Below are 70,854 nucleotides of genomic sequence, written 5' to 3'. Positions count from 1 at the left end.
GATAGTGATTTTTATCCTGTTCTTTTTTCAGCCTCTGGGTCAATGATTACTTGTCCATCATTGCAATTGCAGTGTCAGGTTTCAACTGCAGTGCTAGGTTCCTTGTTGAAAGAGATTAATAGAAGGCTGTGATGTAACTCCCTTCAGTTTTGGCAGATACTGAACAGCTGACCCTTGCAGTCTCTTCCAACTTTATGATTGTATGATTCTATGATCTATGATTCTCTTCTTCATGATCTGCTAGTTTTTCTTTTTTTTTTTTAATGTACAAGGGGTTTTTGTTTTTTTGTGGAGAAGTCTGTACAGTGTAGCATGGCTTGAACGTAGAGCAAGGCCCTGGTCTCTCCCTAGTGCCACATAGAAATTCAGTATAGAAATATCCAGCTTTCTCCTAGCCTCTAAGGAACTGATTAGAAGAGACTTTTTTTCATACAAAAATTTACATTCCTGTAGCCAAAGCATGAATACAGGTACATTTTGAAATACATACTTTTCAAAATGTTCAACTCCTTCAATTGCAAATCACACACAAAGGCATATACTAGTAAAATACTAGTAAAAGGCTCTAGCAGATAGTGGTTTTGCTGTGTGTTGTCCCATCTCTTGACTGTTTCTCCTCCCTTCCACAGTTGAGTCTGACCTCCAGGAAATGAGGGAGAAGTCATGGAGCCTACAAGAAGCACTGGAGGCAAAGGCAGTGGTGGAGAAGGCCCTGCGGCAACAGCAGGAAGACACAGAGAGGCAGTTAGACAAGGTGTGCCAAGAGCTGCAGAAGAGTGAGGAAGCTGCAGAGAATTTGAAACATGAGCTAGGACAAATGAGAGAAGAATATGAAAGAGGTATGCTAGAACCTTCTCAGTTTTTCTGGGACAGGAGGAATTAAGCTCAGGATATGAGCAGGAAATGCTCTTAAATCAGGGGTAGGGAATCTTTGGTCGTCCCAATGTTTTATACTTCATTTTCCACATTCCCATATTATCAGCCACACTGACTAGAAGATGTATGTCAAAACACTTGAAGAGCTCAACATTTTTTGGTCCCTTTTTAAAACCTGATCCTGGTTTTTGTTTTTGTTTTTTGTTTTTTGCTATATGAAGTCCTCATGGCGGCGGCTGTGTGGAACGGCCACTGCCATTTTGTGTGTGCAGAGCGTGCACTAGGGTTAGGCGGGTGCGGAAGCACCACCCCTTTCTAACCCTAGTACGCGCTCCATGCGTACTTTCCTGCCCGTTTGTAATGGGCCATGTTTTTTGTTTGATTTGTTTTTATTGTTTTAAATGTTAAATTGCTTTATGCTGCTTACATTGACTTTATTTCTATGTTGGCCTGAGATCCTAGGAATTAGTGGGATTTAAATATATTAATAAAATAATGTAAGAAAAAGATCGGTCACACCAGCAAACTAAGTACATCAAAGTCACCATCTTGTTGAGTTATAAGGCTTCTGTTGTACTGTAGGAAAATATCAACTTACTACATGTAGATTGCTGCCATCTCTGCCAGTAGTGCCATATTGTTGTTATTGTTAAAGATTGTATATGACAGAAGGGCTGCATTTGGCTTGACCATTCACAGCTTGTGCAGGACTAACTGGCAGTGATTGGCTGAATGTGGACATGACATTTCCTTTAAGATCAGAAACCACTAGAACTTGACTTACTATCTAGAAAGAGAGAGTCAGAGCTGGCATGGGGTGTAAAAGAAGTCACAAACATCCGGATGTAGTGTGTGGATCACCTTTTTAGGGCTATAAAGAACTTGCCTACACTGGTGAGGAATACTTTTTCTTTACAGCGCTGCAGGAGAAGGTGACTGAAGTTGAAACGCAGCTGCGCAAAGATCTTTCAGAAATGGAAAAATGTCTCAATGAAGCACGGAGGGAGCATACCAAGGCAGGTGCGTGGCATAATATCTGTGAAATTTTGGCACTTATGGCAATAAAATCCAAAGGATCTCCCTAGAGCTTGACAAAAGTACCATTTTGCACTACAACTTCCAGAGGTTCCCCACTACCATAGTTAGTGCCTGTGCTGGCAGGATGAGCTTGGGAGTTGTAGTCCCCCCATTAACCTTTGCAAACTATACTTCTCCTTGGGTAAAAATATTATATAAGATAACTGAAAACAGATTGGCTCTTTGCTTCACTCCACTTATTATAAGGGTCAACACCAGAGATGTACGATTTCTGAAAATTTTGAAATCATTTGGGGGGGAGACCTGTCCATTCCCCTTTTTTTTCTTGAAAATAATTTTTGGGAAAAGTTGAAAAATACACAGTTAGTAGCCATTACAGATTAAAAGTAACTGTTACTTTTTGAAGATAAAATACATTAAATATAAACTGCTTTGGTATAAAATGTTCATGTTTGATCTGTTAAAAATACAGTTGTTTCAGAATCTAATTCCAGATTTAACTTACTTTATTGATTTATTTTTTGTTACAAATAGAGCTACAGGCTCCTGAATTGTAAGGAATTTCTCAACTAAAAGGAACATTATTGGCTTTGACAGTTAGAAGAACAGGCAATCTGCCCCCCCCCCAAAAAAAAAGATAAAACAAAAGAAATCCATCAGTATTAGTAAAACAGAGAAAATGCAGCCAGAGAGTAAATATCTTGTCTTAAACATTATATTCATCATTATAAAATAAAATATTTCATTCTCCATTTTTTCAGTTTTCTTCAGTAAATAACTTCCCCTCCAAATACTGTTTTTTTTTCCAGGCCTTCACATTTCTAGTCAGTGCCAAGGGCCACAGTTCAGTGGCAAAATAAATACTTTCAGACAGAAAACTTTGAGTTTGGTACCCTTGTTCTTTTCATTTGAAAAAGCAGCAGGGCTGGAAAAGATCACTTCATGGCCTGCCCACTGCAGCCGGAGTCTTGTGCTACTTGCTTTTAATTCAGGTTATCCATTTTGTTATAGTTCTTTCTCACTCCTCCTCAATTCTTTCTCACTTCTACAGTGGTTGCCTTACGCCAGGCTGAGCGACAGGCAGTGAGAGACAAGGCTCGCAGTGAGGAGCTGGCCAAGCTGCAGGAATCTGCTACACAGCAGGAAATAGCACGGCTTGAAAAGCGCATGCAGGAGCTTGAGAGGGATAAGAACCTGCTGATGGTATGTTCACAGAATAAAAGGTGTAGCTTCCCCAGTGAGGACTGCTGTATGCACCAAAGTCTGTCTCTCTCTCTCTTTTTTTGTCCAGGCCACCTTGAAACAGGAGGGGCTGTTGGCTCAGCACAGGCAAAATCGACGGTTAGCAATTCGGGGCCCAGAAGAATCAACTGGGAGGACAGGGCCTAAGCCTCCATCTAAAGGTAAATAAACCTTTTCCCACCAATTCCTTTGCTGCGGATGCTTCAAGAAACAAGTTTGGATTCTTTCCCTTTACTATCTACATGTGCACCATTTCTCTTCCTTTTCCATCATTCTTACTGCCTTCTACCTTGGATTGCTCTTTCCCTGATCCTTGGGTTGCTCTTCTCCCTGCCTCAACAGACTCTGGTCTGAAGGAGCCATTATTGGGATCTTCCTCTGCCATTGCTTGTTCCAAGTCTTCACAGGTTTCTCTCCCCATGTTTTTCACAGAGTCCCTGTTTGCTGTGCTGGATGATCTGCAGGTTCTGGGTGCTGCTATCTTAAGTGAAGAGGAGGTAGACAAAGAAGGAAGCACCAGTGCTGACACATAGGAGTGTTTTTGAAGAAAATAATGTACTTGCAGATTGCTTGAATGTGGGAATGAAAATGGTTAGATTGATATTTGTAAATAAAAATTATTTTAAGTAGTCACCCTGGGCATAAATTTGAAGTGTCCTGGTTTTTGAATACCTGAGTTTCCTTCTCTGGTCTGTCTTTTGTTTTCTTTTTAAAAAACCTTTAGTTGACAGTCCTCTGACATTCAAGTCAAATGATACTGTAGTATAGCCTGCCTATAACCCCAGACATGTTAACAATGCATCTAATGTACTGTCTTTATCACAGGATGACTGAAAGATTTGTGTCTGCAGAACTGATTTGGCAGAATCCATGGTATAGTGGTAAATGCTGAAGAGCCGTTGGTCACCATGACAGCCGCCATAGGCTATGTGACCAAGAAGAGTCTGAAAAAGCAAGTAGTTTGTTGATGCATATAAACAAACTAGTTCCAGCAAATGGGAAATTTCATCCATTCCCTCCACATAGGAAACAGGGATTTGTACCTAATTTTGGAGGGAATAAGAGGAGGAGGAGAGCTGGCAGCTGAGGTTATTGTCCCTCTCAGTCAAAAAGTGCTAGTGCTGATGAGCATGGCTCTGCTGCACATAATGCATATTTCATATGGTTTTGTACTAGGCAACATGTCAATAGAAACTGGAGAGGAGGAGGAGAAGGTGGAAGCTATTATTGGTACAAGACAACCGGTATTAGGTAATAGAGGCAGCATATAGTATATGTTTTGAAAGAGTTGTGCTTTGCTAGGCTCATAAGAGAGATCAGGGCATGAATCTACAAGACTTAAGTGGAGCCGTGGAGCATAGTGGGACTTGGGGATGTCTCACCCACAGGATCGCCATGAATTGGGGATGACTCAAGGGTAGTTAACAACAACAATGCTTTGACCTTAGATTTAAAATAGTTGGGATCACACAGTCCTCTAGGGTTTGGACTGCAACTCAGAATCCCTCCCCGCTGGCTGCGGCTGCTGAGAGTTGCAGTTCGACATCTGGAGGAGAAACAAGTGCCACTTCTGTGAAGTCAAAGGCTTTCATGGCCAGCATCCATAGTTTTTGTGGGTTTTTTGGGCTGTGTGGCCATGCTCTAGAAGAGTTTCTTTGTGATGTTTCACCAGGCCATAGATGCTGGTGAAACGTGGATGCCATCCAGAGATGCTGGCGAAACATCAGGAAAAACCTCTTCTAGAACATGGCCACATAGCCTGAAAAACCCACAAAAAAATACCAAGTGCCTCTTCTGCTCCTGGGAGCTTTCATTGCATTTTGGGCCCAGATGATGCCCAGTGATCCCAGGCATCCCTCCTATGCTGCAGAGAGAACAAAACTGAGCAAGCCCATCGTGATGTGATTTTAGGCTGCATCACTAGAAGTATAGTAGATCAAGGGAAGTAAAAGTGCCACTCTATTCTGCTCTGGTCAGGCCCCACCTGGAATACTGTGTCTAGTTCTGGGCACCACAATTCAAAAAGGACATTGAGAAACTGGAGCCATGTGTCCAAAGGAGGGTGACTAAAATGGTGAAGGGTCTGGAAACCAAGCCCTATGAGGAACGACTTAGGGAGCTGGGGATGCTTAGCCTGGAGAAAAGAAGGTTAAGAGGTGATATGATAATCCTGAAGGGATGTCATATTGATGAGGGAGCAAGCTTGTTTTCTGCTGCTCCAGAGACTAGGACCCAGAGCAATGGATGCAAGCTCCAGGAAAAGAGATTCCACCTCAACATTAGGAAGAACTTCCTGAGAGTAATGGCTGTTTGACAGTGGAACAGACTCCTTCCTCGGAGTGTAGTGGAGTCTTCTTCTTTGGAGGCCTTTAAGCAGAGGCTGGATGGCCATCTGTCAATGGGGATGCTTTGACTGAGAGTTCCTGCATGGCAGAATGGGGTGGGACTGGATCAGGGCCCTTGGGTCCCTTCCAATTCTAGGGTTCTATGATCCTATGATTTATTTATAGAGCACTGTAAATTTTGCACTGCGCTTTACATAGCAAGAGTGAAATGAAATCAGAAGAAGAATAAAGACCTGCCGAGTGGCGCACAATCTAAAATAACAACAGCATTACACGATTAAAATAAATCTGAAATTAAACTAATATACAACAAAAACAAAACTAAGCAGATTTGGAATGTAAGGAGCTGCCGACAGTACCAGGGAAAGCCGGCAGGGGGTGCTGCAACTGGGGAACCAACTGCGCATGCCTTCCTCTTTCTGTCTCCCTCCCCTGTTCTGAGCATGCGCGGCTGCTCTCCCCTCCCTATTTCCAATCTCCTTCCTCCGTCGGGACGCGCCACTCTCTCTCCTCGCGCGCTCCTCGCCCGCCGCCCGCCCCCTTTCCGAGTCCCAGCCAATGAGAGGTGAGGTTCTGTCTCCGAGAGGCCAATAAGAACCCGGAGCTCGGCCCCGCCCTTGTCTTCTCGTGCAGCGGCTGGGCCAATCGCGGGGCAGCGCGCGCCGCTCAGAGCCCGGGCAGCAGGGGCTGGCTGCTGCAGAACTAGAATACAGTCTCCAGCTGAAGAAGAAGAAGAGTAGGCTCCCTTTCTCATTCATCCTCCCTCTCGGCCTCCGTCCTCCAGCTGCTCTCCAGGCTGGATTTGCTGTTCCTCTGCCCAAAGGCTCTGCTGCTGCTGCTGCTGCTGCTGCAGCCCTGGGGTCGCGCTATTTCCCGGGCCTGGGCTGCCTTCCCTGTCTATGGCTGCAGGTGTGTATAATATTATATATATATTATATATATGACTGTGTGTATGATATACTGTATACCATATTTCTCTTTCTGTATAGTATATATTATATGTGTACGTTTACATATGTGTGTGTATAATATAAACTATTGTTCTTTCTGTATAATATATACTATATGTGTGTGTTTACACACACACACACATATATATATATATATGAATATGTGTATGTGTATATATATGTAGAAGAGTATATGCATGTATAATATACTGTGTGTGTATATATGTGTGTGTGTGTGTGTGTGTGTGTGTGTATATATATATATATATATGATATACTATATATGCATATATAATATACAGTCGCCCCTCCTAACTCACGGATCTCAGATCCGCAGCCCCAATTATGTGCAGACGGGTGACCTCCATTAATTCCAATGGTGTGCACACCCAGGGGCACGCCCTATTCAAGCCTATGAGGCTTGAACATGCGCAAGCCTCCATTTTTGCAGGGGGGTCCAGAACAGATCTTATGCACAAATGGAGGGCCTATATATATATATATACATACAGTGGTACCCCGGGATACGAATTGACCGCGTTACGAAATTTCTGGGTTACGAAAAAGTTAGATTGGAAAAAACTGTTCCGGGTTACGATGTTTTTTTCGGGTTACGATTTTTTTTTTCGGCGCGAAATTCAAACGCGCGGCTTTCCAGCGCTAACGGAAAGCCCTTTTCGGGTTGCGAAATTACTCGGGTTACGAACGGAGCGGCGGAACGAATTAAATTCGTAACCCGAGGAAGCACTGTACGTATATATATATTCACAAGTTTGATATATATACACACAATATATATTTGAGTGTGAGTGTATAATACACTCATTCCTCCATATTTGTGGCTTTGATATTTGTGGATTTGATTATTCACAGATTTGATTAATATGTTCTCTCTAGGAATATCTAGGTCCTCCAATACATCTTTATGGTCAACTTTAACTAAAAGTTGCGGTGAAAGGCCCAGAGATTCCTAGAGAGAATACTGTAATTGAGCTTATATGTAATATATACTATATCTCTCTGGGTATAATAAATAATGTGTGTGTGTGTAAAATCTGTGTATACATGCTGCATGGCTGTTGGTATGCAAGAACTGCAATGAGGGGACCAAGGTGACTCTTGCTCTTTTACTTAGCAGAGGCTCTCCAGAGTCGTCATCCATCTTTGCACGAAAGGAAGAGGCTTTGAGAGCCCCGGAGGGCACTGGCCAAGCTTGTGTCTCCAGGGAACTTGCAGAGGAACAGCTTGAAGGAGCTCCTGAGCGAATTGCACTTGAAGGACATCTGAAGCTGCAGTTGTGGTAGTCCAGGAGATTAAGGAAGGACATCCTAGATTTTCAGAGGAAGAAAGGGGTTGCAGGGGAGTGAGAAGGAGGGTTTGTTTCTTTGTGCAATAAGGCTAATCAGGATAGCAGTTAATTTACTGTGAATGGCTTGTGTTGATGAAAGGATCCCACCCCAATTTCTCACCCATTATCATACAGTGTGTGTTCTTGGACAACCGGTTAAGCAATCTTTTCTCGGAGCAGTTCCAGTTTGCACCCGATGCTGCTATATTTTCTATAAATGTTATGCCCCTTTAAAAAAAGTTCTGTCATCACAGCTGGATTAGGAGGCTTGCTGCACAGATAGTGAAACTTGCCTGTCCTCTGGTTATCTGAATATCCATCACTGCCATTGAAGTCTTGTTTCAGTCTGTTAAACCTGTATCCAGACGTTCCTCCTGAGTGAAGAAAGGAGCTCTGGCAGCTATTCCCCATTTGTTAACCAGAAGAGAGAGAAAGCCAGCCATGCTTTCAGAGGCACTACCTTGTTTCCAGTTACTCCGGATGGGCCCAGCTTCTCCAGGGGATGCGCCCAACCGGGATCTCTATACCTTCCGACCTTCCAGGCCCAGCTGCACCTATCGACTGGGTCGCCGAGCTGAAGTCTGCGACGTTGTTCTGGTGTCAGAGCAAAATCCAACCTTGATCTCACGGATCCATGCGGAGATCCATGCCGAGAGGGATGCTGATAGCACCGCTGGAGAGTGGCGGGTTAGCATGGTAGACTACAGCACTCATGGTGAGTCCTTGGAAATCTTCTGCCTTGAAAGGATGGGAGTGAATTCTTGTCCACCAATTTCAAAGGCAGTGAAGGCTCCTAGGCCTGTGGATGTTGAACGTTTGCAGGACTGGGGTTGCATGGTGTGTAGTGAAAGGGTGGGAAGGGCTTCACATCTGTTAGGAGAAATCAGTCAGAAATTAAAAGGTGAAAAGTTATTGCTAATGCTAGTATCGCTAATATTTGTGGAAGCAGTTCCAAGCATTTTGCAAAATGTGGAATTTTCAAATTTGCTTCTAAAATAGAAACTCGGTTTTCTGAAATACTTGGAGTTGTTATAAATTTTAGAGGAGAATTTAGAGATCTAGTTTCTCCCTTTTACATTCTTTCTGATTTCTCTGTCTCCTCCTTTCTCCCTGTCTTTTTTCTGAGATGTTTGATAGCCTGCCTTGATTCTGCACATTGCTCCATGGTGTGTCAACTAGTGCATAGATGAAGCCTCATGTTGTTTTCCCCAGTGCAGAGAGCTTTGCTTGAACTGCAGTATTCTCAGCACGATGGGACAGGAACAGTGCATATATAAATATTAGCAAACAGGAATGTTGACTTGCACCTCCTTCTCCTGTTATCCATTTCTGCTTTCAGAAAGGAAGAATCTGAACAAAGAGACTGCAGTTCCCAGGAGGAGTTGTATTAAAGCACCATATGAGCCTTTTAAGACAAAGTTCACTTTCAACTAATTTATGAAGTGTCATCTTCTGTTGACACAGAAAATTATATAGGAGGAAAAAGTGTTAAACAGTGGAGCCAGATGGCTATGAAATGCTAGAGATTTAGCCTGTGCAAAGCTTAGGTGAATTTTTGGCCTTGCTGTTCACATGTCTCATCACTTAACCCAAGTGTGTGTGTGTGTGTCTGTGTCTGTTTTCCAACAACTAAGGATAACACTCTTTTCACACAGATCTATTTTAATGAAGAGCATTTTGCTAAAGCAGAGGTAGACATCACTGGTTCTGCTGGCTGGGGCTGATGGAAATTCAAGTCCAACAACATCCTGGAAACCACAGTATCCATCCCAGTCTAAAGTGTGTTGTTTTCTTATTCAATTTTTTCCTTCAGGTACTTATGTCAATGCCATGCGAATACCCCACAGCCAGCGGGTGGACTTGAATGATGGGGATCTTCTGACCTTTGGCCATCCCAATCCAGTGCCTGAAGGCTGTGCCCTGCCACCCTCTCACAGCAACTCCGAGTTTTACTTCCTTTTCCAAAAGGTCCATGTCCGACCCCAAGACTTTGCTGCTATTACAGAGCCCAAAGCCCCCTGGGCTTCCTCCAGTGGCTTCCGGCCAGTGCTGCCCTCCGGCAACCACCGCATCCGTCCACTTTCCCGTCACTCACCTACCTCCCTTTCTTGCCGCTCCAAAGCCACCCTTATCCTCAGCTCCATCGGCAGTCTCAGTAAACTAAAGCCTCAGCCATTCACCTTCTCTGTGGACAAGGGGCGGCGCACAGAACCCCCTGCCCAGCCAAAACCATCTCGGAATCGCCGAAAGTCAGCTCACACGGTGCTACCTGAGTTGGAAGATGAAATCACACGGCTAGAAGAGGAACAGCCACTGTTAGATAAGGAGCAGCGATTGGGGAGAAGTTACACCCACTGCCACAACAGCCCCTTGCGGCTCCAGCCCAGAGGAGTGTCAGAGGGAAGCAAGAACCTGCAGGAGGATCTACGGTCAAAGCTACACATTGTACCCAATGTGTGAGTCCCATCTTTGTCTTCAGTATGTTTAACATAACCTTATATCAGAGAGTTATCATCACAGTGTTCAAGTTCTTGGAGTGTTTTAATTCCCCCACCCCCCAATTTAAAGTATAAGTCAGCTCAGGGATTGTCTTACACCTTTAAATTTTTTAAGTCTCCAGTTCTCATAAGGGTGAGGGGAATATATTCTGTGATCACTTTCTATGCTAAAGTAAATGGAGGGCTTAGCTCAGAGGTACAGTGTTTAATTCTCGTTGTCCCTGGTTAAAAGAAATAGCTAGGGATCTTCTGACCTAGGGATCTTCTGACCTTCATGAAGGGTGGTTGCTTCCAAGAGTACTTGGGTTAAATGGGCCCATGTTTTAACGTCATGAAACACAGGTTTTTACAGTCAAATCAAACTAGATATGGATGGAGCTTCTAGTAGTCAGAATCTTCTTTGTTCAACACAGCTAGTAAGCCTTCTTCCCCTGTTCTGGCACCATACATCATTTAAACAGCATACCTCCAAAGTGACCCGAAGCAGCTTTATTTTGGCCTTTCTGCTCAGGCCCTATACTTCCAAAAACACATTTTCTTGGAGGTGACATCTGCAAAATTCACATTATTCATTGCTAAAGTAATAAAGTCTTCTAAACATTGAATATTTGTCTTTCTAGCCTGAAATATAAATGCAACTTGAAGTAAATATAGCCACAGAAAGGGCATGCTAGGAAATACAAGTTAGTATGTACAGGTATACCTCAGTTAACAAAATTTGATAAAGAAGCTCTTTTCTTTTTGCACCCCAATCCTGCTATTGCTCCCCATCTTCTGTTTAACTGGAAACTTTATTGCAGTATCAAAATTGGGAGGATAGTGAAGCAGGGCTGGAGAGACAGACTTTTAGTGTGGGGTTGCAGCAGCCATTGTGTGGTAAACAGTACATTAAACAAATGTACTTAAGTTTGAGCTGGGAAAAAGCAGGATTCCATTCTAGCCGAGGTGTAGGTGTGTGTATCTGCCTACAACAGGCAAGATAAATATCAGCTACCTCCAGAATCCATTACTGAGCATGTGTGGACAGCAAAACAAAGAGAAAAGGAGGGAGCAAGCAAGGCTGCTTCACCAGCTACCACCAGTTTCTTTAAACAGCATAAATCTGTTGGTTTGGTTAGCAAAATGGGCATCTTAAGAAAGGTGGAGGCTGGACTCATTTTGGATGAAGCCTTTGAGTGAACTCCAGAAGGTTGAAAATGCTTACCTGAGCTAGTTGTTTCATTGAACTTGGGCATATTATTAGTTTTATACAATAGCTTGCTGGAACATGTTGAATTGCTCTTCTGTTTTGTGATGTAGGAGGCTAAGAAGTAATGTGCAGGAACAAATTGGCTTTATTAACCTGTATCCCTTTCTGTGTCCTTGCAGGAAACGGCGCGGTCGACCCCGGAAGAATCCTCTGGGAGGAACATGCCAAGTTTTCTCCCAGACTCTTTCTTCATCGGAGCCCTGTGCAGCACCCCAGTGCCACCTTCCCCAGGATGAGATGGTGGCCTGGGTCCAGTGTGATGGCTGTGATGCCTGGTTCCATGTCGCCTGTGTGGGCTGCAGCTATAATGCTGTCAAAGAGGAAGATTTTCGCTGCTCTACCTGCCGCTCATCATAGAAGCTGGCATGACAGAGTGGGCTCCCCTTAGATGAGGAGTAACATCCACAACCCAAATGGAAAGTGCACATGTGGAGGCGTGCAGGTGAACATTTGAAAGTGCAAGGTGTGGATGAACAAGGACGAGTTAAAATTTGCACAGAGATTCTTTACTTTCAGGGACAAGACAGAAGAAAAAGATAGGGATGAGTGGCAGTGTAAACAAGGGATTGGATTTTTTTAAAAGCCTGTTTGAGAATATGGGAGTGTCTCAGGGGGAACTGTGGGAAGGCTTACCCAGCAGTAAGCCAAATACTGCCTTTCCTTTTGGTTTTCTTTCTTGTGTAAAGCTGGTCACACTCTCCACGTGTCAGCTACATCTGTCTTGAAGATCTTTTCATTGTTGGAGACATACAAGAAGACTCTGGAATGTCCACCTATGTATCAGACTGACTCCTAGATTCATGGAAGTCATTAGGAAGAAGCCAACATAAGCATAAAGGTAGTGCTGAGGGACAAACGATACGAGTGTGCACACCACCAGTGTGTTTTTCAGGGCTGAAAACTACAGGTTTTGCAATGTAGAACAGGCCTGTCTGCACACAAGCTGACTGAAGAGCCCTATACTGTATGCGTTAACTTGAATTGATGCAAGCATGCATGCTTTCTGACCAAAGTAGTTTGTGTAAATGATTGCTTTGAGCTTGTCACACAAGAGTAATAGCTCGATTGCCTGGGAAACCAGCCCACTAACAGTCTTTTTGCTTTTGCTTGATCAGTCCAGCTTAGAGAAATGCCTCACAGCCTCATGCTCCTGAAATGAATTTGTGAGGATGCAGTTTACCTTTTGTAACTCCATAATACTCTCTGAACTTAACACTCTATTGGGTTCATATGAAGTGACAAGACAGTGGGACAGTCATCAAAAGAAAAGGGTGCTGTTACATATGATGAAAATCATTGTGTCCTCTTTAATATGGAACAGTGAATAAGAGGTAAAGATGAAGAAATAAGTGGGAATGTTCGGCCACAAAATTCCAGGAAGGCAGCTTTAACTGGGATGAAGATTCAGCCACAATAAGTGTTTATGTCTCTACCCTCTTCACATCTAAAGTGTGTGTAAGTGATATTGAGAATAATATAAGAACTTTTCACTCCCTTTTTATCCCAACACTTGCTTTCATTTCTATTGCTTTAATAATGGGATGAAATAATGCCTCTCCATGTCGTCTTGCATAAATAAATGGAACAGAATCTTATGCAGCCCAAGCAACCGTCTTCTAGCATCTCAGAAGATAACCATACTGTACAGTAATTGAAGTTTGATGCCGCATTAATTGCCATGGCTCCGTCCTATAGAATTCTGGAGCTTGTTGTTTGAGGAGACTCCCTTGTACTACAGTCCTAGAGCTGTCTAGCAGAGAATTCTAAATACTTCACCAAACTATAGACCCCAGGATTCTATGGGATGTAGCCATGGAGAAAGTTAACGGTGGAGTGTGGATACACCCTTAAAGGCTAACAGATGGATTGAGGTTGTTGCTTTTAGGGTTCAGATGCCAGAAGTATATTCATTTGTGATGCATGCATACCCAGTTATAGAGGGAAACATGTTTGACAGTGAGGGCAAAATCAGTGACATTTAAAGCAAAACAAGGCTTTCTGATCTGCCAGTGGAGACCAAATCTAATGCACAAGGAGTGGATAGTGTGAGCTGCAGGCGGCCCCCATCCTTTCCAGCACCCCCTGTGCCTTTCTGGTTTGGGGGTGGGAAGGTGCAGTTAGAACTTTAAAAGGTGAGCTACACCCTGCCATGCATCAAGGTGGCCCATAGCCCTACTCCCAAGGAATAGGCAAGTGTGTCCCCACTCTAGTATGCTGTGAGGTGTGGCTGGTGTCCCCTTAAAAGTTTCATGACTGAAGGCAAGCATATTTGTGGCTTTAATTTATTCACCATTAGCGAATACTAGTCATATTCCAGTATCTAGCAGAGAGACTGGGAACTTTTCTAGGCTGGCAATTTGTTTGACAAAAACAGATACAGAGGTACAGTTGGCCCTCCACATTTGTGGCTTTGAGTTTTGTGCATTTAATTATTTGCAGTTTTGATTAATATGTTCTCTCTAGGAATCTCCAGGTCCTTCAGTGCAACTCTGTGGCAACATCTGCGAGAGGCTGATCGTAGAATCATGCTGGAGGATCTACAAATGCATAAAGAAGCGTTTTCTCTAGGAATTTCTAGGTTTTCCAGCACAACTCTATGGTCAGCTTCTGTGTTCTCTCAGGTAAAAAGGTGTGTGTGTGTTTTTTTTAATTTGTAATTTTTCTACATTCACAGAGGGCCTTCACCCCTAACCCCAGCTAATGTGGAGGGATCACTGTACTTGTATAATTAGATGAGCATGCAGACAAGAGGTTGTGTACGTGTGTTTCCCTTTTAAAAAAAATAACAGCACAACAAGCTGAAGAGAGGCATGTGCTGAAAATGGTGAAGCCTCACATCTACACATGGTATGAAGTGGATTGGGGCAGAATGGGAAAACACAGCAGATGAACTGAAGTCCTCCTGATGTTTAGAGCCATTTCTTTAAGACCTTCCAGCTGTTGGTAGCTTACATTCCCCATCAACCTACTGTAATAGCATAACCAGTGGTTAGGCATTATGGGAGTTGTGATCCAAAAACATGCAGGGCCAGAGTTTCCTGTCCCTGCTTTTCATACAGGGACCTTCTCTAGTGCAGTGGTTCTCAACTTTTGGTCTTGAAGCTTTGGATTACAACTCACAGAATCCCAGGCTTACCTCTACTGTCTGGGTTTATTGGAAGTTGAACTCCAGATCCATCTGGAGGAGTAAAATTTAAGTACCACTTACCTAGAAAACTGTTTAATCAAAAGCCAAGTCCAACTCTTGGAAATCCTTGCGTGTTAGTATGGGAAACTATAAGGGTAGGGCAAAGCATATCTTTTTTAAGAGCTATATTAAAAAGAAATAGTGCCTCATGTGGCTTAACAGTTATTCCACCCCCGTTGAGTAACAACAGCCTTGCATTATAGGCCATGGTAAACTAATGCAATTTGATGGGCAGAGATCTCCTGCTTCATCCCATTTTTCTCTCTTCATCCTTTAGGGATTCATCTTAGTAGCGCAAAGGAGTGTTTACCTGCTTTTGTGCCCTCTACTGCTAGGAGACTAGTATTACCTTTGCTGCCTTTGAAAAGTGCTGAATCACAAAAAAGCTACACCTGTATTTTTAGAAGGAACTATCTGCAACAAACAAGCAATATAACTGAAGATTCATAAATATTAGAGAAGGATAACAGGATTTATTCCTGCACACATCTTGTGAGAGATTGCTTTTTATCTTTGGAGAAATGAGGTTTATAATTTCCATGCACTAGCCAGCCATATTGTTTGGCAGCAGCCATGGTTACAGTTAATAAACCCACACTGCAAACTTTTGAGTTTTCTTTGCACATAATTGCATTAATCATGTTGATCCTGCCTGATTTTCTTCATGGGCCGCTCCAATAATGTTGGGGATCTGAGCTGTTAAATCAGAGGTGGGTGATGTATATCCCTCCAGATGTTGCAGTGTGATTCCCATTAGCCTTAACAAGTGTAGGCAATGATAAGAGCTTCTGGAAATACATTCATTGCCACATCTGAATTTCAAGATGGTCAAGAATCCAAAGCCTTTCTTTTTAATAATTATTTTCTGTTGTGATCTGAAGAATCCCAGTCCACCATAAGAACCATCAGTATACAGAGACAAATTTTTGAAATTTGACAGTTTGCCTGCCAGTTCTGATCTTCTTGTTCATTGCACAGAGGATTTTGTGGGAGCTAGTGGTCAGGCAAGACTGCATCCTTTCATCCCATCTGTTCAACTTGTACAGTATCTAGAAAATACACAAAGATGTGCCTGTGCCTGTGCCTGCCTGGACACAGAAGAAGGAGGAGTGAAAACGAGTACAGGGCTCCCCCGGGTTACGAATTTAATTCGTTCCGCGGCGCCATTCGTAACCTGAAAAGCATTCGCAAGCCGAAGCCCCATAGGCGCTAATAGCGAAAGCCGCGATTTGGTGCGAAAAAGCGCCGAAAAGCACCAAAATTTTTTTCGTAACCCGAAATAACCTTCGTAACCCGGAACAGTTTTTTTTAATGGATTTTTTTCGTAACCCGGAAATTTCGTAACGCGGCGCATTCGTATCCCGGGGTACCAGTGTATCAATTATCTGAGATATGCAGATGACACCATACTACAGTCAGCCCTTCTAATACATGGATTCAAGCATCCACGGTTTGAAAATGTTAAAAAAAGTATAAATTTCAAATATCAAACCTTGATTTTCCATTTTTTATAAGGGACACCATTTTGCTATGTCATTATATTTAATGGGACTTGAGCATCCACGGATTTTGTTATCCAGGGGGGGATCTTGGAACCAAACCCCAGCATATAACAAAGGTCCACTGTACTAGCAGAAAATATCACAAACCTGGAACAACTAAGAAAGATCAAAGAAGAAAGTGCAAAGGCAGGCTTATTGCTCAACATAAAGAAAACAAAAATGACCACGGGTGCAACCTAGACAATAAGGAAATTGAAGCATTCTTGTACCTTGGGTCAAACATTGATCAGAATAGGGACTGTAGTCAAGAAATAAAACTAGGAATGAGCAGGACAGCTATGAACAAAATAGAAAAAATCCTAAAATGTAAAGACGTACAATTGAGCATGAATGTTAGAATTGTACAAGCCATTGTATTCCCTATTACCATGTATGAATGTGAGAGTTGGACACTGAGGAAAACGGACGGGAGGAAAATCAACTCATTTGAGATTTGGTGCTGGAGAAGAGTGCTGAGGATCCTGTGGACAGCCAAAAAGACAAACAAGTGGGTCCTAGGCCCAATCAAACCTGAAATCTCCCTGGAAGCCAAGATGATAAAGTTGAGGTCTTACTTTGGTCACATCATGAGAAGGCAAGATTCATTAGAAAATACAATATTAGTGAAGGCAGTAGGAAGAGAGGAAGACCACATGCTAGATGGATGGACTCAAGAATCTCATGGGCATGAATTTACAGACCTAAACAGAACAGTGGAAATAGGGAGTCTTGGAGATGTCTCATCCACGGGGTTGCCATGAGTCTGGATCAATTTGAGGGTGGTTAACAAAAACAAACAAACAAAAAAAAACACCCCTGGGTGACCCTGATCAAGTCACACTCTCAGCTTCAGAGGGTGGTAACAGCAAACTCCCTCTGAAGAAACTTGCCAAGAAAACCCTGTGATAGGTTGACCTTAGGGCTGCCGTAAGTCGGAAATGACTTGAAGGCACACAAGAACAACCTAAAATGGGCCAGGAAAGCCCCAAAACTTGGTGAGAATGATTCACATGTCCCTTAGATGGTGTTCGGGCTGATGGGAGTTCCTGTCCAATATCATCCACAGGGCAACAGCTTCACCAACCCTGTTCAAAATCTTTAAAAGAGTTATTTCCTGGCAAGAGTAATATAGCATGGAATATAGCATTCACTAAGTCAGAAGGGGATAGCATGGTATGTTCCAGATGTTTTAGACCACATCTTCCATGATTACTGTCCAAGTTGTCTGGGCATATGAAGGTTGTAGTCCCAAAACCTCTGGGTGGAGGGTACACCTTACACAAGCCACTTTGAATCCCATTTTGGGAGAAAGGCAGGATAGAAATCCTATAAATAAAATTAATAAATGACAAGATTGTCATTCAAACAGTTATGAACAGTTTTCTGTTCATATGTTGTGTAAAACTGCTTTTATTGCCACTCATCTCCCAGGCAAAGGCAACAAGTATCCTATTATCTCTATAAATATAAAGCAGTATAGCACAGCACACAGAATTCTTCTGTGGGTGAAATAATGCTCACGTTAGATGGTCGAGTTCTTCAAAATTCGGCGAGCTTTTAATAGACACAGGTAGCTGATCATCAGATGTGTTAACAGTGTGGAGAATGGGAACATGCAAGCCAATGGGCTTCTTCTACAGCCAGTGCCAAATGATGGAAACACATCTCCCAAAGTGACCAATGCTTACTTCTCTACTCCCTATAATAAGTCTTTCCCCCTAAGCAAGACTGTTTTTACCATTCTTTAGAAAGTGGCAACTAGGGAACTTTGAAAAATTAACTTTTTGGACTATAGCACACTCACAATTGCCCAACTAGCATGGCTACTAAAAGGGTATTTTTTTTCCAAAGTCTTGGTTGTTCGGTAGCATTGGCAAACATTTCCCCCTTACCCACTCTTGGTTAGCAGGCCCTGCATGCCAGCAAAGTAACTGGGGAGGAGAAAGCAAAGGACAGAGTTACATACATATCAGCTATCATGATAGAAGTTCAGAGATGCAGATGCTGAAAACAGGAGCCATGGGATACACAGATAGCTAAGCTCTTGTGAACCACTAATTCCAGTGTATGTCCTTTCCTGGTTTCCTGCCCAAACAAACAAACAAAAGACACAGATACACACAGCATACTTAGCTATCTTTATTAAGGGTCTCTGATCAAAACATGTCATGCAAAAAATTATGAGTGCCAGGAGCACATTATAAAACATAAGTACAGATATCAAGTGGCTATCGTTCAAAAACTAAAAAACCCACACAATTCTTCTCCCACACCAAAGCAAATAGTTAACAGAAAAGGGCAAAGAAAAAAAAATAGGAAAGGAGGGAAGGAAGGAAAGAAGGAGAAGATCTTAAATTGCTCCTTTTCAGTTTTCTTTTTTCTTAAAAGGGTCGTTTCAACACAGCAAGGGAAAGGGAAAGTTCAAATATCATGCTAAACCCATGGGGGAAGGTGCTATATAAATATCTTGCATCACACAATTTAGGAGGGGCTACAGATATGTTACAGCCCCAAATTTTGAATTTTCAAGACACGGGAGAGGAGACAACACAAACCCATAATCCTGCTTCCATCTCTCCACAAACAACACACACTGGATTTTAAAACTGACTTTGTATATCTGTTTCCGTGTGGTTCAAGAGAGAAAGTCAGCATATATACAACAAGGGTAACAAAACCTGTGGATCTCCACAATGTTGGACCAGAACCCCTGTTATCCCTGACAACTGGCCAAGCTAGCTGGGTCTGATGTCTAGAAGTATGAAGCCAACATCTTCTGGATGACCAGAGATGCCCCATCCCTGATCTGGAATAAAAGCTATTCTGAGGAACAGTCAAGGTTTTAAAGATTTTTAAAATTCTGGAGGTGTTACTTCTCAGAGACACAATATTCCCCCAGTCACTGCTTTTAAAACCTCACAAATGAGTGAGATAGACAAAACTTCAAGGCAAGATAACCAATGAAAAATGGGTGAAGTCCTACTATCACTTTAGTTCACACGTTCTCAAATCTAACCCTGGAACACTTCTGTATATTTCCTGAATAGGTTTCTCTACACACAGATCTTGTTGGTAGCACACACTTGCATACTCTGGGGTTAGGCAGCACAGGTGCTTTTATGTTAGTTGCACAAGGAGGCATTCAGTACTTCCTTACATGATATCCACACACACCCCACCACCGCTGCACACAGTTTTTCCCCTCCCACCTTCAGAATTGCATCCAGACACTGGTCAGATCCACACACATAAACCCTACACACTTCTCCCACTAAATGGCCATTGAGGCACAATCTGGCACTTAGAAGCTTCCTTCAACAGAAGAGGCAGAGGTGATTACCCACCAAAGCTGCACAGACAGAATGTGATGCTCTGCCTGCATAATGTGGAATATCAGGCAGGCAGGAGGGAGGGAAGCTCTAACTTAAGTTTATATGGGCTGATAATTTTTGTTTCACAGAGAAGCAGTCTGAAGCAATTGGTTCCCAACCTTGATCTTCCAGATGGTTTGGACTTTAGCTCCCATAATTCCTAACTGTTGGCCAAGTTAGCTGAGGCCTCTGGGAGCTGAAGTCCAAAACACAGAGGACCAAAGGTTTGGAACCATTGAGCTACAAACTCAAAGCAGTCTGGTTTTGTGTATCTGCATGCATTTTGCGTCTAGTAAGGACTGCAAAGCATTTCTGAGCCCTACTGATTTCAGTGAGTGTTACTTTTGAGTGCATAACAGCCTCCCACAACCTGATACCTGCCAGGTGTGTTTGATTACAACTCCCATCACCACCAAGTTAGCAAGGGAATTGTAGTCCAACACATCTGGAGAGTGCCTGACTGGGGAAGGTTGGCTGAATCTAAGGCACATTATATCCCCACTCTTTAAAACGATAGATTCTTTCATTTTTTGAGAGGAGGGCAAAGACCACGGTAGAGAAGGGCCATATTTGGATTCATTTTTCATTAATTTATATAAATGTTAATGTAAGGGTGGACCACACATGCCAAGGGCTCTAAGAAAATTAAAAGCTGATAGATATTTTTAAAATGGCTGCAACTTCATGAAGCATCTTTCACTTTGGGAACTTAATGAGAAATCAATTTAAAATCATGATAACACATCTTTATATCTAAATAAAAGTGAGGCTGATTATCCTGAAGAAGACCCACATCCCTGATTTATATTTAAAAAGAGAGACCCGAGAGACCCAATAGCCCCTGCTCCTTCCCCTCATCAAGGTTATCCCCATTCCTTTAAAAAGTGGCTGGAGTACCTCTTCCTTGACCTTTCAGAGGGAGGGGCTTGTTAACAGAGCTCTTCAGCTAGAATGCATGGGGTGGCCCATAACTGCAGAGCCAGAGGTGGCTGGGACAAAGTGGTCCCCCTCATGTAATGCAGGCAGATAGAAGGCAGCAAAAGGGGCACTGAAGCCCTGAGGTGGTGGGGCCAGTTGGTGATGAGCTGGGCCAAGGCCCAGGGATGGACCCTGGAGTGAGCCATGGGCAGCAAAAGCATCACATTCATCCCGAGGGCCAGGTCCGGTGTTGCGCTTGCCCTTCTGGCGACGATTACAGAACCAGACACGGACAACCTACATAAGCAAGGGTAAGGAAAAAAGGAAACAAGGAAAAAAAAGAGGGGAGACATACATTATTGTCAAAGCAATCTCCTTTATCTCAGTCCCTAGTGTTGGGTGCCAAATATGCAGCATTCTGTGTTACCTTCAGTTCCCCATTTCAGGATCCATCCCAGCCCCAAGAGAATTCTGCAAACCCCTTTCTAAAGGGTGAGGGCTTTGCACCAGTGCCAGGGTGTCTGTGATACAAAGTGCCTCCAGTTTTTGGAATCCCTGCATCTGGAGATGCCCACTGGCTAGCCTGAGGAAGCCACTGCTCCCTCAACCTCAGTTCCCATCTTCAAAACAGGAATAACAGGGACTTTGCATTTGCCAGCTATCATTTTATCATTAGGCACTGCACATTACTTCAGAGGGCCAGCATGGTGTAGTGTTTTGAGTGTCAGACCAGGACTCTGAGAGCCGAGGGTTCAAATCTCCACTCAGCCATGGAAACCCAGGGGTGACTTTGTCATGGATTTGAAGGGTTAAAACACAGCACACAGGGAAATGCTTGATGTGTGTGTGTTTGGCCATGAGCATTCAGCAGAGTGGCATGGTTGATCAGCACAGCTGAAGCTCATTGGCTCAAGGACACTTCAATGCCCAAGTGCACGTAGCCATGGATGATGAAACCATGTGTCTAGATTGCACAGGAGACACATGACATGGCTACACACCTGAACTCACTGGGTTTGAGAGACCATATGGTCTGGAGGGGTTGCAAGGGTGTGGTGTGGGTTTGTAGAAGGAGTTGGATTGGTATGGTTTGGAGCAGGGGTAGGCAACCTTTTTGAGCCGGGGGCCGGGTTGCTGTCCCTCAGACAACTGGGGGGGGCCGAAGCCAAAAAAATAATTAAATAATTTTTTAAAAATTTAAATAAATAAATAAACCAGGACAAATGTAGGACAACATTTTCAAATGGTGGACACTTTTTTTAAAAAAAGTGGAGGACACGCAAAAAAAATTGATTTTTTTTTAAAAAAAAATGTTAATATAAATGCATGTTTCTGAGGCATCTATAGACAATTGCCCCCCTTGCTCCTGCGTGCGAGAAGCTAAAGGCCCCAGCGGCAATCTGCGGCAGGACCGGGCTGGGGCCGGTCCCAAGGCCTCGCCGGGCCGCATCCGGCCCGCGGGCCGCAGGTTGCCTACCCCTGGTTTGGAGTTTTAGAGATCTAGTTTTGTATAATAGCACTGTGAATAAAGAGCACTTTGGGAGACTTAGTTTCTCTGGTGGTTTATCAGAAGAAGCTATAACATCAGTTTGCTGTGTGTCCCCGGAGGTTCCTGCATTGCTGCAGTTCCTGGAAGACATCCAGTTGCTGTCATCCCAACTTGGACTTTGGAGCCACGCTTCGGCTTCTGGAAATTTGCCAGCTCTGCTCCAAGGGTCTGATTTAACCCCAGAACTCATTTGAGTTGCTGACAGTGGTTGTTGGACCCCAGCAGTTGCGCTGACAGACTTTGGGCAAGTCACACCCTCTCAGCCTTAGAGCAAAGCAATGGCAAACCTCTCCTGAAGAAGTCTTGGCAAGAAAGCCCTGTGATTAAGTTAGAAACAACTTGAAGGTACACCAGCATCATCAGGGCTGATTTAAAAGAGGACATTTTATAAAATGTCAACAGGGCAATATGGTTGGATGACCTTAGAAAGATAACACTAGGACTTTGTCTTCATCCTGAGACAACTGAGACCTATGTTGATACAAAGAAATCAAAGCAAACGTGGAGTCAAGATTCTTAAAACCAGAAATTTGCTGCCACACAGATCAAATTGTCTACAGCAATCATCTGTGTAGAATAGAGATGAAAAACACAATTCCTGTTTGTCTTGATTATTAAACCTGTCACAGCTATGCAAAATCTGCTTTGAGAAGTGGCAAGGGTGTTGTGTGTGTGTGTGTCTGTGTCTGTGTCTGTGTGTGTGTCTGTGTGTGTAGGCAGTGCTGCCTGGGGAGATGGAGGAAGATGGGGTCACTCACATCTTTCTCCAAGCCAAGTTCATCAGCAATCTGAACCATCTGCTGGAGGGTGGGTTTGGAGCAGCGTCGGAAGTACGCTTCAAGGGCACCTCGCACGGTGTTCTCTATGCTGGTACGTTTGCGCTTCCGAGCCTGGATCATGGCCGACTCCATGGTGCATAGCTGCTGCACAGAGAGGAAACCCATGTTGGGTGATGCTATCAGAACATCACATCATACAGTGCCCCCCCATTATTAGCCAGGCATAGCTTCCTACCTTATAGTTGCATTGTACTATAGTTCTATTGGACAATACAAGTTGTATTGTATGGGACTATACAACCCTTTCACTGGTAAAGTTGTCTGGGGTTCATGGGAGTCACAGTCCATAACTGGTGGTGTGCAAACCTATCAAGCCTGAGATATAGCTGTGTTAGTATGTAGAATCAGTATGTAGACAGATCTTGCAGAACCTCTGAGACTAACTGAAAAAAGAAGTTGGCAACATGAGCTCCTGAGAAAGTAGACTGGAATCTCCAAAAGCTCATGCTGCCACCTTCTTTCTTTCAGTTAGTCTCAAGGGTGCTACAAGATCTCTCTACATGCCATCAAACCTGAGCTAGTCAAACTTCTTCGATCTCCACCTCAAGCTCCTTTTTCTGACTCATCAAATGAGAGTTTCTCCTCCTCTACCCATACAGGCAGATACTGGTGTGCATTTGTGTGCATTTCTCAAGTTTACACTTTTCCTCCTATTGCCTAAAATGTGTTTGTGGATATTTTGTTTATCCCTTTCTTGTTGTATGTATTTCAAATGTTTCTTCTGTTGGGCAGACTGCATCACAAGCTGAGAAATGTACAAATTTCTGATTCCCATTTGGGCTCCTGGGGGAAAGTGCCAGTTGGGTGTGCTCATATGCATCTTTGAACCCAATAGATGTACCACCCTTCCCTATCCAAGCAAAAGTGAGGGCACCAGTTTAGGGAAAGACTTTGCCAGCTTTGCTGTTCACAGCAGCCACAAGGAGGCAGCAGAAGTCTCACTAATAATTTCAGGTCTTTGTAATGGATCCTGAGACACTTCAAATGATCCCAAAGCATATTCTGCTATTCCTTTGGCCAACAAGCAACACCACCCTGAACGCTTACTGTTTCCAAAAGTGTCTTCTCTAAAGTTTTATACAGGTTGAGTCTCTCTTATTTGGGATTCCAAAATCAGAAATAATCCAAAAAACCAAATCTTTTTTCATGGCTAGCCAAGATAGTGACACTTTTGCTTTCTGATGATTCAATCTACACAAACTTTGTTTCATTCAAAAAAAGTTATTAAAAACATTGTATAAAATTACCAGTTTTTTGTCAGTTAATTGTAGTCAGTTTGTGTATCGCTGAGTGTTAGATATATAGTAATTGTGGATGGTGTGTAGTGTGTGGGGATTAGGGAGGTTTGTGTAGTGATTTACGTTATGAATTGTCATTTGACTTTTGTTAAATTTGTAGTTTGTGTATATAATATTTGTCATGTATTGTGAATTCTAAATTGTGATTGTTGTTTTAACAAAATAAAAGGAATTTAAAAAATATTGTATAAAATTACCATCAGATTACGTGTATAAAATGTATATGAAACAAATGAATTTTATGTTTAGACTTGGGTCCCATCTTCAAGCTATGCGCATGTTGAATTGTGTGTCTTTCAGTTGTTTCCGACTTATGGTGACCCTAAAGCAAAACTATCATGGCTTTTTCTTAACAAGATTTGTTTAGAGGAGGTTTACCATTGCCTTCCCCTGAGGCTGAGAGCATGTGGTCACTCTGGGTTTCATGGCTGAGGTGGGAATTAAACCCTGGTCTCCAAAGTCATTAACCAACACCCAACCCACTATGCCATGCTGGCTCTCATCTCATTATGTACATATATGCAAATGCAGGTATTCCAAAATCCAAAAAAAGCCAAAATCCCAAACACCTCTGGTCCCAAGAATTTCCAGTAAGGGAGACTCAGCCTGTATTCTATAGACTTTTTTCTCTATTTCCCCCTTTTTCACCTAAAACAAAACAAAACCCTTTCTAGATATTGGAGTTAATGCACTTTCTCTACCTCTTTCACCAATTCTGTTTATTCACTCCCAGAGAATAGAAATAATGTATTCTTTAAAAATGTGTTAATGGAGATTTTTGAATTACAAAGGGAAGTGACTTAACAGAGTTTAATTTTAAATTAAGGAAGCTCATACATTTTAATTTCTGCCTTAGCAAATGCAAAGTTTGACTCAATATTCTATTGGGTTTGACCCAACACCATATAATCCTGACAATGCAATAAACAAGGCAATAACACTTGAGCTGGGAAGGAATAGGATTCTGCTCTAGTCACTCCTACTGTAGCTGTGTGCCTGTCTACAAGAGGCAAAGTAAATTGCATCGGCTGCCCAAATCCCTTAGTGAAAATCCCATCAGTGAACAGCAATATAGAGAGAAACTGAGACAGCAGACAAGCCAGACTCACCAGCTTCCCCCAACACGTTAAAAACAAACGCACACATTTATAAGTCTGGCCACCAAAATGAAAATCATAAGAAAAGTGGAGGCTAGCGAAAGAAAGGGGGAAAATCCCTGGTTACATTTTGGATGAAGTTTTCAAGTGATCTCTAGAAGATTCAACATGTTTTAATTGACTTATGCAAGGGTGTTTCATTTGATATGTCCATCTTGTTAGTTTGGGATAAACTGTTTGCTAAATCCTCTTGAACTGCTCTTCTTTTATGTGGTACCCTTTCCATGTTATTTCTGTTTGTGTTAAAGTAGTAATGCCCTGGAACACACCTGTTTTGTTATTGGAGGTATACCCACAGTTGGATGGGAGGTGGCCAGGTAAATTCTTCCTGAAACCTTGGCAAACTCTGTTAGCAAGGCAGAGTAGCTGGATCAGGGATCCCATTCAGTATATAACAGCAGCTTCCTATGACAAATCTTTAGTACATGTTAACCATGTTAATCCAGATTGCTCCCTATGAAGGTAGAAGCTGGGCAAGCCTGGCTGGTGGTACCAGCCAAGCACAGCCCAATGATACAAAATGGAGGGTTACCATTGACAGAGGGAGAGAGGGAAATCATGATATGGAGACAGGAAAAAGACTGCAGAGAGACAAGGGAGCGTATCACTTAGCATTTTAAACTGGCTCCAGCATTCCAGGGCGGAGCCGGGATGCGAGATGGAGGCGGGGATTATCGCCCACTAAATCACCGCTGAACTGCCAGCCACCATCAGCCTGGGTCCCAGACGCATTCTGCCAGCACTTTTTAGAAGTTGGAAAGCTTTCTGACTTCTAAAAGTGCTGGCAGAGCACAGCTTGGACCTGGCAGGGACCCGGGCTGATGGCGGCCAGCAATTCAGAGGTGATTTAGTATGTGATAATCCTCGCTTCCATCCTGTGTCCTGGCTCCAACCCAGGAGGCTGAAACTGGTTTAAAATTCTGAGTGATAAGCTCCAGGGAAATGATGATTTAGAGACAGGGAAAAGATTGCAGAGAGACAGGGAAAAGATGGTTTAGAGACAGGGGACAGAATTCAGAGACAGGAAAAAATGATGGTATAGTGATAGGAGAAAGACTGCAGAGAGACAGGGGAAAAGATGGGTCAGAGGCAGGGAAAAATTGCTGAGAGAGACAGAAAAGATGGTATAGACTGGCAAGGGAAAGACTGCTGAGAGCCAAGGTATAGGAATAGGGGAAAGATTGTGGAGACAGGTAGAATCAGGGGAAAGATTACAAAGATAGAGAGAAGATGATAACAGAGACAGGACAGTCAGCCAGAAGAAAGAACTGACTATGGTTTGGGGGAGCTATCAATGACTGAGTACTTTAGGATTTAATGTATTACAGTATCTAAATGTGTCTTAATAAACTTCTGCTTATTTTTTAACAACTGCTTTCATCTGTGCCTATGAATTTGTGGAGAGTCTAGTTATGCTTACCACTGTGAACTCTCCAAAACAACACAGCCACTGCCCCACACAGTACCCAATCCAGGAAAGTATTAAGAGGGACAAGGGGATAAGGACAGAGTGCAAGGGTTGAAACTACAGGCCCAGCCTTGGAAAGGGGATCCATCACACTTTGTCTTTACCCTAATCTCTCCAACCTCCTAAAGCTTCCTGGTGTTTAATTTTCTCATTAGGGCTTTGGCAATTTACTGCTATCTGTTTTGTTTTTTGACTGCCACTTATTTGCAAACTATTACACGAGTCTCAGGAGATGTGTGTTACTGAAGGGTAGTTTATACATTAAATAAATAACATTTGGGAACCTACATACCCTGAAGTTACCAGATCCTATCTGATCTTAGAAGCTCAGCATGGTCAGCCCTGGTTAGCACTTGGATGGGAGACTGCCAACGAATACTAGGTACCGCTGTCGGCTATATTTCAAAAGAAGGAACGGAGTATTCTTTGCCTAAGAAAACCAATTCATGGAACCGTCTTAAATCAAGAGGCAACTTGAAGGCACGCGCATGCAGTGTTGCCAGACTAAGAACTTGAGAGGACTCCTGTTCCTTTAATGGTTGTGTAAAAAGAGGGGATTTCAGCAAGTGTTGCTTTTTTCCTGTTTGTGTGACAAGCAACACCTCCCCAAATTCCACTTTCTACACAATGACTATCAGGTGCTGTAGGCTGTATTTCAAGGGAAGGAACTGGCAAAACCACCTCTGAATACTCCTTGCCTAAGAAAATCCTATGACATTCATGGGGTCACCAGAAGTCAACAGGCACGTTGAAGGCACACACAAATACATGAATACTTGATTCCAGGGAATGGAAGTTATACTCCTCCCCATCCCAGGACTTCACCTCCTGCAAGTTCTGATTGTTGTCAGCTTCCTGCAGCCAACGCTGGAGAAGTGGCTTCAGCTTGCACATGTTCTTCAAGCTGAGCTGCAAAGCTTCAAAGCGGCAGATGGTGGTCTGACTGAACATCTTCCCTGCAGGAAGAAGAAAAGGGGGTGGCAGGGAAGGGGCAAGAATTAGGTTGGGATTGTGAGACAGGAATCTGGCAAGTGTGAAACAGAAAGGCCTCAGTCCTAACTAGAGAATCACTGGGGGCAATAGGCCACTGTACCCATTTCTTTTGTTTTATAATTCCAGTCTAATAATTGTAAAACTGGGGAGTTATCTAAGTTTAACTCCTACTAACTGCTTTCCAGTTCTGTTCATATTCCCCCAAATACGTATGCTCCCAAATCAGCAAATACAGAAGTATATCCTTTTATCTCCATTCCCTATACAAATACTAGAGCAAAAGATTAAATTAAGCAGGTAATCAGCATGCGATACTCTACAAACAATTTAGAGTTACAAAATTTAATCAGTCAGTATAGTTAATCAACCAAAAAGGTGTTGATCAGACAGATAATTTTAATACAAAAGCTGAAGATAACTGATAAACATTCTTGGTTATTTGGAACTTGAAGGCCCTTATTTAAAATTTGGCTGTTACATTTGGTTGTTATAACTATGGCTACATCCGCACTGCAGAAATAATCCAGTTTGACACCACTTTAACTGCCATGGCTCAATGCTATGGAATTGTGGGATCTGCAGTTTGTTGTGGCACCAGAGCTCTCTGACAGAGAAGGCTAAATGTCTCACAAAACTACAGTTCCCAGAATTCCATAGCATGGAGCCATGACAGTCAAAATGGTGTCAAACTGGATTATTTCTGCAGACTATGCTACATTTGTATGATAAAGTCAAAGTACATGCTGAATTTTTAAAAATCACTGTATTAGAAAGTCTCTCCTACAAGGTTGGTATAAATATAAACAAAGACTTTTTTGTAAGATAATAGCCACCTCACTGCAAGAAGGCATTTTTTAAAAGGAAAGAATAGGTTAAATTTTGGAAATGGTTATTTTATATTTTGTATGATAAAGTCAAAGCACATGCTGAATTCAAAGTATAAACAAATACTTTGTCATAAGATAATATTAGCCACCTCACTGCAAGAAGCCTCTTTTTTTAAAAGGAAATAATAAGTTAAAAATTGGAAATGGTTACTCCATGAAGATCTTTTGTATTTGAACAGAACAGCTAGAAGTCCAAATCAGGACATATGATTCCCAAGAAAGGGCAAATTTAATCAGACAAGAGAAATGCAGCCATAGAGGTTAGCGGAAATGAATTTTATTTAGGGTTGTGTAAAGATGATGACCGTGTAATTTAAAAAGTTTACAAATGAATTCCCATGTATCACTGAATGTCATGGCAATAGTTGTCACATAAAACAGCGAACAAAATTAAAATTAGACCTTTAAATTACAATATCATATGCACAGCCTACGTGTATTTCCATATGCATAGTTTCATGTGTTTAAAGTGAACATTTGATAAAATGGGATTTTTTAAATTTTATTTTTTTCTTATACTTTTCTTTGCATTACGGTTTGGATTGAGAGGGAGGTCAGATCTCTATATTTGTATTAGTTTAATGTATTTTTTTTTTCTTTTCTTTTTTCACTTATTTTTTTCCTCTTTGTATCTTTGTTTTCTAAATGTATACTACTTTGCAAATTAGAATATTTATGTTAAAACTCTATGATTCTATGTGCTGCCTTCCAACTCTTTGATTCAATGTGGTCTCTTCTAACTCTGATTTTATGAAATCCAACAAAACCGACTGGGAAGAGCAAGATTCCAGCGGCTCCTCTTCACTCCCTTCTGCTGAGTTAATTAGTGTAAATTGCTTTTGCACTTTATACTTTGTACTCAGTTTGCAGCAACTGAAGTAAGCTGAGGACAAAGGGAGGAGGAGAGACACTGAGACTTAGCTGAAAAAGTGGGACAACAGAGGATTAATTAAGACTGTCACTGCCAGATTGGGACAGTTGGAGGGTATGTTATGCAATGACACAGAAACACACAGGCATGCATCAAGAATTCCAATGCTATGGGATTCTGGGATTTGTAGTTTGTGGCCGTAGCAGAGCTCTCTGAGAGAAAAGGCTAAATAGTTTACAAAACTACAAATTCTTCAATTCCACAGCAGTGAGACATGAAAATTAAAATGGTCTCAAACTGCATTATTTCTGGAGTATAGACACAACCTGGATTTGGGTTTTAGGGTGATTTTTGTGAAGCAGTTTTATGGGGTTCCAGGCAACTACAAATCCCAGCATTAAGACATGGAAATTAAAGCAGCGTCAAATTGCATTAATTCTGTCTGCAGTGCCGAAAACTGCAGAATTATCCAGTGAGTTAGGAGATTATCGCATTACTAATAAACCCGCTTTACCTCTTCCTAATTATATTCAAATTCAGGATGCAGCCGGGTTTAACACAGAGATTTTGCCGCCGTCGTTGCCACCTCCTGATTGCATCCAGGCAAAAATCTGGCTAAAATCTCCCCTGGGTTTATTAGTAATGAGATAAGCTTGTCAGGTTTGGACCATCCAAATCACAGCTCAAATTCTGTCAGACATGATGTGACTGCTACCACCACCCCCACCCCAAAAAAGCAAAAAACCCTCAGCATTTCCAAGCTCCCCTTTGTTATACCCACCATACAACAATCCCAGGGCCATTCCCACATCTGCCTGGGTGAAGCCCAGCGTGATCCTTTTGTGCTTCAGCTCCTTGGCAAATTGTTCCATTTCTGCAGAGGATGTGTTCTCCTAAGGAGGGCAAAATAGAGGAAAAGATAGGTTTATGAAAAAAGTCCAGTTTCTCTGTAGAGAAGACACACCAATAACATCCCACACCACTTATTTCTTCCCTTTCCCAGGGAGCCAGGCAATTTATATAGCTTTCTCTCACACCTCAGACATCCATAACCCCAAGCCATTACTCCTTTCGTCCCACTTAACTCCTCCTTAGGTTGCCAACTATTTGCATTTTATTAGCCAAATGATAAGATAAGTATTCTGACAGTAAAAACCAGATTATGATTAGTTTAGCCACTGGTCAGCTACTATAAATAGTTTCTGCAGATTAGAAATCTCTTTTTGTAAATCAGTACACTGGTGATGCAACAGGCAAGTCAAAACAAACAAACACAAGGTGTTTTAGTAATATATTGTGGTGACAGAAGCCAGCGTAAATCACTGAAATACCTCATATTTGATTATATTTGATTTTGTTATAACTTGCATATGTGTATGCATTTCCAAGTCACCCGTCTTATGGCAACCCCATGCATTTCATATGGTTTTCTTGGACAAGAAATATTCACTCAATATTCTGTTCTGCATTTTTGGGTCATTGCATTGTCTTTAGGATTCTTTTTGTACATTGAAGCCTGAAACTAATTCAGTCCTTAAAGAAAAGACTAAAAATCATTTAAAAATGGGTTGTGTTATAAGCTGCCTGAAGTCCTAAACTGGATGAAAGCTGAGACAGAAATATGTAAGTTGCCCAGTCAGCATTACATAGATATTTTCCAAAATGTGGTTTGAAAAATCACTTATCTATGACTTTCTGCACAGATTAAGCTTAGTCTAGCAACCACCCAAACTGGGAAAATAAAGTAAGATCAGAAAAGAAAGGAAATTAGGGCTTATATGCAGTCTACACAAATATGGTATCCCTCTTCTCTCCATTTCCAATCTGTGGAAACTCAAAATGGTGCTCTCCCCCATACAGACCGGATCTAAAACTAGTAGATAACAATGTCATCTGGAACAGTGAGTCTCAAGCTATCTGATATTGGATTTAAGCAATTTTCTCTCACTGTGCCAGGGACAGGTACCATGCTTGGCACCATTAGCTACAATTGTTTCTTTCTTTCCTGGAAACTTTTTAAGGACTAGCAGCTCTGGCCCCAGTCCATGGACCCCTACTTTGAATAGCACTCATTCGATGGACAAAGTCACTACTAACTACTCCTAAATACTATATTCATCTGAGGAATTAAGTCTACTAAAGCTCATTCTGCCAACTTCTTTCTTTCAGTTAGTCTCAACGGTGCTACAAAATCTCTCCACATACTATAAAGGCTACATCATAGCTGCTACAGTATTAGGTCTGGGCTGCCTCCCCTCACACAGATTGATCGTCCTTGTCCTTGAAAGCCACAACTGATCAGGGTAGGTAAGAGGTGATATGATAAGTCTGTTTAAGTATTTGAAGGGGTGTCATATGGAACAAGGAACAAACTTGTTTTCTACATCTCCAGAGCCTAGGACATGAAGCAATGTATGCAAGCTGCAGGAAAAGAGATTCCACCCAAACATTAGGAGGAAACTCATGACAGTAAGAGCTGTTCAACAGTGGAACCCACTTTCTGAGAGAGTGTTGGAGTCTCCTTCTTTGGATGTCTTTAAACAGAGGCTGGATGGCCATCTTTGGGGGGGGGGTGTGAGACTTTGATTGTGAGTTCCTGCAAGACAGAATGGGATTGGACTGGATTGCCTTTGTGGTCTCTTCCAATTTTATGATAGGGTTGCCATACATCCTGAAGCACATAACAACAACAAAATCTTTAACAATTACCAAGCTTGAAACGCTTTTTATGGGTTTTTAGGGCTATGTGGCCATGTTCTAGTAGAGTTTCTTCCTGATGTTTCGCCAGCATCTGCGGCTGGCATCTTCAGACAATGCTGACCTGGAAGAGAGCATTCTCTGAAGATGCCAGCCACAGATTCTGCTGAAACGTCAGGAAGAAACTCTTCTAGAACATGGCCACATAGACCGAAAAACCCACAAAAAAACTATGGATGCTGGCCTTCGACTTCACAAAGCTTGAAAACTCCATAGACAAATCCGCTCCATGCTTCCCTTGAACTGTCACAGTTCTAATCTGTTAGATCTTTCCTGCAGACTAATGCCATCCTGCAAATACACAACCTCTATTGCTCTCTGCAGATTGCCATGAAATCATCCCTGATAAGGAAACGGGCAAACAAGTGCCTTTTGTTGTTTTTGCCTTTGGCAAGCCTACCAAGTTACCTTCAGTTAAAGGTAACTGGGATGATCCTGTCCCAGACAGATGGCCCATCAGAGAGCTTAACCATTTCCTACTCAAAAAAGGATTTTTTCTTTAAAATGGTGTGAGGCAGGTGGAGAAGGAGCCACCAGAAATGCAGGTCTTTGTGTACTGGTTTTTTTTAAATTAAACACTTAATACAGTATTCTTTTAAATATTTCTGATTTTTCTTTCTTGAAAAAATCTTGTTCCTAGAAATTATGACACCACATCCATTATTGTTATGTGTCTCCAAGTCGACTCTGATTTATGGTGAGACTATTATAGGGATTTGTAAAGGTAAAGTAAAGGTATTCCCCTTTGACAAGGTTGTAAAGTCATGTCTGACAGTAGGGATGGTGCTCATCTCTGTTACTAAGACAAAGAGCACTGAAGTGGTACCTATTTATCTACTTGCATTTTCACATGCTTTCAGATTGCTAGATTGGCAGGAGCTGGGACTACTGACAGGAGCTCATAGGTACATGCGGACTAGTTGTAATGCAGAGCACCATATGCATCTCATTATCTTCTAGGGAAGATGGAGAAGGTAAGGTTTATGTAATCTAAGGATACATGATATTTTGTGTATTGTGAACCTGCATTCCCTGGAGCCCTGGAAAACCTCAGAGACTTTCAGATGTTGGCCAACCAGTTTTTCATAATAGTAAAGGGCCTTAGAGACGACATCACCAGATGGGCTCTGGTCCACAAAAGTTTATAAGACAATAAATTCACCAGTCTTTTAAAATGTCACATAGATTGCTTGTTACTTTGCCTGCATGGCCAAAGCTTTTAATTAAGACATGCAGCCACAGAGAGCCAAGGATGTTCTATGATGGATGTGCCAACCAAGGACACAAAACAACTGCCAGACAAAAACTTCATACAAATCAAGCCTAAAGTCTAGAACACACCACTGTCCTAAACATGCCTCAGGGGTTGCCTTGGGCAAGTCACACTCTCAGTTTCACAAGGAGACAAAAGGTAAACCCACTTCTAAATCTTGCCAAGAAAACCCCATGGTAGGTTTGCCTTAGAGTCACTATAAACTGGAAACAACTTGAAGACAGTGTTCACTATTCCCATCCTGAGGTAATTCAATACTTAGAATTATAGAATCACAGAACTGGAAGAGACCACAGGGACATCCAGTCCAACTCAACCCATGCCATGCAGGTACTCACAATCAAAGTACTCCTGAGAGATGGCCATTCAGCCTCTGTTTAAAAATCTCCAAAGAAGGAGACTCCACCACACTCCAAGGCAGTATGTTCCAACAGCTCTTTCTGTCAGGAAGTTCTTCCTAATTTTTGGGTGCAATCTCTTTTCCTGAAGTTTAAATCCACTGCTCCGTGTCCTGTTCTCTGGAGCAGCAGAAAACAAGTTTGCTCCATCCTCAATATTGACACCCCTTCAAATATTTAAACAAGGCAGGCATATCACCTCTTAATCTTCTCTTCCCAAACTAAACATACGCACCTCCCTAAGTCTCTTGTCATAAGGCATGGTTTCTAGACCCTTCACCATTTTGGTCAAACTCCTCTTGACATGCTCCAGCTGTGGAGCTTGTTGTGGTCGACATCAGGGGACCTTTCAGCAGGTAAGTTGGGTAGCACATTCCTCAATGGTGGTTAAAAATTGAAGGGAGAAACCCTCTTGCAATTTACCACTGCGGTTTCCCCCCAAAATCTATATTTGAATAAGACCTTGATTGGTTACAAAAAGGTATAAAAATGTGTGCAAGCCTTCAAGATCTTAATCAGGCAAGACATTATCCAAATCATAGGGAAGGGAAACAAGGAGGAGATTGTCCATTTTGACTACCAAGGCTGTGTCCTGTGATACCCTGGGGTTTGCCATTTGGTGGGGCACTAGAGCTCCTTGACTGAGAATGCTGAATGTCCTCCTCCTAAACTGCATATCCCATGATTCCATAGGATGGAAATATGGCAGTTCAAGTGGAATCATAGCTTTGTAGTGTGGAGATGTCCCAGGTGATTGAAAGGCAAAGTTTTAACATTTGCTGGCAGTGGGGGGAAAAACAATAGCTTTGATTCTTCAATCTGAAAATACAATTATACAAGTTCAAGAGTGTTGTAATTGTACCCTCTGGTATCATATTGATCACAGGACAGGGCAGGGCAGGACAGCAATTAAGCATTGAGACAGAGGCCTCAGGCAGATGATTTCAAGTGTCAGGAAAAGGGCAACAAATTGTTCTTTAATTGCTCTGGTGGTGGTAATTTTCCAGCTTGTAGGATTCACTGTCTCTGATGCCAAAATGTTTTAGCTGGCCTTAAGTAGTTGGCTCCTCCTGCATAAAGTCAAGACTCTAATTTTCTGTTCCACCTCAAGGAGCAAAAATGTCAAACAACCTAATATACTTCAGGGTCCAGCTTGGAAATGTTTGCTAACACTGTCTTGAAAATGCATGAATACCGATCTGAATGCTACAAAAAGCTCCTATTTCAGACTTAGTTCATCCTTGAGATGAAGCTGAAGTAAGCCCTCCTATCTGTAAAGACAAAGCTGGGAAATGTAACTTCTTGGGACCACAATGCCTACAATCCTCCAGCCAGTGTTCTGGCTGAGGGATCCTGGAATTGTAGTTCAAAAGACTAACTTTGCCAATCTCTGCTAAAAGCAATGGATTGGATCCCAAGTTCTCTTCCAGAACATGATGAGCACTTCCAGTCCACAGAGATGATTCCAACTACTGGAAGCTGCTTCGGGGAGGGTGAGTTTTACCGCTCTCCTCTCCATACCCTCCAGCAATGTCAACCCCACATTTTCCCAGACAGTGGCCCTCAAACCACTAGGACACATGGTAGATGGTGCAAGGTGGTTATGGGGAGAAGAGGAGGCAAAATTTGGATCAGATTTGCAATCTTTCAGACTCTGAAATGACTGCACACAGGTTGACAGAATTAACTACTATGGTTCAGTTCCCCTGCCAGTGCTAACAAAGTCTGCTGTTGTTGTTTTTACTACTTGTTTAATTTTTAAAAATCATATTATTGATATTTAACAGTAGTATTACAATTTCCTCCCTTTTGTTGACAACAATCCACCCCTTCCCACCCCTTAGTACATAATAGAGATACTACTCTGTCAAACCTCTTATCTGCAATTTCCATCCTACTCCTTTAGATGTTATCATAGTCACATTTATCTAATTATTAACCCAAACTTTAACTTGGTCGTTCAGGGGTTTAAATTCACCATTACTTTGACACATAAAAGTAGCAAGTGGCTTCCACAGCTGCTGCCATATTGCAGCATTAATGCGGTTTGACACCACTTTAACTGCCATGGTGCCATCCAATGGAATCCTGGGATTTGTAGCTTCTTGTGGCACCATTGCTCTTTGACAGAGAAAGCTTAATAGCTCACAAAATTACAAATCCAAGGTTTCCACAGCATTGAGCTATGGTACTTAAAGCAATGTCAAACTGCATTAATGCTGCAGTGTTGATGCAGCCCACGTGATATAAAAAAAGGTCTTCTTTTATACCTCCTTTTGCTAGCCTTACTTTATAAATTAATTTCTTTGAAAGGCTATAGTCCAACCCTCTACCATGCAGGAAATCTCAATCAAAGCATCCCCGACAGATGGCCATCCAGCCTCTGCTTAAAGACCTCTAAGGAAGGAGACTCCACTCCACTCCAAAGGAATGTGTTCCACTGTCCTTACTGTTAGGAAGTTCCTCCTAATGTTTACGTGGAATCTCTTTTTTGTAGCTTGCATCCATTGCTCTGGGTCCTAGTCTCTGAAGCAGCAGAAAACAAGTCAGCTCCCTCCTCAATATGACATCCCTTCAAGTATTTAAACAGGACTATCATATCACTCCTTAACCTTCTCTTCTCCAGGCTAAACATCCCCAGCTCCCTAAGTCTTTTCTCATAGGGCATGGTTTCCAGACCCTTCACCATTTTAGTCGCCCTCCTTTGGACACACTCCAGTTTCTCCACATCCATTTCCCCCTGTTTATGTGTTTTATTTATTCATTTTATTTGATTTATATCTCGCCTCTCCCCCCTCCCCCATGGCATTCAAGGTGGCTTGGTGGGGAAAAAGTATTGCCACCTCCTCCACATATTGGAGAATGAACAGAGAATGCTTGCAGACAGATTGAAGCCTTACCACTTAATAACACCCTCAAATGATCAAGCACTAGAAGAGAAAACTCAGTCCTCTGTTCTTTCTGATTACAAGGATCTGCTTCTGATACCAAGGTATCAGGGACAGAATGGGGTGGGTTAGATTGAGAAGGAGATTCATGTCTGAAATTCAAACAGAGGAATCCACTGCTCAAGAAAGCTTTCAGAAAATGCCTCTTTAAAATGTCCTCTTTTTTATTGCACAACCTTGAAACTTCTGTGGTGATAGCTTCGCTTCCTTGGGCAAGCCTGGGGTCTGATTCTCATTGCCCTCTTTTGTTCTTATCCCAGACCCTTTTTGCATTTGAAAAAGATACTAGATCTCTTCGAACTTAGAAAAAAAGGTAACTGTGCCTGTACTGGACTTTGTTGTTATTGTGTGCCTTCAAGTAGTTTCAACTTATGGTGACCCTAAGGCGAAACTATCATGGGGTATTCTGGGGCTGAGAGGGTGTGACTCTTTCGAGGTCACCCAGCAGGTTTCCATTACCAAGCGGGGAATCTAACCATGACCAAATATCACAAGAATGTGCAAACTTTGAATTTCTCCTGACCAATAATTCATTGGGATAGCTAGACAGAACAAAATGAAATGGGGAAAGAAAATAGGAAAAACCAAAAACTGGGACAAGTGTTGTGGTCATGAAGTCTGCAGTTTAGACACAGACTCAAAGTGGATACCTGAAGTTGCTTTAAACTTTTACCTAGAATGGTGGCAGGTAGATTTGAGGCTGTCCAACCAGGATTTATTTTGTTTCTTACCAAGACTGTGCAGTCCTCAAACCAGGGCCATTGGAAAGTTTCCCCAACAGTTTAGGAAGGCAAGACACAGGATTACAGAACAAGGCGCCTCTGAGCACATTCTCAAACTATGCATTTGCTTCTGGTCTGAAGACACCTGCCAAGAAAACTCTATGATAGGTTTGCCTTAGGGTCACCATACGTCAAAAATGATTTGGAGGCACACAGTAACAACTAAAACCCAGAATTATTAACACTGAAAATTATCAACATTGATAATGGTAGCTATGGTCCAATGACATCTGGAGAGCCACAGGATTCCCACTCCTGAAACTGGAAAATGGGGCACACTCATGCTTAAATAAATTAGTACACATATATCTAATCTACAGATTCTCGTGAGAAAGAAAAGGATGCAGAAATGCACACATCTGTCAAAGAGAAAATGTGCCATCTGGCTGTGGATCAACCATAATGTCTCTAATACACAGGTCTTGGGTTTTTGGGGAAATCTTTAAACCCGTCAGATGTAATCCTTATCCTGCCCTCCAGAGCAGCAGAGAAAAGTCTCAACATGTTCCTTCTAATCTTTTGAGCAAAACCTGCCCTCCTAGAAACTTTACATCATGAGATCTAGTCCTGCCCTTAGGGCAGCAGAGAATAAGTCTTTGTCCTCTTTCATGTGACTACACTTTAGGTTCCTGAAGAGTGATAGGACTCTTTTCTTCTTGTGACCACACATCCATTTCTTTCAACTTTCAGTCTTCTCAAGATACTACTGTATTTCTGTGCCAATGAAAACATCTTTACTGTTCTCCTCTGAGTTTAGCCCCACTATATTCTTTTTAAAGTGTGCCACCCAGAAAAGGACACAGTACTCCAGATCAGATACAAAATCCTGTGGAACCTCAACCTAAAAATCTATGGTTTGCACAAGTCAAAAACTGCATTTGTCTTTCTTGCTAAATGCTACACTAAAACCACACTTGATTTAGGTTTCTGAAAGACTAGTCCTGAGAAGCTATTCATATCTACCAGTGTCAAGCCAGCTAGACCTCACATTGTATCTGTGCATTTATGTCCCCCTTCTCTAATCATAACACCATTCAATTTTTCTGCTTCAGAATGCTTTGGAAAGTTACTTTTTTAGACTCGAGGTCATTTTGAATGTTAGCGCTGTCTTTTGAGGTCTGTGTCAACACCCACATTTTGTGAAACCCACAAATTTGACAAGGATTTCCTCCTTTCCTACATTTAAGTGACCAATGCAAATGGTGAAGAGCACTGGCAGGTTCACTTTAAGGTTGCCATAAGTCAGAAACAACTTGAAGACACACAACAACTGAGAACCCCAGGATAGAGCCCTGCGGTCCCCAAATTCAGAGCTTCCTTGGAATCTGTGGGCAAGCCCTTATGAGCTCCTCTGAATACTGTCTTCTAACCTGCAGTTAAGTCAATTGAACCTGCATTTAATCAGTTTGCTAAGCAAAGGGGAACACTGTCAGATGATTTTCTGAAATCAAAAAATATTATCATCATGATGTTCTCAAGATTCACTAACACTGGAGGAGTGGACACGTGGCAGATGAAGAAGTTTTAGCAAATATCAGGGTGATTTGCAAGAGTTCCTTACTTACAGTGGTTTAACAAGTGACAACAGAGTGTCTTTTGCCACCTAAATTGGGGTGCTGTAATGAAGAAACATTTGAGTTAACCAGGAGTATGATTTTGTGTCAAACGTCTTGGTTCAGTTCTGAGCGCTGAAAACCAATTTTTCGGCAAGCTCAGAATGTGCTCAAAGGGACTTGGTCTTCAGTTCTATGGGTGTATGTTTTGTATCTGACTCCACTAGGTTAACCTTGGAATTCACTTTTTTTTTAATGCACCCAGGAGTAAATCTGACAAACCTGAAGTTTGTAATAAATTTAATCTGGCAGGAAAATAAAGCCTTGCAGACTACTAGAAATCAAATCTCCCACCAATTACCTACAACCTTCCACAGATAAAAAGTGGGGCATGTATGGCCAAAGATCAGAATGGAGTCGAGATGGCAAACGTTACTAATGAGGAAGAACACCCAAGCTAGAAAAGGCTGCGGCTGTTTTCTTCTGTGTGAGCCTAGTGGGAAAGGCAAGATTCTGTTTCTTCCCCAACTCTACTCCTTGAAGAAATGACTGAGTACAGACTCCTTTTGCACTTTCAAGTCAGTATGCAGCAACTGAAGTAAGGTACAACAAAGGGGGATGTGGAAGAAGACAAGAGGAACTGAGACAGTTTAAGTTACTGAAAAAGTAGATTACTGTAATAGGGATTGTTCCTGCCAAATTAAAAGACTTGGAGCTGATGCTACAAAAGGGTTGCTTACGAATGGCTTATCAGCTCCTTTATATAGCTACGGCAGCCAACTCCCCATCTGTAGTTGCCCAGATCTTTCTCCTCTGCTCCCACTGAAAGAACAGCACAACAGTCTTGTGGCACCTCACTCATTTTACAAATGTCACAGCGTTAGATTTCTCCAGTCACATTTTCAAAAGCAAGATTCAGCAGCATCAGTGACATTCCTCAGGGGATGTGTCAGCATGAGAGGTCAAACATCAAGGTAGCAGTCCTTGATGCTTGACCTATCTCCCAATCCTATCTTGGCCTTGGTGAGAACATGAGTGAGAGCCTTCTCAGCAGAGGCTCCAACCCACTCCCTCCTTCCATGGGAAGCTATGTAGGCTGGCCCCCTCCCTGCTCTCCTTTGGCTAGCAGGCAAACACTTTTATCTTTAAGCAATCTTAATATCTAACTGTACCCTGCTTATTCTTGTATGTTTGTAATGGTTTTATATTTTTAACTTGTTATATTAATTGATGTTTTTAGTTGTGTTTTAGGATTGTATTATTTTACAGTTGCTGCTTTTAGGTATCTTTTGTAACCCACCTTGGGTCCAGTTTGAGAGATAAAACACCCAAGTGAACATGAACTCACCTTCACCACAATACTCTCTTAGATCTAAGCAAAGAATGCTTGCAAAACGGGAATTTTCAAAGAAATTATAGAAGGCTGCTAAAGCCAAGATGGATTCACATGTTATCACCACAGCTTCAATTCTCCTTCCCTGGACATACACATGCAGAACTTGCAGACCTGCACCACAATTCTTGCTTCTCCATACCATGAGATAATGTTCAGGAACCCCAGGAGACTTAGCATTGAACTCCCATAAGACTACTCATGTACTGTTCTCAGAATGAAAGAGAAAGAGATAAGCAGGAGATAACACTGAAGGAATGGGTTAAGGGCACTCCAGCTACCTGACAGCTATGTCTTCTTCTTTTTTTCCTTTTGGAAAGAACTGATATGAGAAAAGTGGATCACGTCTGATCTTGGAAGGTAAACTCTTCCATGCTCAGATGTGCAATTATAATTAAACCTTTTGGATTTGCTGTCAAAGAATATAGCAAGAACTGCTGAGTTAGATGGCTTGAAAGAGGGATTTGACAACTGAGTGAAAGATGATCTGTTTCTTCACTACGATAGCCAGGTAAAGCCTACATATATGGAAAGTGGACTACTATTGAATACTAGTTGCTGCAGCCTTAGGACTGGAGCATGGCTTTGGTGTGGCTTCTGGACTTTTGGGATGCATGCATCATTTAAACAGCATACCTCCAAAGTGACCCAAAGCAAACAAAGTGATCAGAAATAATAACTGTTACATAAGACCTTAAAAATTTCTGATTACCCTTGCTTAATCTCTCACCCAACTTCTCTCTCCTGCTTCTCTCTTCTCCTACTATGCAGACTTGAAACCTGTAAGTACTACTCCCTTTTTAAAATGTTGCCAATTAATCTGCAAAAAGTGTATTGCAAACCAGTGATGCTGTAAATCATAATTACAAAAGAGGCAGGTAATAAAAGAAAATAAGGCACGTGTCATGAATGTAAGGAACAGGCAAAACACAGGGTAACAGACACACAAGGTGCCACATTAACATTAGGAAGCTGCCATAATTTCTTTTCAGTCATTATCATTTTACAGATAACCTGTACAAGTAAAAATAGAGAAAGACAGGGAGTAGCTTACAGTTGGGAAAAAACTGGTAGAACATAAAGAAATCAAACTATCATGGTTTGGAAGAATAGCACTAGTTAAAATGAAAACCTTACCAAAATTAAAAAAAATTATTCAGAATGATAGCACTAAAAATATCAGAAGCTGAATTAAATAAGTGGCAACAATTAATAAACCTATATTGTAATGGAGGAAAAAGAACTAGTTTTGGTATAGATCCCAGGGAAAGGGAGGGTTAGGCCTCCCTAATATAAAGGGATATTATGTGGCCAATCAATTAAGATATGTAATAGAAAGTATGTTAGGTATATCAGATCTGGACTGGTTAGAAACAGGAAAAGAAGAAATACATATGAAAATAGGGAATATTTTCTTTAAAGAATTTAGCAGGAAAGAAATTAAAGAAATTGAAAACCCACTTATGAAAAATATAGTAGAAATATGGAATAAATATAAAAAAGAATTGTTGAATGAAAATTCATTGATAGTACCAATAATAATGGTAAAGTAATTCTCCCCAAAATTAAGAAATTTGTTAGATAAGGAATTAAAGGAAAGGAAGATAGATAAAATACAAAATGGATAGAATTAAAAATAGGAAGAGAAAATATAAAAGAGAAACTTAGGGGAATAAAAATGTCATGGTTTCATTATATGCAAATAGAACAATGGTTCAAAAATTGGAAGAAAAAGAATATAGAAAAGAAAAAATATACTCAATTTGAACAAATAATTCACAAAGGAAAAGAACTAGAGGAAAATTAAAGTATAAAAGGAATAACTAGCAAAATGTATAAAATATTAATGGAGAATAAAAGTAAAGAAATATACCAAAATATTTGGAAAGAGACATGAGAAGAAGAATCAGGATGTAAGTTTTGTGAAAATGAATGGAATAAAATTTGGGAACAAAGACATTTGAAAAATATAATGAAAATTATTATAAGCTAATATATATCAAAGAAGAATCCTGGGCTTTGTAGTTTGGAAACTCTTGGACAGACCAGGCTCAATACTTCATCAAACTACAAAGCCCAGGATTATGTACATTACAATCATGGAAATTAAAGTGGCATCAAACAGCTTTAATTCTGCAGTGTGGATACACCCAGAGCTGAATCTTGTGGCACCTCAAAGACTAAAAAATTACTTCACAAAGTCATAGGAAAATCTACTTCATCCAGACTTGCTGGAATATATATATATATATAAATGTGTGTGTGTGTGTGTGTGCGCACACACACACACACACACACACACACAGGGAATGGAAGATCTGAAGAAATGTAATCTCTGAGAAGGGCAGGGCGAAATAAAATGAAGATACTAACAGCCAAAATGAAGATACTAACAGCCAGCGACAATTACAAATCCTCATTCCTGAAACCCCACATACATTATAGGATTACACCACAACTAGACACCAGAAAACAAAAAGCAGAATTTCCTCCCAATCTTTTTTCAGTCCCACATTTTGGTCCGAGTTTACAGGTACTTTCTTCCATAGTAAATCCAGTTGCATTACATCATAAAGCTTTGTTAGCCTGTCCTCTATTACCAGTTTCTTATCTACCTTCCAAAACTAAGCATGGAGAAACCTGGCAGTTGTTAGTGCATAAAGGATGATCTTGCCACACAACCTTTCATCCTTATCCTCTAACATATTTAATAAGAAAAGTGCTCATGGACTTTGTTGACACTAATTGCAGATTCTCTAGTCACTGTAGCCCAGGGGTGGGAATCACGCATCCCTCCCTCCAGATATAACTGAGCTGCAACTCCCAGCAGCCCCAGCCATCATAGTCAAAGGTGAGGAATAGTCAGTAGTGAGGAATATGGCTAGCTCAAGTTGAAGGCAGTATATTGACTTTAAAGAGCCTTATACACTCCTCAGCAAGGTAGCTCTGTATGTTCTGGTTGTGTCTCAAATAACCTAGGACTCTGATCACTATTTGTCCTGTTTTACCCTTCCTGACTGGCAACCCATGGCCATGCAAATTCCCTTGTTCTGGGGGACAGATCTGAACTCAGGTCTCCCGGGTATAAACCAAACATCCCTTTTTCAACCTTGCGCTACTCCAAAGATTGCCAGAGCCAGATACCTTATCAGTAGGCTTGAAACCAAACAGATAAGGCAGAATCCACAGGTTTTACATAAGTATAAGGGGAACATCCCTTCTACATATTCATAGGGCATAAGGGCATCAGTGGGCATCCTCACTAGAAACAGTAAGTGTGTATTCCCTGGCCAGAAGGCATTTTAGCACTTACAGATCCTCTGTTGGGGTGAGTATGCCAAGGGATCTTGCAGGCCCTTTGAGATTACAGTAATAGAAACACAGAAGTTGGTAGCATGAGCTTTGGTAGACTTGAGCCTACTTCCTCAGATGCATGTGGATACAGGCTTAAGTCTACAAAAGCCCAAGCTACCAACCTCTATAATAGAAGCTGAATAATCCCATTGCAAACTGGTTTTCCAGACTAATAAGCCAAGGTCTTTGAGTCCTGTAGGGCTCTCCTTGCTTTATCTTGAGGACTAACAAGGGGCATTATGGCATGAAAACATGGGTTGCAGTCCATGAACAGGGAGGCCCAAGAAATACTTGTGTTAATATGTTGCAATATATATCTATGGGCACTTTGGAAGTGTTCTGTTTAAATGAAGCATGCATCCTAAGAGGCCAGAAGCCGCACCAAAGCCTCACTTGGCACAGCTTCTGGCATCTTAGGATGCATGCTTCATTTAAACAGCATACCTCCAAAATGGCCCGAAGCAGCTTTATTTTGGCCTGTCTGTTTGGGCCCATAATCTATCTATCTATCCATCCATCCATCCCTGGTAGGTAGATATAGATATTGCAACAGATTTAACTCAAGTACTGTTTTCATTGTGTGCCTTCATGACACCCCTAAGGTGAACCCTATCATGGGGTTTTCTTGGCAAGTTTCTTCAGGGTTTTTTTTGGCCATGGCCATCCTTTGAGGCTGAGAGAGTGTGACTTGCCCAAGGTAAACCCAGTGTGTTTACATGGATTCGAACCCTGGTCTCCAGAGTCACAGTCCAAGGCTCAAACCGCTACACACTAGGCTTACTCTTGTATAGTAATATGTTGAATGTGGCCTGTTTTAAAATGTGTCTGTCTTACCTGATGAAGAAGGAATAAATTAATAATTTAGAAGAGGAGGAGGAAGAAATAATAATAATAATAATAATAATAATAATAATAATAATAAATCCTGTCTTGCCCACCCCTCATGGATGGAGGCAGGGAGCAAGAACAAGTCACCAAGTCACTCAAAACACATTAATTTAAACGTGCAACAGTTTAAAACTGAGGGTGTGTCCTGGAAAAAGAGGACATTCAAGACAAAGGGGGGGGGGCATTCTAGAAAAAGGCTGGCCATGGCCAAAGACAAGCTCCATAGCCCTCCTAGCAAGGTCAAGGCATGCTGAGCCTATGCTTCCTGAAACCAGGCCCCAAACGGAAGGCACTTTGGAGGACGCGTCCTGGAAAAGGAGGGCGTGCCCGGTCATGGCCCAGTGGGTCGAAACACTCTATAGAAACGTAAATGCATGCGGTTAAGCCGGGCCCCAAATGGAGGACACTTTGGAGGACGCGTCCGGGGGAAATGAGTACGCGTCCGGCAAGCCGGCCACGGCCAAAGAAAGGCTCGAAACAGTCATAGAAGTGTAAATGCATGCTTCTTAGGGCAAGTCCCCAATGGAGGACGCTTTGGAGGACGCGTCCTACCAAAGGAGGACCCCCCCACCCTGGGCTTACCTCCTCCTCTGCGCTGCCCTCTTGGCCTTCTCCTCCGGGGGCCGGGGGCTCCTCGGCGGGGCTCTGGCTGCCCTGGCTGCGGGGGCTGGCGCTGCTGGAAGGGCTGGCTCCTTCGGGGGGCTGCTGGCTGGCGGCAGGGCTGCAGGGGGGCTGGGGTCCCCGGGGCGAGGAGGAGGAGGAGGCCCCTCCGGCGTCGTCGGGGCTGGCCCTGGCCGGGGCGGCGGGGGGCAGGTAGTAGCGCTGCTGGGGCCCGTAGAGCTGGGGCTGGTAGTCGGGCTCCAGCTTGACCTCTGCCCTGGCCAAGGCCTGGCCCGGCTGGGGGAGGCCATAGGAGGGCCCCAGGGGGCCCCCTCCGGGGAAGGGCCAGGGCTCCCCCCCGGTGGGGAAGGGGCAGAAGCTCCGGGGCAGCTCGCCCCCCGGGGCCTCCGCCAGACCCCCGGGGTTGAAGCCAAAGGCCTGGCCGGCAGTCACCCCGGCGCTGTAGGGGTCCGGCAAGAAGCCCCCCGCTGCCCCCGCCTCTGGGTGAGGGGCGCTGAGGCGGCTCTGGGCAGAGAAGGGGTACCCCCCCGGGGGACCCAGCTCCCCTCCCCGGCCCAAATGCCCCGCCATGGGGAGAAGAAGGGGGGCACTCAGGATGGAGAAGGTCAAGGGCCTCAAGGAGGGGACCCTCGACAGTCCTGGGCCCTTGGAAGGCCCTGCTCAGAAAGCAAGGGGGAAGAGGCTCAGGAGGGACCCCAAAGAGAGAAGGCAAGGGCACCAGAGATGGCCAGGCTGCTGCTTCTACTACTACTATTTCTTCTTCTCAAAAGTTGGCTCTTCCAAGCTTCTTCAGGATCTGGCAGGTGCAGAGGCTCTTACTCTGGAAGCTAGCCTTTGGTTTTATGGTCAAGGCAGACTAGGCTCCTAAACTGGAAGCCAACTTTTGCACTTCTGGTCAAGGGAGAGAGTCTCAATCTGGAAGCCAACTTTTAGTCCTTCCCGCAGCTGTGGATGAACAAGGCCTAGAGTCTTCCTTGCTTCTTCAGGGTCTGGACAATGTCACCCCCAACAACCCGCCACTCAACAGCAACAAAAACCAAGGCCAAACTTCTCCCCTGGAAGCCAACTTGAGTCTTTCTGCAGCTTTGGAGGAAGATTGAGTGGGGTGAAGAAGAGGAAAGCAAGGTTGGGAGAGTATCCTCTTCTTCTTCTTAGAGCCTCAAAAGAAGTTGGCAGGAGATCCAGAAGGCTCAACACAAGGCCTTCTAAACTCTCTAATAGTTGACTTTTCTTTAAAAGTAAAGTAAAGAAAGAAAGGTGATGGGTGGATCCAAGAAGATGAGGATTTGAAAGGATCCAGGAGATCCTGAGGCAGGATGCTAAAGAAGGAGGCAGGTGAAGTCAATGGGCTTAGCTTCCAAAGGCCAAGGTGTGTTTGCCAGCTGCTGTCTAGATGGATGTCCAGCCCAAATGGCTGGAGTGGAGGAGAAAGGAGGAAGAGGTGGCCAAGCTAGGATGGGGGCTCTTGAACCCAGCCTAAGGTTGACCCACCCTCCAACTTAAAGGAGACCCAGGGCTCCTCCTCTCTTGCAGGTAGAGGTCAAAGAGGAGGGGGCCTTGGGGGGCTTGTCCCCACCCTTAGGCTGTCTTTCTTCATCTCTTCTTCCTCCCCACCCCCCAGCTTCAAAGCCCAGTCAAGGTTGGGTTTCCAAAGGAGGCTTTTCCACAGCTCCTCCCCACCCCCAAAGCCATGGTCCCTCAGCTCAGCAGGTCTGGGAGAGGCCCATTGAGGCCTAGACAATAGGTTTCCCAGACCTTCGCCTGGGGGAAGGAAAGAGGCTGGAGATGGTGTGTGTGATGGCTGAGTGGGATGGAGGGCTTGGGCTACTGAAAGAGGGCTTCAAAGCCTAGGGGGAAGTGAGGGAGGAGAAGATCTAAAACCTCCAAAGAGTGGGGACAAGATCCCCTGGTGGATGGGTGGATCCACTGCTAACAAGACACTTGGGGTGTCATGTGGGGGAAGTATTGGTTAGGTGGTGAAAGGACTGGGGATATTGGGTTCTGGAATATGAAAGCCAGGGTGGTGTAGTACAATGAGGACCAGGATTCAGCCATGGAAACCCACTGGTAACTTTAGATGAGCCACACACTCACAGCCCCAGCAAGCCCCTTTGGTGTGGTGGTGTGCCTTCAAGTCATTCCCAGAGGAGGTTTGCCATTGCCTTCACCTGAGGCTGAGAGAGTGTCATCCAGTGGGTTTCCTGATCCAGCTGGAAACTGAACCCTTAAAGCACTACAACACCCTGGCTCTAGGGAAACAACTTGAAGGCACATAACAACACAACAAGAGGATGGGAAAGGTGGCTATTAAAATTAACAATGGGCATCAACAGTAGTTAGCACTTGACTTTTGAGTTCTTCAAGGGCCAAACCTTTATCTCAGTCATGCCATCCATTTTGGGGGTTCCTTGGCACCAAAGACTGGTTTCTCCTTTCTTTTCTTTTTTTGGCAGGACTCCAGTAATGTCTGATGGGAGGCAGCTGTTCAAAAGCCCCCCATTGGCTAGACTTCTATTCTGTACAAACAGCAGCAGCTGTTGGATGCCTGCCCATCATCCAGCGTTTAAAAGATACCTGTTTTTGTTTGTCTCACGCATGGTTTTGTGCATGTTGATCAAGAGGTGAGTACAGTGGGTTTAATCCCAGTGAGGTAATCATGACAGCAGCCTTTCAGCTGTTTCTCACACAGGTCTCCTCAAAAGTAAGACTCATCAACGTTAAGGAAACTTACTCCTGGGTAAGTGTGTGGAGCAGTCTTTCTTAGCCATTTTACACTGGAAAAGTTTGAAATAATTTTCAGGCCTGAAAGAAACTGTGCATTAAATTATTGCATCTGCAGCTTATGCAGAGTTGGAAGAAAAATGACTGTTCTTTTTCAGTCATGATCCCTTGCAGAACCCCAGTTCATAAACCCTTGGCTTTCAACCCCATCAAATACATCTGAGGAAGTGTACTGAAGTCTATGAAAGCTCATGCTGCCAACATCTTTCTTCCTATTAGTCTCAAAGGGGGCTACAAGATCTCTCTACATCCTGGCATAGAAAGTGTTGCAGTTTGATTTCTTAGGAAACTGGTTTTGGTTTGTAGTTTATACTGTTGGCCCTCCACATCAATGGATTTTTTTTATCCATGGATTCAAGCATCCATGGCTTCAAAATATTTCAAAGAAATATAATTTCCAAACAGCAAACTTTGATTTTGTCATTTTATAGAAGGGACACAATTTAATCTGACTTGAGTATCCACGGATTTTGGTATCTGTGTGTGTGTGTGTGTCCTGGAACCAAACACCAGTGGATACCAAAGGCCTACTATATTTGGGCCTCTTTTTTCCTTTCGATACAAAACCCAAAACAACTGGCCAGACCTTGCCAAATCATATACAGTGTTTTGTTTTTTACATAATGCTATACTTTTAAGCTCTTCAGTACCTTACAGGAAAAAATAAACATGCTTTATTAACATTAAAATCGATGAGCTCCTATATAGAAACATCTCAGCTGTAGTTTTGAAGCCCAATCTCACACTTGCGCATGTGCCTGTGTGAATTCAAGTCTTTCCAACTTATGGCAGCCCTAAGGCTTTCATGGGGTTTCTTCAGAGGAGGTTTGCCATTGCTTTCCCCAGAGGTTGAAAGTGTGTGACTTGTGCAAGGTCACTCAGTGGGTTTCATGGTCAAACTGGGAATCAAATGTCTCCAGTCATAGTCCCAAACCACTACCCTGGCTCTCATGATAATTACTGAAAAGTAAACCCATTGAATTCAGTGACCCCTGGTTGTTGTTGTTGCTGCTATGTGCCTTCAAGCCATTTCTGACTTATGAGGACCCTAAGGCAAACTTATCATGGGGTTTTCTTGGAAAGTTTTTGTTCAGAGAAGGCTTGTCATTGCCTTCACCTGAGGCTGAGAGACTGTGACTTGCCTGAGGTAACCCAGTGGGTTTCATGGCCAAGTGACCCTTACTCCCAGGTTTAAGCACTGCAGCCTTGTTCTTTAGCAAATGACTCTGGATTTCAGTGCATTGCTTTTCTTGTTTGTTCCCTCTTTACCTCTTTCCAAAAGGAAGCCCAAAGCAACAAACCACGTCAAATTTTAACCAATTTATTTATGTTATATCCTGCTTTTCTTCTGATTTGCCTAAGCTCACCCAGTGGGCTTTGATGCTCAAGGAAGGAATCAAACCCTGCTCTCTAGAGTTTGTAGCCTATTGCTCAAACCACTTACATTGTGCTGGCAACAACCACAAAAACTTGCAGAAGCTCTGACTGACTGGAGGATTTGAAGACTTATAAGGTGCTGCCATATTGCAAAAATAAAGCAGTTTAACACCAAGTTCCATGGCTCAGTGTTTTGGAATTCTGGGATTTGTAGTTTGGTGGCTCACCAGATCTCTTGACAAGGAAGACTAAATAGCTCACAAAACTACAAATTCCAGAATTCCATAGCATTGAGTCATGGCAGTTACAGTATATTAAACTGCATTAATTCTGCATTGTGGAGGAGGCGACCTCCCTGGGGGCACCCCTTTCCAAAAAAAGTGTGTAAAGCAGCATTTCTCAAGCAGGGTTCCCTGGAAACCAGGGTTCTGTAGGAGGTTATGACTGGAAAAATAAACTTAATTTCTTTTTCATGAGCTGTAGATATACAAATTTTATACAGGGGTCCCTGAGATCTGAAAATTATTTAAAGTGTACCTCCAAGTAAAAAGGCTGAAAAGGGCTGGCAAAGAGCACTGGACAAATTTCTAAATAATACCAACCTCCAAGTCATTTGTGCTCTAAAGTTCCACTGAATGTCTACACTATAGAAATAATGCAGGTTGACACCACTTTAACTGCCTTGGCTCCAGGCTACAGAATCCTTAGTCACTTTGGCAGAGAAGACTAAAGACCTTGTAAAACTACAAATTACATGATTCAATAGATTTAAGTTCTGCAGCATTTAAAGTGCTTAAATAGCACTTTAAGTGGTGTCAAACTTAATTATTTCTACAGTGTAGATGCACCCTGAGTTGAGTAACAGTTCATCTGAATGAGTAAAATCTTCCTTATATTGTAGAAAAAGGCGCAGTGTAATTTAATAGAAAAAACATTTGATGAGGCAGTGGTACAAGCTTTCCTGAATTATATTGGAAGGGGCAGGAGATGACTTGTGTTTTAAAAAAACTTTCTGATAATATGAGACTTTGGGGTATTGTTCCTATAAGTGTGCTGTATCTTTTACTATGTTTTGCAAGTGTTTTAAGTGTTTCAATTTGATATTGGAATCAAATTGTTTTTTTAAAAAACACTTTTATACTATGTATTGTTTTAGCTGTATTTTGGTTTAACTTATATTGTAAGCCGCTTTGGATGACACGTGAGAAAGATAGGAGGTGAATAAAATAAATAAATTTCCCCTGCAGGAACCTGCATTTACAGCACAACCCTATACATGTCTGTTCAGTAGTAAATCACTTCCGTGGAGCTTACCTTATGCCCAAAAAAGTGTGTGTGGCATTTCAGCCTTTAGAAATAATGTGCACAACTTGAATGATTCGGCCTGGTGTACTCATCTGAGTGTAGTGCCTACAAGTACAGCAACAGACACCAAGGCTATCCTTGTTCAAGATCTGTTCAGAGGAGGTTTGTAATTGCCTCTGCTGAGGATGAGAGCATGTGACTTGCCCACGGTCACCCAGTGGGTTTCATAGCCGAGCTGGGAATCGAACTCAGGTTTCCAGAGTCATAGTCCAACGTTTAAACCACTATGCCATGTTAGCTGTGCAGGAGATCAGGGTTCAAATCCCCCACCCCCAGCCATGGAAACCCACTGGGTGACCTTGGGCAAGTCATATTCTCTTTCATCCTTAGAGGAAGGCAATGGCAAACTCCTTCTGAGTAAATCTTGCTGAGAAAACTGTTGGATAGGCTTGCCATAACGCAGAGAGTTAACTTCAAGGCAGCAAAACTAAGGACAGATAACTACAATGGAGGCTATCGTACTTGGGACCTATCACTAGACAGTGTGACTCACTGGGAAAGATTATAATGCCTGGTACAATAGAAGGTGATAGGAAAAGAGGAAGGCCACACTGCAGGTGGGTTGATTCAATCAACAAACAAACAAAATTAAGTTTTCAGGATCTGGATATGTTTACTTATTTTCTTATTTTTATTCTTATATATTTATTTTAATTTTAATATTTATACTAATAATCACAGATTTTGTTCCCCCCTCCACTTCTCCTCAAGGCTCGAGATGGGGTACAACACATTAAAATACAAAACACAATTAAAAACATCTAAATCCACACTATAAAATCATATATGTACATTCAGAGTACCGTACAATGAAAAAGTCATGATTTAAAATTGACTGGGTGGGCCTGCCAGAAGAGAGATGTCTAATGCTTTTTTAAAAGCGGTTGCGGCTGGTCATTCCACAGTCTGGGGGCAGCAGATGAAAAAGCAGATGATTAATTTATATTAAATGCAACCCGGGCTTCTCCATATTATTTGGAAATTGCCTAATCCTCTCATGACCCATTTTAACAGTCCTAACTGGTAGGTGTCATTGTCCATCAGACTTTCTGATGAGGATCTGACTGGCATTTAGTACTCATCAAGGCCTATAAAGTGATAAAAACTCAACTGAGGACTGAGAGATAAAGCCACAGGAGTCCAAGTTCTCTCCCTCCTTTCTCAAGCCCTCCCTCCCTCTGCCCCCAGAAGTGTCAACGGCCCTGGGACCAGGACAATGTATCAAAGGGCCTTCAGTGTCCATTGTCTTGCTAAAAGAGCTGTCAAGTTATCAATAGCTCTTGCCAGGCCCTGGATGGCTCTCCTGTTGGGTTAGTTTCCTGGGCTGCCTTTCTCTCTGGTTTCAGGAGGCTGAAGCCCCCCTCCCCACTGTTCACCTCCAAAAGGACCCATCAGCTTCCTCCCCACAAGGAGGCATTCACACCTCCCTACCCTCTGACAGTGCCCCCTCCCCAAATTTACCCCATTGTAGTTGTAAACAACCTCTTCCATCCCCTGTACAGTGGAAATCAAGGTCAAAAAATGCCCCAAAAGGAGCCTCTTCACTAATCCATGTGGAGGTGTTTTGTGTGCTTTTGAGTCATTTTTGAATTATGGTGGCCCTATCTGGGTTTTCTTGGTAAGATTTCTTCAGGTGAAGTTTGCCATTGCCTTCTCCTGAGGCTGCAAGAGCGTGACTTGGAAATCACCCACCAGATTTCCTTGTCTGAGCGGGTATTTGAACTCTGCTCTCTCAGAATGGAAATCAAGGGAAGTACATGTGCCACTATATTCTGCTTTGGTCAAGCCTCACCTGGAATATTGCGTCCAGTTCTGGGCATCACAATTCAAAAAGGATAGTGAGAAAGTAGAGTGTGTCCAGAGGAGGGTAACCAATATGGCCAAATTCTGTCCTCTGCTGCAGGATCCTGGAAACCATGCCAGAGACATAGGGAGCTGGGTATGTTTAGCCTGGAGAAGAGATGGTTAAGAGATAATATGATATTTGAAGGGGTGTCATATTGAGGATAAAGCAAGCTTGTTTTCTGCTGCTCCATAGACTAGGACCCGGAACAATGCGTACAAGCTGTAGGAAAAGACATTCCACCCAAGCATCAGGAGGAATCTCCTGAGAGTAAGGGCTGTTCAGCAGTTGAACACATTCCCCAGGAGAGTGGTGGAGTCTCCTTCTTTGGAGGTCTTTAAACAGAAGCTGGATGGCCATCTGTTGGGGGTGCTTTGATTGAGAGTTCCTGCATGGATGGCCCTTGTGGACTCTTCCAACTCTATGGTTCTATGATTCTATGAAATCAGAAAAATACTAGGGATGGGAAGGGTAGCTGTAAAAGAACTAGACAAGATACTAAACAGTAAAGAAATACAACTGAGCATTAAAGTTAGACTCATCCAAGCAATTATATTCTCCAGGGAGATTTCCAGCTTCCGTTCAAGGAGCCATTTGTTTGTCTTTTGGGCTATCCATGGTATGTATCCTCAGCACTCTTCTCCAGCATCGCATCTGAAATGAATTTATTTTCTTCTTTACTGTCCAGCTCTCACTTCCAGACATGGTGATGGGGAATACAATGTCTTGGATAATTCTAACTTTGGTGCTCAGTTGTATATCTTTACATTTTATGGTCTTGTCATGTTCTTTCATTGCTGCCCTTCCCATTCCTATTCTTCTGATTTCTTCACTGCAGTTCCTGTTCCTATCAGTGTTTGATCCAAGGTACAGGAAATCTTTTAAGTATTTTGATTTCCTTGAAATAATGAAAATTAATAAAATAATGAAATAATAAATTTGAGTTTGTGTAGATCCTCCGTGGTCATCATTTTTGTTTTCTTTATGTTGAGCATTAAGCCTGCCTTTGTATTTTCTTCTTTGACTTGCCTTAGTAATTGTTCCAAGTCTAAGATGTTTTCCACTGGTACAGTGGTTCCCAACCTTTGGTCCTCAAGATTTTTTGAACCTCAGCTCCCGGAACTCCTGACCATTGGGCAGACTGGCCAGAGCTTCTGGGAGTTAAAGTCCAAAACATTTGGAGGACCAGTGTTTGGGAACCACTACACTAGTAATATAGAGTCATCCACATATTGTTGATTATTGATGTCCATTCTTCACTCCTCCTTCTTTCAAGTCCAAACCTGTTCTATGTAGGATACAAGTTGAACAAGTAGGGTGATAAAATGCAGCCTTGCCTGACCCCTTTGCCAATTGGGAACCGTTCTCTTCTAACAGTAGCCTCTTGTCCTAAGTACAGATTTCTGATCAGGACTATCAAATGTAGGGGCACTTCCATGGGTTTGAAACAGAGGCTAAGAGAATCAGAAATTCTGTGGTTCAAGTATCACTGCAGCCGGCACAACCTAAAGGACATGAATGCAATCCACATTCTCCCACACCTGGTTTCCACCTCACCCCATCTGCTGTATGGGCAGAATTGGGAAACTTTGTTTTGGGTAGTATGGTTTTCAAAATCCCCCACCTATCTGGGGTGTTTGGGGATATGTATTCCAAAAAAATAACTCTTCCAAGCTCTAATAGATGGGGAATAATAATATTGACTTCCCTTCAGGACCAGCCCAAGACATTTTGTTGCCTGAGGTGGAGCAGGAAATGGCACCGATAAATTCAAATCGAAGTGCATGTATAGTAATAAATATAGCCTCTTTATTATCTTCCTTAAATTTCTGTATTGCCTCCTATCGCACATGGGCTCCCAAGACAATTAACAAATGAAAACGAATTAAAACAATAGAAAAATAAAAATATTTTTAAATCACATTAAAATACTTTTTAGAAACTTCTAAAAGCAGTCTAAAACAATCCTAGAATTCCAGTAGCAATTTCAAACATTGAATGCCATGTGGAAAAGCACCATTTTGGCTGCCTGTCAGAAGCTCAAAAGCAATGGGGCTGGCCTAACTTCCTTGGGCAGGGCTATTTTGCTAGTTGTTTGTGTCAACTATTGCCATTACATTCAGTGATATATGGGAATCACGATTTATGAGTAACATTAACATTACTAAGGAATGTGTATGGTGTGGAATGGAAGGAGTCAATGGGGGGGGGGGGGTGCCAACAATGGGTTATTACCCTGGGTGATGCCAACCCTAGTGACACCACTGTCTTGGGTAGGGAGTTCCACAGCTGAGGTGCTGCTACAGAGAAAGTGTGAGCCCACCAACCTAACTTCACAAAGTACTTTTCACAAAGTACTGGGACATGCAACAGGGCCTCCTCTGAAGACCTCAAATTTCTGGCAGGCTCATATTCTTTGGGACATGAGGCAGATGGAAATCCCATAAGTGTATCTCTTTGCCAGGCAGTAAAAAGCCAGCATTAATAAATAACAAATTCCTGCAGTTTCAGGACACCTCAAATCTGCTGCCCGAAGCAGGTTGCTTACTCTACCCGAGTACACTCCTAGTTACCTTATAGTTAAGACTTATTGTACGTTTAAGAACAGTGTGGCCCTCCACAAGTGTTTGGCCTTCAACTGTCAGGCCAACTAATGATGAGCCAGGGTTTTTAGTTCAATACCATAAAATAGGGTTGTACTAAGATATAATTGAAAATCAAACTCAGGATCACTCGTGCCCTCGTATTTCTGATTTCTGTTTATGGTTGTGAAAATGGACATTGACAAAAGCTGACAGATAAAGAAGATCCACTCATATGAAATGTAGTGCTGGAGGAGAGTTCTACAGATACCATGGACTGTGTTCTGCCACTCTGTTCTGCTTTGGTCAAACCTCTGCTGGAGTACTGTATTCAGTTCTTGCCATCACAATTCAAGAAGGATGTTGACAAGCTGCATTGTGTTTACAGGAGGGCAACGAAAATGGTGAAGGGTCTGGAAACCATGCCATATGAAGAGCTGCTTTGGGAGCTGAGTATGTTTAGCCTGGGGAAGATAAAGTTAAAAAGTGACATAATAGCCAGGTTTAAATATTTGAATTGATGTCACACTGAAGACGGAGCAAGTTTGTTTTCTGCAGCTCCAGAGAATAGGACCTGGAACAATGGGTTCAAACTACAGGAAAAGAGATTCCACCTCAATATTAGGAAGAATTTCCTGATACTGAGAGCTGTTCAACAGTGGAACACACTTCCTTGGAGAGTGGTGGAGTCTCCTTCTTTGGAGATTTTTAAACAGAGGCTGGATGACCATCTGTCAGGGGTGCTTTGATTGTGTATTCTTGCATGGTAGGGGGTTTGATTGGACCTTGTGGTCTTTTGTAACACTGTGATTCTATGGCTGCATCTGCATTGTGGAAATAATCCATTCTGGCAACACTTTAACTGCTGTGTTTAAATGCTATGGAATTCTGGGAACTATAGTTTTGTGAGAGAGTTAGCCTTCTCTGCCACAACAAACTACAATTCCAAGAATTTCATAGCACTGAGCCATGACAGTTGAAGTGATGTCAAACTGAATTATTTCTGGAATGCGGATGCAGCCTATGAATGTCAAAATGATTAATAAATGAGCTCAAACTCTTCCTATAAGACAAAATAACCAAACTGAAGCTGTCATACTGTGGGCATGTTGTGAGACAATGGGGCTTATTGCATTAGCAGAAGAGGAAGACCACATTGCTGATGTATTGACTCAATCAAGGAAACCACAGTCCAAGTTTCCAAGACCTAAGCTGGGCTGTTGATCAGAGGAAATCCTGGAGGTCTCACATTTATAGGATCACAAAACCAATTTGATGGCAATTGACTTGATAAAAGCAGTTTCTAAATGTTTCTTGCTGATGTTGTTTGTGTTGCTGGTATGTTCTGCCATAGTGCTTGATGTTCAAGCAGAGCACTGGCAAGCTATCTTAGGACTTCTTGTTGTGATGTGCTTCCAAATGGATTTATGGAAATCTTATGAATGAAAGACTTCCAGGTCTTCCTGTTATTAACAGCCCAGCTCAGATGTTGCAAGCTCAGGGCTATTGCTTCCTTTATTGAATCAATTCATCTGTAATGTGGTCTTTTCCTTCTCCTAGCTCCTTCAGCTTTTCCAAGCATTATTGTGATTTGTAAGTGAATTATATTTTCTTGCCAACACAGCCAACAGTTTCCATATCACATAATATCATAGAATCATAGAGTTGAATGGGGTCCTATGGGCCAACAGACTACATTTTAAAGCATTGCAGTTCTGAATGGTGACACTGTGGGATTGTCACATGGTCATGGAGCAAGTCACTGAGTGACAATGCATATGAATTAATGTATGGCATGTGGAAATGACACACTACTAGGCCAAGGGACTGTGTTTGTGCTGCTGACAGTTCTTTGGCTGGGCTCCAGACTTGCCGTCTTGGCTTCTGAAAGCGATAAGAGCAACCTTTTGCTAGGTCAAAAGGCTTGTTGAAGGAGTTTTAACATATTGCATTAGCTCTGCTGCCTGTGGAAGTTTGTTTCACTAAAATTAGGGCAGGCTGGGAGACTGAAGTGAAGTCAAAGGCTTTCATGGCCAGCATCCATAGTTTTTTGTGGGGTTTTCGGGCTATGTGGCCATGTTCTTGAAAATGTTATTCCTGGCATTTCACCAGCATTTGTGGCTGGCATCTTCAGAGAATGCTGGCATGGAAGTGAGTGGAGACTGAAGCTTTTGTATTTTTATAACACAGTTTATACCATGGTGGGGAATCTTCTTGGGAGTAGGGAGTTAGATTATCTCCCCCTGCCCACTGAACCATCTGTTAACCAAATGACACAGAAGGCATGGCCATACTCTCTGGCCTGGCCTGGTGATGGGTAAAGGCATTGGTGTCACTGGGAGTGCAGGGGCTAAACACTGCACTAGGTGACATCCATCAGAAGGAGTTACACTGCTGGGCAGGTGGCAGCAGCGATGGCACGTCTTGTGTCCAAGAACATATTGGCCTGATTGGCGGAGCCTGTGTGGCCAGTGGCAAATTATGAGGCACCTCTGTACTGGCCCGCACTGCCTTTGTCTTCCCAGTATCGCTGCTTTTCCTCAGAAAGAAAAGGGAAATCCACCATGGCTGCCCTCCTGACCCTGGCCAGGCTGGCCATATACCCCAAAGGGTGGCACCCAGTGAGTAGCCGTGCCTCAACAAGCCAAGAATGTGGTAGTAGTAGGGGATTCTTTTGTGAGGGGGGCAAGGGGGCTTTCCTGAGGCCCAGCGCATGCTCTTGCTTATTGGGGGAGGTTGTGTAGTGTTGCACTTTATGTTAGCTGCCCCGCACCTTCTGGCTCATGATGGGTGTAGCTATGGGGATGACACCATGACCCGCACTGGGGTGGCATTATAAAATAAATTAATAAAAAAGACTTCACCTGCCAGTCAAAGGACTGCACCATGTGGCTCTCCAGATGTTGTTGGACTGTAACTCCCAGTATTCCTAACTATTGTTTGTTCTGGCTAAGCCTGCCAGGAATTGCAATCCAACATCTGGTGGGCTACAAGATTCCCACACCTGAGTTATAGTCTAGCCTTGTTTGGGAGGGAATTCTGGAATCTCTGAAAATTTATTTTGTGGGAGGGTCACAGCACTCAGCATTGCCACTGACCTCACTGGCTGGTGGATTCTGGGAGCTATAGTGCAAAAAGGCTGTTTCTAAGCACAATTGTGGTGGAATTGAAAGAATGGCCTTGATGCAGGCAGCCTGATACAGCTGAAAGCCATCCTTCAGATAGCTGGGGCTCAAGTCATAGAGGTCAATATGCTGAACTGTGCTTGAAAACAAACTGGAAGACAGTGAAGCTGTCATAAGGGAAGGCAAGAAATGCCCGAAAGAGATCTTGTCTTCTGACTCAGAATGGGCTTGAGTGAATGCCAGTCTTTCTGCCCTCCTCTCAGGCAGGATCAGGCAACTCACTGGTGGCTGTATCCTACTGTCACATTAGCAGCCTGCCATGCCACCACATTCAGTGCCATGGTTCTTAAGGTAGGCAGGGACTGAATGGCATATAAAAAAGCAAACCCAAGCACCCAAAAGCCTTCCAGGGGGACAAATTTGGACTGATACAAAGCATGGGCTCCTTCTTTCTTTAAAGTTTTATGTGTAACAGAGAACACAACAGCAATATGAAGGAAGACTACACAGGTCATAATAAACACTAAACAGAAGCAGTAGCTTTTAAAATCATTTCATAACACAGGCATGCAAAATCGAGGGTCATAGAAAGAAGGAATGAAACTAGGAACTGGCAATCCCAGGCTTCTTTGCTTTTGCCCCCAAAGAACCAATATTTTCAATTTGAGGCTCAGTTCAACTCACTCACTTTTGAGAAGCCTGCTGATGCCTCAAAGAAAGCAAAAAGTTTGGCAGGAAAACTTCTCAGACTCAATAGGACTGTCTTGAGCAATCTACTGAAGACTGCTTAGGAATGGACTGCAATAAATAAAACATTAAACCTTATTGTCGCTTCCTCTTAATCTTAGATTTAATCAAAGCCCCAAAGAGCCTTGAGACACACCCAAGTCTGCAGGAGTATGGCTGGCACCTTCTTGGAATGCAGGGAAATGGGCAAAAAGATTGGTGTGGTTCTACAACAGAGTTACGTGTGGTGCAGAGTGTAGTGTGTGTACATGTGTGTGTGTGTGTGTGTGTGTGTGAGAGAGAGAGAGAGAGAGAGAGAGAGAGAGAGAGAGATCAAAATGAGAGCATTATACTCCATATGAATTCTGCCCCTTCATTAAATATTCCTTTAGCCCCCTAATTTCTAGCATTGCAGAAACTTACAAATTTGGCCGAGTGTTTAAAAATACAGTTCAGTTATCTGAAGAAAAGGGGCAGACACAAAATGACAAAAGGAAGAGTCCTAAGTGTTTGTTCTCTGCAATGCTAGAAATGTGGCAACTGAAGGAGAATTTCATTTGTGGGGCAGAATTCTTATGGGGAGCAGAGTTGACTTGAAAGCACATAACAAGAGTAAGGAGGATGGTAGCCAATTTCTCTTGTCCATCTTTTGAAATGATCTGGAGACATTCAATAAAGAACACTTTGACTCTTGTCCATCTGGTTCTGCCTGCATCTCTACGGGTCTTTAATCTGGAGTGGGATTTGATGCTGTGGGGTGGGGTGGAATTCCACTAAACTCAATCCATCATGGCAAGAATGAGTAAAGCTATCCTGTGGGAGTTTTGCATTCCCAATTCTTGCCCCCGCCACCTGAATTGCTGCCATGCTGCTGAAATCTACCTTCTCTCCCCCTCCCATAGCTGCACCCCTGTGTGCTGGGAACACAAGGGGACCACCTTGCCCTAAACACACAGCAGCTAGTGGATTTGTATTTAAAGCTCAGTTTTGGACTACAAATCTCTGGATGCTTCAATAGCCACGCTGGGTAGGGGAGCCTGCAAATTTAACTTGTGCAGGAAACCTAACCCATCTGAAGAAGAGAATTGTCATATACAATGTATTTCTCCTAAGGGTTTTAGGAATCTTAATCTGTGTTTGTTGTTAACTGTCCTGGAGTCAACCATGACTCATGGTAACCTATGGATGAGACATCTCCAAGCCCCCATAGCCTCCACGGATTAGGACTTGTAGATTCAAGCCTGTGACCTCCCTGATTGAGTCTAGCCATCTGGTGTGTGGTCATCTTCTCTTTCTGCTACCTTCTACCTTTTGTAGCATTATTATCCTTTCTAATTATTCATCCTTTCTGATGTGGCCAAAGTACAACAACCTCAATTTTATCATCTTGGCTTCCAGGGAGAGTTCAAACTTGATCTGTTCCAAAACCCATTTTGGCCCTTCCATTGTATCCTCAGGACTCTTCTTCAGCACCACATCTCAAATTAGTTGATTTTCTTCCTGTCCTCTTTCTTCATTGTCCAGCTTCCACAGCCGTACATGATGAGAGGGAATACAGATCTGTAAAACTGTGCATTCTGGGTTTATTAGTATGAAAATCATGGGCAGTGTATTTTACATGAAAGAAGATAATGAAGTTTTCAAGAGTTGGTCCTTTAAGAATTTGGCTATGGTCGGTCTGTTTTGTGCCTTGTAATTGTTTTGTTGAGTATTATATATCTTGTAGGGAACCAGGCCTTTGGCCAAAATGCAGTATATAAATCTGTAAATAAATATCTGGAATCATTATTTTTAGTAGAACACAGACACAGAAATTGTAGAGCTCAAACCTTTCTGGCAAGGAGACTTAGCAGTGGGCAAAGCTATGCCTGCTTAATTTTTGTATATTAGGCATGCATCATTAGTACAGGAACAATAGGTTAAGCAGGGGAGGTGCTAAGTCACCTTATGCCAACCAATATTTTGGGCATTGTTTTTATGGGCTCTCAAGTTGGCTTCACCTTCAGGAGATCTTATGAATGAGAACTCTGAACAATCTCGGTATTAAACAAGTCTTGCAAAGTAAGTCTCCTGTAATCCCTGAAGAATAGCTGTCTGTGCTGACTGGGGATAATGGTAGTTGTGGTTTGATACATCCAGACAAGCTAGGGTTAGAAAAGGCTGTTCTGTGGCTGCTGCCACACTGCAAAATTAATGTACTTAGACACGCTGTCATGCCTCCATCCTACAGAATCCTGGAATTTGTAATTTGCTACCAGAACTCTCTGACAGAGAAGGTTATATATCTCATAAAACTACCAAATCCCATAATTTCATAGCACTGAGCCATGGTAGTTGAGGTAGCGTCAAACTACATTAATGCTGTAGTGTAGATGCAGCCTATAGTAACTAGAACTGGTAGCCCTCTTTCTGTCTCTTTTGCATACAAAGCCATTTAGGAATTAACAACAGAGCACTTTGTCCCTTAAAACATCCCACTAACTAGAGTGAATAGAATATATGCTAATTGTTTTAAATATGTCAGTTTATGTCTTACGTGTGTATAGATGTTCATGTTTTATATGCATTTTATAAGTGTATAGATGTTTAATAAAAATATTTAAAAACAACAACTATCCTTCACAGTATAACAAACTCTCTTACCTATAAAGGTGAAAGGCCAGCCTTAAGGTGCAACCTCCTTATATGCTTTCCTTGTTTCTTCTAATTAGGGAAATGTCTAGTTTCTGCATCACATGGCAAAATTACTTTGTGGGACTAAAATAACTTCCTTGAGGTTAATGCTGTATCTTTACATCTGCTAATAAAGAAAGAATAAGAACAAAGAACAAATTCTATAGCCCAGTATTCATTTTCAGCTGTTCCTTTGGTATCTTTCTTTCCCCATTTCTTTTGGTGATCAGCATTCCAATACGGCCCACAATTTGTTGTGGGAAAACAATTAAAAGACCTGTTGCAACTTCAAGGTGAAATAATTTATTTTAGCATGAGTATTCCTGGACATTGGATCCATAGAGTACAGTCATAGAATTCTATTATTCTATTGTTTTCTGGAACAGACTAAACAAACTGTTCCATACACTCAATTTATCTCAGTTTGGCAGAGATGGTCCTGATTAATCCTATATTGCCCCACTTTTCCAGCTGCCTTTAAAATGTCCTGGGTTTTCTCTTCTTCCACTCTCCCCATTTGTCCTCGGCTTACTTCAGTTACTCCAAACTGAGTTCAAAGTGCAAAAGTAGTTTGTACTCAACTAACTCAGGATGAGAAGACAAGAGGGAGGGGTGGAATCTGGCCTTTAGCTCCTTCCCAGTAGGATCAGGCAAAAGCAAACTTCTGCAGCCTCGCCTAGCTTGTCTGTTCTTCCTCATTCATAACTTTTGCCATCTTGACCACACTCTGATATTGCTTGGCCAAACATGTTCCATTTTTCATCTGTGAAATGTTGAAGGATATGATGTCTCTGCAAAATGGATGGGAAGACTGGTGAGGAGGCAGGGGCAAGGAAAGGAGCACAGATTGCTAGATTATCTGTTGCACTGGGGAATCTGAAAAGTGAAGGCATCCAACACATTTCCCACACAAACTCCAGATGGACTACAGTGAAGAAAATTTCTTCTCTGGCTTCTAAGGTCACTGTTTTTCTACTGCAAGTTGCGGTAATAAAGCAGTTGTCTGCTAGGAAATGAAATCTTGACTACATCTCAGTGAGAGCCAGTGTGATGTAGTGGTTTGAGTGTTGGACTACAACTCTCGAGACCAGGGTTTGATTCCTGGCTCAACCATGAAACCCCTTAGGCAGATCACACACTCTCAGCCTCAGGGGAAGGTAATGAAAAACCTTCTCTGACCCCAGGAAAACCCATTAAAGAGTTGCCAACTTAAACGTACACAAGCATCATCACTATATCTCAGTAGGCAGGAAGATAAGACTTAAACCCACTTCTTCCTGTGTACAGGTGTGTGTTTCTGAGGCTGCATCTACATTGCAGAATTAATGCAGTTTGACACGGCTTTAACTGCTATGGGTCAATGCTATGGAATTATGGGATTTGTAATTTTGTGAGATATTTAGCCTTTTCTGTAAGAGCACTCTGGTGCCACAAGAAACTACAAATCTAAGGATTCCATAGAATGCAGCCATCACAGTTAAAGCAGTGTCAAACTGCTTTTGACCTATTGAGAGAAAGGCAGGATACAATACAATATAATACAAGTTCTTGAGTGTGGCAGCAGCCAAAGAGCACTACCACACTACATACAGCCCTTATTGTTCAACTTTAATCGCCATGGTTGCATCCCCTGGAAGTCTTGGATTTACCCATTGAGGAGGACTAGACAGCTTTTCTAGGGCCTTACCAAACCCTGATATTCCACAGGGTGCAGTCATGGCAGTTAAAGTGGAATCAAAGTGCTATGTGTTGTGTGAAAGAGGTCTTTAAGATTTAAAAGAAAAAAGGCTTTTGCTTAAGAGAATGGTACAGTATTTAACTATATGCAAATTAAGTTGACTGACTATTCTACTCAAGCTCATGTTATTAGTCAGATATAGCAATATAGCAATAGCAAGTACATTTCTATACTGCTTATCAGTGCACTTAGGCACTCCCTAAGCGGTTTACAAAGTGTAAGCTAATTGCCCCCAACAATCTGGGTACTCATTTTAGCGACCTCCTCGGAAGGATGCAAGCCTGAGTCAAGCTTGAGCCCTTTTGCTGGTAGTGAACTTGCAAACTTATGGTTTGTGAGTGAGTGGCTCCAGTACAGGCATTTAACCACTGCGCCACCAGATATGTTGTTGTTGTGAGCCTTCAAGTCTTAATAATTTATGGCAATGCAAAGTGAACCTATCATGGGGTTTTCTTGGTGTGTTTCTCCACAAGGGGTTTGCCATTGCCATCCTCTGAGACTGAGAGAGTGTGACTTGCCAAAGGTCACTTGTTTTCTAAATTAGGGGACGGCCCTATGTAACATGCAAGCTAGAATAACTCTCAAGCTTTTACTTCACAGTACAAACATCTACATATGAGTTAGCCCTTGCATGCTCACATGCAGACACAAATGGAGAGGAGCTCTAGTTTGTGGCAGGCATATACCGTCAGGACACAAGCAGACCATGGGATGTATAGTGCATGCTTTTCCTGCAGAAAAAACCTAGTTCAAAAAATCATGGACACACTTTTGATTCTTTTTCTCCCTCTTTTGTTGCCTGAGCTACACCTGTAAAATACTGCAGTGTGGCTGTTAAGTTTGGCTGGGCAGGGATGGTGTTTCAAGAGCAATGGGGATTGAAATGGTCCCAACAGTAGGACGAGTGAGACTGTGGTATCATCATGAAAGGAGAGCAGAAGTGTTCTCATCATCATCATCATAATCATCATCATAGCTATCAGAGAAGAAGAGTTGGAGGGGAGGAAGGGTCTTATGGAATTTTCTGTTGCAGGTGTCAAATTATTTTGACCTTTTCTTAGGTATTCTGCTACCTTGACTTGGTGGCAGGTGGCATTTGCCTTACTGCCTTGGGGAGAAGAATATCTTAGCCAGTTCTGGGTGGGGAGTACAGATCCACATGTGCATATGCATTCACAGCCAACTTTGCAATGAAGTAAGAAGGTAGCTGCTACTCACATCAACCTACCTAGCTGGACTCAGTGGTGGAAAATGATTTCAGATGGAGAATTAATGGATAAAGGCAAGCTTGGAAAGAGGTTTCTAAGATAGATGGTTGATACCAAGCATCATGAGATGAGATTTGAAGAAAATCTACACTTCTAAAGAAATCTGCTGCTAGTCATCTTTCCTCTTTCAAGCAGTTTTCATACGATTCAGGTGGGATGGCAATCAATTGTTAAGTGATACAGGGGATTAATTCCCTCTGGAACAGAATACAGAAACAGCACCCAGTGGGATAGGTCTGAATCCTCTTTGCGTCAATCCCGGAGGCAGAGAAATGGATGAGGAAAGAAAAGCAGGGAGAGAGAAAGAAAATGGGGAAGAGGGACTATGCATTTAGGGAGGGCATCGGTGCAGGGATGTGGTGTCGAAGAGAGGGTTGTGGATCTCCATTTCTCCACTCTGGAAAGAGAAATAGAGAAGAGGTTAATCAGAACATTATCAGAAAGGAAAGGAAGAACATTTCTAATTAGGGTTAACAGATGAGGACTACTCCAAGCCCTGAAATGTTAAGAGCAATAAAACAAAGGATGACTTGAAGGCACATACACATACTAGATTTTTTCCTGCTCTCCAAGCTGCTTACATTTAGCTTACATTTTGAAAAGCTTCATTAAAATAATATCAATAAGGCTGTGTATTCATTGGTCACAGGGCTAGACGCAGGATTTAGTGTTCACTGAGCAATTGGCAAGAACACTGTACAGTATGTACAATTTCCGTGGCAAGCCAGCAGCTATCTGCTTAGCAACACACCTGGAGCCTTGTAGCTGCATCTGACTCCTTCCCCTTTGCTTGTGGACAGTGAAGAGGAAAGGTCTGGTGGAGATATGGGAAAATGCTTGTTGCTGTGTGCCTTCAAATTGTTTCTGACTCATGGCAACTCTATTGGGATTTTCTGGGGCTGAGAGTGTGTGACTCACCCAAGATCACCTAGTGGATTTCTATGGCCAAGCATAGAGCTCTGGTGAAGCAGTGGTTAAATCAGGGGTAGGCAACCTGCGGCCCGCGGGCCGGATGTGGCCCAGCGAGGCCTTGGGACCGGCCCCAGCCCGGTCCTGCCGCTGATTGCCGCCGGGGCCTTTGGCCTCTCACGCGCAGGGGCAAGGGGGGCAATTGTCTATAGATGCCTCAGAAACATGCATTTATATTAACATTTTTAAAAAAATCAGCAAATTTTTTTGCGTGTCCTCCACTTTTTTAAAAAAAGTGTCCACCATTTGAAAATGTTGCCCTACATTTGTCCCGGTTTATTTATTTATTTAAATTTTAAAAAAAATTATGTAATTTATTTTTTGGCTTCGGCCCCCCAGTTGTCTGAGGGACAGCAACCTGGCCCCCGGCTCAAAAAGATTGCCTACCCCTGGGTTAAATGCCTGTACTGCAGTCAGTCACTCAAAACCATAAGGTTGCAAGTTCAATCCCAGCTAAGGGGGCTCAAGCTTGACTCAGGCTTGCATTCTTCCGAAGTCACTAAAATGAATACCCAGCTTGTTGGGGGCAATTAGCTAACAGTTGTAAACCTCTTAGACACTGTTAGTTCAGTATGAAGTGTTATATAAATGAAGCTGTTCTTTTTCTTTCTTTCTTTCTTTCTTTCTTTTCTTTTCTTTTTTTTTTTTTTTTGAAGCAAATCCTGGTCTCCAGAGTGGTAGTCCAATGCTCAAAGCATTACATCATGCTGGGGAAATGCTGCTCTAGGTCAATACCACAATCCCAAAGTCCGGCTCCACCATTAGGCAGAATGCAGATGTTATGGACTCAGCAGCAGCAATCCCTGACTAATCTTCCTGATGTTTCTGTCCACTCTCCTCTCAGTTTGGAGTGCTACACAATCTGACATTATCGCTAAATGGCCCTGCATGCCCTCCAACTCTCCTGATATGGCAGAGATAACCCTGATTAATCCTATATCATCCCATGTTTTCATCCGTTTTAAAAATGTCCTGGCTTTTCTCTCCTCTTCCCACTTTCCTCTTTTGTTTTCAGCTTACTTAAATTCCTACAGACTGAGTTCAAAGTGAAAAAGTAGTTTGTATTCAAGGAACATGAATACAAGTCACTTGACTATTGTATTTAAGGAACTTGAGGAGCAATTTACGGAGCTGGGTATATTTACCCTGGAGAAAGGAAGGTTAAGTGGTGTTATGATAGCCCTGTTTAAATATTTGTCATACTGAAGATGGAGCAAATGTGTTTTCTGCAGTTCCAGATATTAGGACATTGAGCAATGGATTCAACATATAGGAAAAGAAATTCCACCTAGACATTAGGAAGAACTTCATGATAAGAGCTGTCGGAGAGTGGAACACATTGCCTTGGAGAATGGTAGACTCTCCCCTTCTTTGGAAGTTTTCAAACAGAAGCTGGATGGCCATTTGTCGGGGATGCTTTGATTGTGTCTTCTTGCATGTCAGGGGTTTGGACTGGATGGCCCTTGGGGTCTCTTCCAACTCTGTGATTTGAATAGGTAGGAGAGCAGAGGAGAATCTTGCCCTTCCCAGCAGGTTCAAGCAAAAGCCAACTGTTGCAGCCTCTCCTAGCTTGTCTGTTCTTCCTCATTAATAACATTCTCCATCATAACCACACTCTGAAGTTGCCTGGCCACACATATCCCGCATGTAAAATATTGGGGGTCTAGCCCTGCTGCCTTCAGGTGAGGTGGAAGACACTTTTCTATTATTAGTATTGAGTTAAAAGTCAGCTCTATGTGTGGAATAGGTGAGAGGAGCCACCTCAGCAGCCAATAGGTTTGGGGCAGTCCTACTTCCCAGGGTAGATGCAGGCTTTTTTATTTTGTTTTTGTAGGGTGGGTTTTTTGTTGTGTTGGGTTTAAATGTAAATAACCTTGGGAAGTCTTCAAGACTAGAGGGCAGGTTAGAAATCAAAGCCAATTATGTAAAGCAACTAGAACCTTGTTACTGCTCCTTAACTGTAAAGTTGGATATGTTTATGGGAGAGGCCCATAGGGGGTTGAGTGTTGGATGAAGCTTATTGCACACCTTTCCCCTCCATTTTGGGAACTGGAAGGGGACACTCGGGGCCGAATGTGACCGGGAAAAAACAGATTTTACCGCACAGCAAATCGTCCTCAAAAGGGCCCTGTTCCATCCCCTGGCACCAACCTGTCCCCATTCAGTGCTGCGGGGCGCTATTTTCCTTGGTCAGAAGACTTCTGACCAGAACATTTAACGCTCCTCAGCCCTGAATGGGGACAACTTGGCACCAGAGGACACCAAGTTCTCATAATGGGGAAAAAAAGGTGTGCGATAAGCTTCTATGATATGGAGACCAAGGTTTAATTCGTCGCTCAGCCAGGAAATCTACTGGGTGATCTTGGGCAAATCACATGCTATCAGATTCAGGGGAAAGACAATGGCAAATCTCTTCTGAACAAATCTTGCCAAGAGAATCCCAGGATAAGTTTGACTTAGGGTTGCCATAAATTGGAAACAACTTGAAGGCACACAACAACAACAACAACAACAACAACAACAACAACAACAGCCTGCAAAATCTCTGCAGAGCCTAGACCTTCACACAGGGCTCCCAGAATGCAGAACTTGAAAAAGTTACTTTTTAGGAGTATAACCTCGTAAATCCCTCAGCCAGCATGAGACGAGGGTTATGGGAGTTGCAATCCTCAAAAAGTAACTCACCAAGGTTTGTTAAGAAGCTGCCCTTGCTTGCACATGTGCAAATTTACAGCACTTTATAAATAAAGTTTAACAACAACAACAGCATAAAAGTTTGCAAAAGAGGAGACATACTTACTGGTGCCAGTCCAGGACATTCATATACAGTGTAATCTCCATTTTCAGTCTCTGATTCTGTGGAGACTTGCTCTACTGGTTTGGGAGGTTCTCTACTACAGAAAAGAGACAACAATGTGAGGTATATAAACTCATGAGATGGAACTGAAGAGATTTCATACTCTTTCCAGACACTTTCCCCCTTCCCTTCCTCCTTTATGCTCCTGTCACCCTCATTTAATCCACCAGGTCAAATATTCTATCTCCCTAAAACATGTATCATCCTCTTCTTCCAGTAACAGTGCATAGGATCAGCCATGCCACACACCAGACAGAAGAAACTAGGAATAAGGGGATGGCAACAATTGGTGTCTTGATGTGGTTGCAAATCAAAATCAGAATTTCAAAATTTTTATTTATTTTTATTTATTTCTTTATTTCACTTCTTGATGGTGACATGGCATTTGGATTCCACTTCTTACTTCTATTTATTTGCATTGTTTATAAGTCTGGGTGAATCACAAGATTAAAAAGAGCCACATTTGTAAAATATACAATAAAAAATTAAAATATTCATTGTAATGCACATGTTGAAATACAGAACAATGCAGCAGGGGAGAAAAAAATGAAATGCAGCTGCAAAACAACACAGACTCAAGAATAAGTACAGTACAAGCAAACAGAGAATTAAAAATCAGCAAAACTAAAATGTGGTTCATGGCTACACTTTTAAAGGCCTTGGTAAATAAGAAAGCATTTGCTTTGCTCACAGTAGTACCAGGTGGCCAATTTGGACTGGTCATTCCACAGGTGAGGTGCCACTATTGAAAAGACTCTACCATAATTTTGCAACCAGAAAGTCATTGGTAAGGGCAATCAAAGGCAGTGGGGCCATTGCCACTACTGGACAGGAGGAGGTCCTGTGAAATAACTCATTGATTGATTCAAATAAGGTGAATCAATGCTGGCTGCAATACAGGGATCCCAGACACAAAAGGTGCTAGTTTTGTTGAACAATTGCTTTGATTGTGCACAAATCTGTAAAGACTTAGTTTAATCAACTACACAAAAGTAGGGTGACAACCCTTTGTTGTTATCATCATGTGCCTTCAAATCAGGACTTAAGGCGACCCTAAAGTGACCCTATCATGGGGTTTTCTTGGCAAGATTTGTTCATAAAAAGTTTGCCATTGCTTTCCTCTGAGGCTGAGAGCATGTGACTTGCCCAAGGTCACAACCCTACCATATACCAAAGGATACATTCGGAAGACTGCTATCACACTAAAACAACACATGCTCAAAAGATAATGGGTTGCAGCTCCTATCATCCTCAGCCAATGAGAAACTGAGCATCTGGAGGACACTAGGCTGGTCGAAGCTGTTGTAAATATACAACTCATTGCACTGGGGTGCCCGGCTGGCAGAGGCAGACTTTGGAGGGCCATCCCAACTCCCACAATTCAATTCTTGCTTGCCCCCAAATGCCTTCTGTGAAATCTGGGGGCATTTCCACCACATTTTTGCCCACCACCAGAGCCACTTTAGGCCCAGGAGAGGCCTTTATTTTTTGCAACCAGGAAGACATGGTTACATAGCAGCACCATGATACGTTCTCCATAAGTCAGAAACAACTTGAAGGCACACGCAACAACAACAAAGTAAAATGGTGTCCCTTGCATAAAATGGCAAAATCAAGCTTTGTTGAATCTGTTAGTGCAGAATCCATGGCTATGAAAGGCCGAATGCACTATGAACCCTGGCATGGGCAAGTAGTATGGTCCAACCTCTGCTATTCTGCCTCATGAACAAAATGCTTTGGGTTGGCACTGTAAACTAAGAAATGACCCCTCCTGTTCTAGTGGTTGTTCCAGCTTTCCTGTTTCCCCAGAGTGACTGACATATGAGAACTTACTCCTCACTGGTGAGAAGTTTCTTCTGATGTTGATAGTGGTGAACCTGGCAAGATTGAGCTAGTCTAGAGTCCATGTACTGAGGGGGAGGAAGAGAGATCATAAGATTAAAAAGAGCATTGGTGGA

The 70,854-nt window shown here is 42.6% G+C and overlaps 4 protein-coding genes across 5 annotated transcripts in view; 2 read left to right on the top strand and 2 right to left on the bottom strand.

Annotated features, from left to right (window-relative positions):
• Positions 1–3,795, top strand: part of CCHCR1 (coiled-coil alpha-helical rod protein 1) — a 21,797-nt gene extending 18,002 nt beyond the window's left edge. For both annotated transcript variants that reach the window (XM_042455383.1, XM_042455384.1), the window contains exons 14-18: positions 630–839; positions 1,795–1,896; positions 2,966–3,117; positions 3,206–3,317; positions 3,589–3,795. In XM_042455383.1, coding sequence (XP_042311317.1) covers positions 630–839; positions 1,795–1,896; positions 2,966–3,117; positions 3,206–3,317; positions 3,589–3,689 — 677 coding nt within the window. In that variant the 3' untranslated portion in view covers positions 3,690–3,795. The remainder of the gene's footprint in view (positions 1–629; positions 840–1,794; positions 1,897–2,965; positions 3,118–3,205; positions 3,318–3,588) is intronic.
• Positions 3,796–5,704: 1,909 nt separating this feature from the next.
• Positions 5,705–13,599, top strand: TCF19 (transcription factor 19). Its single transcript, XM_042452539.1, has 4 exons — positions 5,705–6,410; positions 7,590–8,514; positions 9,613–10,255; positions 11,666–13,599. The coding sequence occupies exons 2-4, from the start codon at positions 8,241–8,243 to the stop codon at positions 11,901–11,903; spliced, it is 1,155 nt and encodes a 384-aa protein (XP_042308473.1). The 5' UTR covers positions 5,705–6,410; positions 7,590–8,240; the 3' UTR covers positions 11,904–13,599.
• A 4,813-nt stretch (positions 13,600–18,412) lies between these two features.
• LOC121920281 (POU domain, class 5, transcription factor 1-like) lies at positions 18,413–46,162 on the bottom strand. Its single transcript, XM_042447410.1, has 5 exons — positions 45,554–46,162; positions 30,407–30,518; positions 27,700–27,830; positions 22,871–23,035; positions 18,413–20,860 (listed from the first exon to the last, which is right to left on the bottom strand). Exons 1-5 carry the CDS (start codon positions 46,160–46,162, stop codon positions 20,588–20,590), a joined length of 1,290 nt encoding a protein of 429 aa, XP_042303344.1. The 3' UTR covers positions 18,413–20,587.
• Positions 46,163–64,255: 18,093 nt separating this feature from the next.
• LOC121923078 (neural proliferation differentiation and control protein 1-like) overlaps positions 64,256–70,854 on the bottom strand; it is a 27,796-nt gene continuing 21,197 nt past the window's right edge. The window contains exons 7-9 of the mRNA XM_042453186.1: positions 70,730–70,806; positions 68,840–68,933; positions 64,256–65,467 (exon numbers count right to left, since the gene is read on the bottom strand). Coding sequence (XP_042309120.1) covers positions 65,402–65,467; positions 68,840–68,933; positions 70,730–70,806 — 237 coding nt within the window. The 3' untranslated portion in view covers positions 64,256–65,401. The remainder of the gene's footprint in view (positions 65,468–68,839; positions 68,934–70,729; positions 70,807–70,854) is intronic.

This window comes from Sceloporus undulatus, chromosome 2, assembly GCF_019175285.1.
Source record: "Sceloporus undulatus isolate JIND9_A2432 ecotype Alabama chromosome 2, SceUnd_v1.1, whole genome shotgun sequence".
Classification (NCBI taxonomy): Eukaryota; Metazoa; Chordata; class Lepidosauria; order Squamata; family Phrynosomatidae; genus Sceloporus; species Sceloporus undulatus.
Note: the sequence above shows the minus strand (reverse complement) of the source record. Positions and strands in the feature narration are given on the sequence as shown.

What these genes read in the sequence shown, in the direction of transcription:
- TCF19 (XM_042452539.1), top strand. Translation starts at nt 8,241, where the DNA reads ATGCTTTCAGAGGCACTACCTTGTTTCCAGTTACTCCGGATGGGCCCA. An exon ending in GGTAGACTACAGCACTCATG is followed by an intron (nt 8,515 to 9,612) that starts GTGAGTCCTTGG and finishes TTTTTCCTTCAG; the next exon opens with GTACTTATGTCAATGCCATG. An exon ending in CTACACATTGTACCCAATGT is followed by an intron (nt 10,256 to 11,665) that starts GTGAGTCCCATC and finishes GTGTCCTTGCAG; the next exon opens with GAAACGGCGCGGTCGACCCC.
- LOC121920281 (XM_042447410.1), bottom strand. Translation starts at nt 46,162, where the DNA reads ATGGCGGGGCATTTGGGCCGGGGAGGGGAGCTGGGTCCCCCGGGGGGG. An exon ending in ACAATCAGAACTTGCAGGAG is followed by an intron (nt 23,036 to 27,699) that starts GTGAAGTCCTGG and finishes CTCTCTGTGCAG; the next exon opens with CAGCTATGCACCATGGAGTC. An exon ending in AACTTGGCTTGGAGAAAGAT is followed by an intron (nt 20,861 to 22,870) that starts GTGAGTGACCCC and finishes TTGCTTATGTAG; the next exon opens with GTTGTCCGTGTCTGGTTCTG.